General features: G+C 39.6%; 3 protein-coding genes across 5 annotated transcripts; 2 read left to right on the top strand and 1 right to left on the bottom strand.

Annotated features, from left to right (window-relative positions):
* Positions 1 to 12,822: 12,822 nt before the first annotated feature.
* On the top strand, positions 12,823 to 32,183 carry LOC108707989 (vacuolar protein sorting-associated protein 37D). The gene is made up of 4 exons (XM_018246189.2): positions 12,823 to 13,182; positions 20,705 to 20,876; positions 28,504 to 28,586; positions 29,563 to 32,183. The coding sequence occupies exons 1-4, from the start codon at positions 12,937 to 12,939 to the stop codon at positions 30,352 to 30,354; spliced, it is 1,293 nt and encodes a 430-aa protein (XP_018101678.1). The 5' UTR covers positions 12,823 to 12,936; the 3' UTR covers positions 30,355 to 32,183.
* A 9,674-nt stretch (positions 32,184 to 41,857) lies between these two features.
* dnajc30.L (DnaJ heat shock protein family (Hsp40) member C30 L homeolog) lies at positions 41,858 to 46,480 on the bottom strand. Of its 3 annotated transcripts, none has more exons than XM_018246185.2 (2): positions 46,343 to 46,480; positions 41,858 to 45,239 (listed from the first exon to the last, which is right to left on the bottom strand). In XM_018246185.2, exon 2 carries the CDS (start codon positions 45,057 to 45,059, stop codon positions 44,127 to 44,129), a length of 933 nt encoding a protein of 310 aa, XP_018101674.1. In that variant the 5' UTR covers positions 45,060 to 45,239; positions 46,343 to 46,480; the 3' UTR covers positions 41,858 to 44,126. The 3 variants fall into 3 exon arrangements, with proteins under 3 accessions (XP_018101674.1, XP_018101675.1, XP_018101676.1); XM_018246186.2 differs by having other exon boundaries at positions 46,347 to 46,418; XM_018246187.2 differs by lacking the exon at positions 46,343 to 46,480 and adding an exon at positions 46,139 to 46,303.
* A 23-nt stretch (positions 46,481 to 46,503) lies between these two features.
* bud23.L (BUD23, rRNA methyltransferase and ribosome maturation factor L homeolog) lies at positions 46,504 to 56,211 on the top strand. Its single transcript, NM_001091900.1, has 12 exons — positions 46,504 to 46,560; positions 49,233 to 49,270; positions 49,366 to 49,461; positions 49,585 to 49,667; positions 49,751 to 49,847; positions 50,275 to 50,371; positions 51,511 to 51,561; positions 51,746 to 51,831; positions 53,449 to 53,494; positions 53,686 to 53,747; positions 55,289 to 55,378; positions 55,711 to 56,211. The coding sequence occupies exons 1-12, from the start codon at positions 46,513 to 46,515 to the stop codon at positions 55,763 to 55,765; spliced, it is 849 nt and encodes a 282-aa protein (NP_001085369.1). The 5' UTR covers positions 46,504 to 46,512; the 3' UTR covers positions 55,766 to 56,211.
* Positions 56,212 to 57,881: the final 1,670 nt, after the last annotated feature.

Here is a 57,881-nt window from a genome sequence, read left to right as displayed (position 1 = left end):
TGTGTTTTTACACAACACGTTGGATCGTGCGAAAATCATCCATGTGGTCCGACCCTTACACATGGCCATTTTTGTCTGCGCTCCCCTGCGTTGTGCTCTCTTCGTTCAGCCGCATGAGAGTGCAGGAGTAGACGCACTCTATTATTCTGAAGGGGGCTGTACTCACACAGATGCATGTATGCGCCGAACGCAGGTGAAATGCAACATGCTGTGTCCCACTTGCGTTTGCTGCTTACATGTGTCTGTATAGCCCCCTTCATAATAATTGAGTGTGTGTACTCCTGCGCTCCCCTGCGGCTGAACGGAAGAAAGCACAACGCAGGGGAGTGCAGGCAAAAACGGCCTTGTGTAAGAGCCCTAAGGCAATTTCTGAGTAAATACTGAAGTCACATCAGGGGGGGGGAATGAGGCTCAGGGGCCGTCTTCTAACCTTTGGCTGATGATAAAGCACCACTATACCTTTAAAAGTTTTATTATATTATTCTGTACAGACTATTAATATAGCTTCTCCTTCCTGATGCTAAACTGCAGAATTCCAACATCTTCAGCTGTTCCTCTTGGCCACACCAACAATTACGTGTAAGTGTATCGCCCAACATTGGAAAATTTTAAATCAGTACATTCTGGGCCAGGCTCACAACTGCCCAGACGTGTCCAGTTATTCCCAGATGTGAACATAACCCACCCAAAAACACTTGGGGGCACATTTACTTAGCTCGAGTGAAGGAATAGAATAAAAAAAACGTCGAATTTGGAATGATTTTTTTGGCTACTTCGACCATCGAATTGGCTACTTCGACCTTCGACTACAACTTCGAATCGAACGATTCAAACTAAAAATCGTTCAACTATTCGACCATTCGATAGTCGAAGTACTGTCTCTTTAAAAAAAACTTCGACCCCCTACTTCGCCAAGTAAAACCTACCGAACCTCAATGTTAGCCTATGGGGAAGGTCCCCATTGGCTTTCTAACAAATTTTAGGTCGAAGGAAAATCGTCCGATCGATGGATTAAAATCCTTCGAATCGTTCGATTCGAAGGATTTAAACGTTCGATTCGAAGGATTTAAACGTTCGATCGAAGGATTTAAACGTTTGATCGAACGATTTTTCCTTCGATCGTTCGATTGAACGAATTGCGGTAAATCCTTCGACTTCGATATTTGAAGTTGAAGGATTTAACTTCGACAGTCGAATATCGAGGGTTAATTAACCCTCGCCTCGATATTCGACCCTAAGTAAATGTGCCCCTTAGTCTCTTTTAGTTCACGCTGAACTGAGCTGAAGGTACAAGCACTACCAGCTGTAGTATATTGTGCATACATTATGCACACACTGCTGCACTGAAAATGGCCTGAGGTCTAAAACTATATTGTAGCACAGGGTATCGGGGTCCAAACGACTTAAGGGCTCATTTGCTTAAGTATGGTATGGTATGGGTATGGAGGAGCCCCACATATTATGCAATCACTCCATACCAAAAGCAGAGTGCAAGATGTACTCTGTGCTTTGTGTTTGATTTAAAGGGACAATGTACACTTCAAACACCTTTGCTAAAAAATGAAAACATTTAGGGGCAGATTTATTAAGGGTCAAATTTAAAATTTGAATTCAAATTTTCAAAAAAATTTTATGGTCAAAACTGTCACATCTGACTAGGGAATTATCCAAACTCGATTCAAGTTTTTTTTTTATAAACTCAAATTTGGTTTTCGAGTTTAATCATACTCTGACCCTTTGAAAATTTGACTATTTGATACCTAATACCCAACGAATTACTGTATAAGTCAATCTGAGAGGTCCAGGGATCCATTTGAAGTTGTTTGACGCCTTCCTGACATTCGAGTTTTTTTTTTAAGAAAAAACTCGAATCTAGTTTGGTCGAATTCGATTCGAGTTTTTGAGTCAGTAAAATTCATCCGAATTGTACATATTTGACTTTAATAATAACTAGTCGAATATTCGAATTTCGAGTCAAATCAAATTCATGTTAAAAAAGAATTCGAAATTCGACCCGTGATAAATGTGCCTCCCTATGTGACTTGATAAAAATTACATTCTGCCTATTACTTCAATTAAAAAATATATATATATTTTTAGTTTTCCTAGTTTGCCATTATAAAGCACTAATTTAAAAGTTGGGATATTTTCACTGAACTTACTCCTTCCTTTATAAACAGGGCAGTTTGTTTAGAGCTCCCTATGTAACTTTGGACAAATAAACAGCTTCCTTGTCTAAACAGCAGCCTTTGAGCAGCTTTTTATCAGGGGTTTCTCTGTGGACAGATACAGTAGATATTTCTTAATACAAAAAAATACAAAAAAAAGTATGTTCATCACATGCCCTATTCACTGTGTTAAAAAGTGTGTATAATTCAGTGCAACACACGGAGTCTGTATTTAACACCTGGCTGAAATTGGTAGACACTACAAAGGTGCAAGATACACTGTGTTTTTTTTTTTGCACTTTGCTGTAATACACAGACCCCACCCCACACACACACTCAAGTAAACCAGCCCTTTTGTATTATACGTATGTATCCCCATTGGTTTTGGCAGTCTAAAAACGTGTATCTAGTTATTAAAACGAGACAAGGTAACTTTTATATAGAGTTGATTTTCATGTAATTCTGTCCTGCATACATCTGCACACTCTCAGATGGAAGTTTGGTAAAACATGCCCACCCCAGTGCGCTAAAAGTGTTTTCACATGATTTACATTTCCATAAATAAGGGTGATTGCAGGTAATTTGTGGTGTTTGGATCGAAAAATGCCCCCAAATCTGTGAATATGCCATAAACATTATCAACAATAGAACTGTGAACTATGGTTCTAATTTACTGTATCTCCCTCCAACTAACTCAACTTGACTAGCAAAGCTGCTACCTGCCAGAACTTCTCTTCCACCTCAGATGTCTGGAGATGAACAGGACCAAGGGGTGCAGAAACTGGCCGCTAGGCTGGCTTTGTACATACAGAAAATGCTCTTGAGCCAGTTAACTGAATAGTTTCCCGTGTGAGATTTGGCAAGCCAAGAATTGTTTGCTATATTTAATGACTATTATCTATTGTAGACAACAATTTTACAAGCATGGGGTTTAAATGTAGGGACTGAAAAGATGTTTGCCTGCCCTACACTTTACTCACTAGTATTCAGTTTCTTTCTGGATTTACTTACTGGATGATGACTGTTGTGGTGCATTACTTTGAAGGGCAATAGGGAGCAGTTATCCAGACAAGTAATTGGAACAGGGAAGTACATACAATATTCAACCCATGATTAAGTGCCTCTAGGGCACGAAATGCGTAGGGTTTATGGTTGTTAACTTTTTGAATGTAGCTTTGAATAAAGATATGTTTTTACTTCTTACATGACCCAAATCCTTGAGTGCCTGTATGCCCATACTTTTTTCTGTTTTTGGTTTGCCGCACCCCTTGCTAAGGATCTGGAGCTGGTGCACCTGGACCACTTTTTTTGTTTTTACATTCAGGTCCCTTTGTGCCATTTTTAATTTCCTGCAAATTATCAGCACATATTCTAATTATTGTTTGATTTAATATTGAACTGTCAAGTCCATTACTCATTAAAGGTCACCTTTTTTTTCCAATCCACCACTCTCACAGTGTTAATAGTATAGAAGCTTATAGGGCCAAATAACAAAAACCTAAGGCGTTGTCCCTACTATGGACAGTACTATTTACCTGTAAATCTGTTCATGCCCCCAATGCTGTCGTGTCACACCATTGGTCTGTACAGCCACACAATTTCAGCTCCTGCTAATGGAAATATAGTACAGTAAAATACTAATTTCTTCAAACCTATATCATAACTATTAAACTGTCACTATTTCTAACAGATCAAACTACTGGGGAAATAAAGGCAGTAAGGTCTCTTACTGTCACAACAGAAACCCCATTGGTTTGAGTTGCTGGTTGATGAATGTGATGAAACATTATTTTAGCCAAAAAAAACAAACAAATAAAAGAAAACACAAACAAGGAAGTGATGGCAGTCATTACCATGATCCCTAACTAACACAAGTCAGCTAACTTGTGGGCTCATGGACAAGTTAATAAAAAAGTTTGAGATGATGTATGGTACAACCTACAGTATGTAAGAGACTACACACACCGGGCTCTGACTGTGAATTATATGTTGTGAATTAAGGCACTGATACAGAATTGTGCCTATGTTAGTGATTTCCCCCCAAGATAGACAAATTATGTCAATACTATTAACTGAAAATTGGCAATTATTTCAAAGCTTATCACTTTCATATATGTACAGAGTAGATGAGCATTTAGAACCCAAAAATGCCATTAATACATTTGCCTCTTTACCATACCCTGCACTCAAAAGGATACTGACACTAAAAAAAATATTCTTCAAAATATTAATGAACATTAAAAGTTGCCTATAGCTCATGTTGATCATTGTCCACTGATAGGTCTGGTTTTGTAAGTAATAGTTACTTGAAGTTCCTAAACCTGACTGTTTTGCCAACCTGACGGTCCCTTCTCAACATGTCAGTTACAGACTGCTGAAGCTCAGATATGGCAGCCCCCTCATAGGGAACATGGGGGATCAGATGGATAATGTAAAAGCATTGGGCAAATGCTTTTATGGCAAAATTAAAGATAGCATGCAAAGACAATGCCATGATAGATGTAACTAAAGTTTTAATTTCTGGTGTTAGTGTCTCTTTATGTGAACCAAGAGATAGCAGTCTGGAGCAGGCAAACACTTGACCCTTCATATAGCTGGGATAAGTGTATAAAACTTGGAGAATTACAAATATCTCCAAACATACAGTATATTCCGCCTGCAAAGGGTTTATCTGATCTGAACATCTATTTATCTTATCCACTCTGTTGATTTCTCCACTTATCTATGGATCATTAGGTTTATAACCTGACTGCATTTGGGTAAAAAATACTGTGCTCAGCTTGCAAAACAACAGTGTCCTCATGTACCGGATTCGTCATCTGATATTCTGTCAGTCCTTAATACCCAGAATCCCAAGATATACCAAAGCAAACTCTCATTTTCTATCATATAAACTCAGAATTCTAAAATATTGTATATAACCTATGTTCCCCTGTCATACGGTTCATACATGTTTCATAGTTTTCTTTTATTCTTGGAGTCAGGTGTGTCTGTGTTAATACAAACATATGAAACATCTGAGAGTTATAAACAACTGTTATGTACTGTAAATCTGTTATGGACACATGATTGTTGCTCTCAGTTGTCCAGAGCTTTGAAATTGCATAATTTAAGGGGTTGAATTAAGTTTGTCTGGATATTTACAATTTGTCTAAATCCGAATCATGCAAAAAATGCTACTATATAACTGAATCCTGAACCGAATCCTGGCTATGGTGCAACCCCAGCCCATTCAGTGGATGATGCTTGTATCTATGCTTGCCCTTTCATTGTGTATGATCAAGGTGTTACATTATGGTATAATCCAAAGGAACATAATATTAAAAAATATTTTTTTCTTAAAAGGGCTTTTAAAGTTTGCATATATGTATTTTTTATATATTTTTATACATTGTGCTGTACATTAAAAACACATTCAAAGCTCACACAAAAAATACAATAATATAATATAAATAAATAAAATATTTTATTACATTTTAGATTAATGGGCTTTTTTTTTATCAAAATTGAAGTTTTTTTTCTACTTGGAATAAACTTAAATTTAAACAAAAAATGCAATGCTTCCTCATATATTTAAAAATCTGATTATAAAAATGTTTTTAAAAATTAAGGAAAAATTGGAATAGCTCTAATTTTACTCTACTTATCGTTTTCAATGGGTCAAAAAAATCGAAGAACTTGCATTGAAAAAATGCCTTAAAATTGCCATAGGTGGCTCCTATTGACTTTTACATGAACTTGGTAGCTTATATTTTTATATCTGAGCTTTATTATTATTATTTGTTTGCTTAACAAATATACATATGAATTTTTCAGAGCATAATTCATCAAAACTCGTCAAACTGACGAGTTTTAGTGCACAAAAAATATAGTTGTTGAAAAAATGTGAATGTGAACTATGATAAATCACTCCCTAAGTGTTAAGAGACAAGAGGAAGGAGAGCTTACAATCTAACTGGGTAGGTAAATTACAGACAAAAGGGGTAATTAAGTGCTACAATTTACAAAAATTGAAGCATTAACCCATAAGTGCCAAGACTAAGTCAGATGTTATGCCAGTGTTTCAAGAGGAAGTTTTTAAGTTCAGTTCTGAACTGAAACCCCCCCCCCATCAGAAACAATATTCAAAGGAGTTCAATGAAATTTAAATATGTTAGATAAGAAAAGCTCAGCAAGAGATTTAGCAGAGGGGAGGGAATAAAATGAAACATTTTACTAATGCAGTCTACCACCACCCAAATGACCTTACACCCTTAAGAAGGAAGAAATTCCACAATGAAATTGAAATGGATAGAGATGTAGGTCCATGGCCTTTCTGGAATAGGAAGTGACTGTAGCAGCCCTTGAGGTAGAGACCTGGACGGTTTTGCACGTTGGCAAACTGGGCAAGACTCAATGGGGCTCATTTATCAACACTGGGCAAATTTGCCCATGGGCAGTTACCTATAGCAACCAATCAGTGATTAGCTTTTTAAAGCCAGCTGCAAGCAGTACAATGAATGCAGCAATCTGATTGGTTGCCATGGGTTACTAAGTAGCCCATGGGCAAATTTGCCCAGTGTTGATAAATAACCCCCAATATATTTACCAACATCCTGTTTCAGTGTTGGCCACCAGAGAGTGCAAGACAAAAAAGAACAGGTCTTATTTCGGCCTGGATGCCCGGCTAGCTTAGAATCGCGTGCCTTGCACAAAACCGATTCACGAAGGGTCTCAGGAACAAACTACTTGCCAGGGGGATCATGAGAAGGTGAATTAACCTGGCCTGTCTGGGATTCAAGCGCTTGCAGATTCAATATATAACAGGTTCTTATGATCAGTGAACACAGAGACCACATGCTTAGCACCCTCCAGAAGATGTCTCCACTCTTCAAAAGCCCACTTAATGGCTAGGAACTCCCTCTTACCAATATCATAGTTAATGCAAAATAAACAAATGACGTTCTCCGCACTGCCTTTTCAATCTTTCAAAGAATGCATCAAATCCTCGCTTGGGTAAACCGCTATCCCAACAACTGGCGAAAATTAAAGGATGAGGAGAGCATTTCTCAATAGCAAAAACGCTGTGGTTGTGTTTATTAAAGGCTACTACACGACATGTTTCGGGTCATTACATACCCTTTCTCAAGTGTAACAAACACAGAACAAATGAGAAATTAGTCAAAGGGGCGTGCCATCAATTTAAATTAACATCATATGAAAAAAGAAATTTTTTTAAAAATTTCTAGAAACATTATTGTGTTAAAAAACTTCTGAAAAAACATTAATGTCCATATATCCGTAAATCCGTAAATCAACATAGATTGTGCTTTAAAATCTTCTGTGTTCCCATCAGTGCTGTAGAATGATAATATACATACACACTATTTAAAAACATATAAAATCCACATGAGTACAAGGCATATAGAACCTAATGCTGTTCTTATCTTATCTTTTTTGAAACAATGTATTATAGTCACATACCGTATCAATACATAATGTAACATAGTACTATACTCAATTAACCTGCAATGAGCAGGATCCTCTATTCCATTTAACATAGCTATTATTTCGTCATTTATTTAGCTTGTTTTCAGCATTAGATAAATCTTACCATATACTTTATATATACACAACCACAGCGTTTTTGCTATTGAGAAGTGCTCTCCTCATCCTTTAATTTTCGCCAATATCATAGTTAACCTCTGCGGAAGAAAATGTTTTAGAGAAAAAAGCACAAGGGTGACACTGTGACAATACTGCTCTGGCTCCAATATCCACTTCTACCAGGAAGGGAAGAGAAAAATCTTTTTTAACAGGTCAAAGGCCTCTATAGCTTCAACAGACTAAATACTGAGGTCTGACCCTTTTTAGTCAAGGCAGTAATTGGAGCTACCCGGGTAGAGAAATCTACTGCTGATAGTAATTGGCAAACTCCAAAACAAATTTGGAGAATAGATCAAAATGTCATCTAAGTAGACCAATACATAGTGCCCCAAAAGATCACGGAAAACATTGTTCACAAACTCTTGGAAGACGGCTGGGGCATTAAATAGACTGCATTACTAAGTACTCATAATGCCCATCCCGGGTGTTAAAGGCCGACTTCCACTCGTCCCCTTCCCTTATTCTGATTAGATTGTAAGCGCACCTGAGATCCAACTTTGATCAAAATGGTGGAACCTTTATCTCTGTCAAAGAGTTCAGTGATCAAGGAAAGGGGATAATGATTCTTTACCGTGATCTTATTCAAGAAAGTTCTACCCTTAGGAGGAGAGGAACCTAATATTAAATCAATGGCACAATTATAGGCCCTGTGGGGTGGAAGGGTCTCAGCCGCCTTTTTAGAGAAGACATCGGAAAAAAGAGGCATAAAAAGGAGGTAACCCTACTAGGGAAGTTGCAGCTAAGGTATGGTAAGACTTAAAACATGAAAGCTCACAGGATGCACTTCAAAGTATCTTACTGGTGAGCCAGTCAACCCGTGGATTATGTTTCTGCAACCAGGGGAGGCCTAAAATGACAGGAGTCTGGGGGCATTCAATGAGATAAAAGGAAATTTGTTCATAATGATTATCTAAAGACATTGACAAAAATACCAATCCACTACCAAGGGAACTTCCATCAATAGACACTAACCTAAGTGAGGGAATAAGCGGCTTTATGGGTATTCCATTTCTACGTGCAAAGATGATATGCAGAAAATTCCCAACTGCCCCAGAATGTACAAAGGCGCAACTCTAATCCCAATTTAAGAAAACTGGGGGCAATATCTGAGATGAAAATAATTGTTGAGGAGTGGAAAATGCAGGACCCAGGCAGGACTCCCCAGACCTGCTCAGGCTCTGCCGTTTCCCGGCCTCTTGGGACAAGAGTAGTGGAAATGCCTTTTATACCCACAACAAAGACATAAGCCATTTGCCCGCCTACGACCCTTCTCCTCAGAAGACAAGTGGGTTGAACCCAATTGCATGGGCTCCTCTGCAGGTCTGAGGGCAAGTCTGATGGCTAAGAGAGAAGATACAGGGGTCGAGTATTGGGGTGTACCTGGAGAGGCATTTGCAGCTGCTACCTCTGGACGTCTCTGCCTATGCCTCCTATCTATCTGGATAGCCAGATGCATAAAGGATTCGAGAGAAGACTGAGTAGGAAAATTAACCAGGCTATCCTTGATAGGCGCGGCCAGACCCACCCTGAACTGACTCCTTAAAGCTGTATAATTCCAGCCCGTCTCTACCACCCAATAGCGCAATTCTGTACAATAATCCTTGACCTGCTGCTTTCCTTACCTAAAATTATGTATGGTTGCATCTGCAGAGGCGGCACAGTCGGGATCATCATAGATTATAGCCATTGCCTTGAAGAAGACGTCTACAGGCTGATTTGTGGAAAGGCCACCAAGGCCCAGGGAGGCAGGATTTTAGGGGGTGGCATGCTGTCCAACCACACCCACATTAGTTCAGAAACACTGGGGATGCGCAGGAGATACAACAGTTTTTTACACTTCTCGTGTCCCAATCCCCATTGTTTGGAAGGGGTTGACGAACAACAGCAGGCCTAGAGGCGGCCGCTATGTAAATCTGGCCCTGGGCGTCTAAAGAGAGACAGGCTGGATCACCAGGGGAAAGGCTGAAAGACCAAAGCTGACGATCCCCCTGCAGTAAAGTTATTACAAAATTTACTCTCAACTCCTCCATAGGGAAGGAGTGAGGGACGAAGCCGAAGTGGAGCTTACAGGGTACCTGCAGGAGAGGGTAGTGGTCTGCTCGCCTGGACTGGAGCGGACACAGGAGCGAGAGGTTGTTGCTGAACTTGATCCAGCCTCACAGATAGCCTCTGGAGACATTGGACAATCTGGTCTTGCTACGCCTCCTGTTCTCAGCGGTGCTAAAGGAGACTCGCCAGGATCTCTTCAGTCATAGCCGGAGAGGCAGCAGCTCTGGCAGCATCCATTTTTGGGGCCCAATGTAATGTGACGTTAGGTATCCCAAACCCAGAACAGACCCCAAGGTCCTGGTCATGGCTCACTGTTCTGAATATAACAACTGCCTTTTGCTTTGGAAGGAGCCCTCCGCTACTCAGATGCCGCCAGGTAATGGGTGAATCTGTCCTGTTTCGCTTTGCCGAAAAATTCATGAAACTCTGGAAAAATTAGCAAAATAGCAAAAAAAATGTATACGAAGGCTTATGCACGCACAAATTTTGCCGTGTGACAATTTTTTTTGTTGCGTCAAATTTTCCGCTTTAAAATTTTTGCTGATGTTCTCTGAAATCATTTGCAGGCAGTGAAATGCAGAAGCAATAAATGGCTAAAAATGCACCAAAGTCACCAAAAATGTGATATAAAGTGAAATAACATATATAAGGTATTGCACTATGCGGTTATCGAATGCGCTATTTGCAATGACAATAAAACACAGGATGCAGTAAAAAAAGCCATAAATTGTGTATGTGTGTAAAAGTGTGCAACCCCTTGACTTGTCCTTGCTACCTTGCTGCCAGTTTGCAGGGCCCGGGAGGCAGGGCCGGAAACTAGGGGTAGGCAGAGTAGGCACGTGCCTAGGGCGCAAAGCTGGGAGGGTGCCAGGCACGTACCTCCTCTGTTGCCTACCCCAAGTCTGGTTCCCTTCTCTGTCCGACTCTCTGCATTTCTTCTCGCTTTTTGCGCTTCTGTGCGCAAACTTCAATTCACGCAATTGCAAATTCGCGAATGTACACGCTAAACAGGCGCCGCGACTGCCAGGCCTGCCTAGGGCGCCTGCTCAGCATAGCCAGGCACTGCTGGGAGGGAGATATTCAGCAGGAGCGCACAGCAGCCAAAGTGCGTAGAGTTGGGAGCAAGTTGGGGAGAAGCTACACGTTCATAATAAAAGGGTTCATTCTAAGCAGCTCGTCATTAGGGTTATTTGATGGCCTAAATTGCAAACTGGAGAGGTGCTGAATAAAAAGCTAAATAACCTCAAATAAAAAAAATTAAAACGGATTCTTTCATACTGAATGTTAATTTAAAGGTGAACAACCCTGTTAATGGTTTACGTAAAATCCCCCTTATGGTATTCAATGTGATTGAAGAGTGTTGTCCATCCCTATCTATGTGGGCAAATGCAGCTTATTTTGTAGAATTACACGTTTATATTCCAACACTGCTCTATGGGGTGTATGTTTATGCCACACTTTTTTTTTTTTTTTAGTAAACATTTTTATTGTTTTATTTTATTAATAACAGGGAGGGGGTACAGAAGTGAAAAGGCGGGTACAGTGATATTCCACGCTTTTTTAATACTCAACTGCCAAGCATTGCATTGTATACACTTCACCAAAGACCCATTTAGATAAGTGGATGTGTGTTTATCAACAGTTGTTGAATGTGCAGTCTCTAGATGTTGGCTTTTGCCGTCAGAGGGACGCTGGCAGTGTCGGACTGGGACACCAAGGGCCCACCAAAAACCCTTAGACCAGTGGCCCACCAATTAATCTTAGACAAGGGGCCCACTCTTTGTACTATTATTCCTCCTCTCCTCACTCAACCTCTATTCTACTAGTCTCTTTTCTTTACATACTATAACCTATTATTCCATCTATTTCGCCTCTTTATTCTCATATAAATAGGCAATGACCATGAAATAGGCCAAATGTTTAGCAGCAGGAGGGCCCACTGACACCTGGGCCCACCGGGAGTATTCCTGGTATCCCGGTGGGCCAGTCCGACACTGGACGCTGGGAGTTGTATTATAGTTCAACATTTAGAAAGATATAGGTTGCTTGTTCCTATACTTATCCATGTGTTCCTGTGGCAGCCACACTTACCCATACACAGCAAGGTGTGAGATGTGGTTTCCAGAAAGGGTGGCAGAGTTGGTCTCATTAGAGGGGTCATAATGGTAGACCCACCTGCTGGAGGAACAGGGGCAGGGGTTGCAAGAATATAGGGGGGCATTTTAATGTGCAGTTTATACAGTTGTTTCTAATATCAGCATGTCTTCCTGAAGATATGGGGGCCCTTAAAATAAGTTGCTGGAGGGACAGTTACTTTTGGTTATGCATCAGCTCTTAAAATACTCATGAAACTAATTGGATTCAATTTTCAGGGTTTTTTTTTCCATATTTTTAAGTTTCATTAAAAATCAGATACATCAGATACATATAAATTGCGGATAATTAGATGACACCAGAAGTTGGATGTGATCTTGGCTGGAAATGATCTTAGTGGGACGGTGTGTAAATGCCCTAAACTGCCTATTTCACCCCAGCTGTGTAGCGCCATCTTGTGCAATAGGGATAAGGAGCCGCCTGGATTCTGATTGGTGGTTGATAAGTGGCATAAAAGAAATGGTCCTGTACTGCTGAGAAATGGAAAGGCTCACAGTGCCCCATATAGGCTCTATTCTGGGATATAAGACATAGAATTATACAGTGCCTGCTCTTATCCTGGAAAGTTTTACAAATGGTTGTCTAAAATCTCATTCTTTGCAAAGAAAAAAACCTTTATCACTTTCTTCTAGCCATGAATGAATAGGGCCACTACAATAACCACAAAAAAAAGAGAAAAAAGAAAGAAATAATATATGTAAAATAAATAAATAAATCAATATATATATTTATTTGCGAGGAGGGTGTATATTTAGCCGTGTGTATAGGCAGACACAGCTCCAGGCGGCAGCTATTATACTCCAAGCTGGACACATAGCGAGGACTCGGGGTGCCCTCTACTGGCCGCTCCGGGTATTGCACCCCCCGCTGCAGACTGCGGGGACCGCGGGTATTGAGAGTGGACCCGGAGCCCGGCAGCATGAACCCGGGGAGCCGCTCCCATTCGTCCCCGGAGCAAGAAAGCGCAAAGCCGGGTGTCACGCGAAGCCACACGTCCTCGGAGGTCGCTAACTCGAAGTCCGCCGCACGCCCCGATCCTTCCTCGGAGGCCGGTAACGGCGGCTCCAGCCCATCGGACCGGTTCGGGGCGCTCAGTACCGAGCAGCTCCGGCAGCTCCTCCAGGACGAGGGCAAATTGCAGCGTATTGTCCGCCTGAGCGAGCAGGTAGGGGAGGATGAGCGGCTGCCATTGCTCTACATACAGTAGTAGGGGGGTCGCTGGATGTACATGGATGTGCAGTGGCCATAGACATGTATGTGTTGTATTGTGTCTTTATGTGGAGATCTGCTGCCTGTTGAGCTTGGAGCTGCCCTACACCCCATTGTATGAACAATACACCCCTATCCGATACATGTATGGTACTGGCTTCCTCCAGCCTTTGTCACTTGCAGGGTGATTCATGAATAGGGTGCCATTAGTAATGACACTGCATATGGGTGCCCTCATATCAGCACTGGCCTGGGCTTTGCATTGTTCCTAGGCATGGCCACCCTATCCTTGCTGTCTGCTCATACAATCAGTGCAGCTGCTTTGTTTTATACGCTTTTACCTGTGGCTCTGCTGTCCAACCTGTGGCCCCCCTGGCTGTCGTTACCTTGATGCTGACAGTTGCAGTTGCACAACAGCTGGAGGGCCACAGGTTGCATGTGCCTGGCCTGTACCCACTGCTACACTCCCAAATGACTTCACACACTTTGTGTCAATTGCGCCTTACAGGTGCCGCCTCTGTATCCTAGGGATGTATTTATTGACGTGTGTTGCAGGCCTGCTTGTTTACCCTTTAATGCCGATGTTCCCAGCTGTCACTGACAGACCTAACTGTCACCCTGCCTGCCATATACAGAGACTTTATTATTGTCAGTTTTGTGGTGTTCCCTGTTTGCGTTCCGGCTCAGACATGTCCAATTGTGGTATGTGTGTGTGTATATGTGTGTGTGTATGTGTTTGTATATATATAAATATGTGTGTTTGTGTGTATAAGTATGTGTGTGTATATGTGTGGTTGTATGAATGTATGTGTTGTATATTTGTGTGTATATGTGTGTGTGTGTATGAATGTAAGTGTGTGTGTATGAATGTGTGTATATGTGTGTGTATGTATGTATGTATATGTATGTATGTATGTGTGTGTGTATGTATGTGTATGTATATGTATGTATGTGTGTGTATATGTATGTGTGTGTATATGTATGTAATTGTGTGTGTGTGTGTGTGTAGGCAGCACCTATTTGCCTTGTTTGTAAATAAGCGGTGCCATTAGCAACCACAGATGTTGGTGTATGGATCTCAGGGAAAGCCATAACAGACATCATCCTTTTCTGCTTAGTTTGTGCCTCCTTCTGTCCCCTTGTCTTTCCCAGACCTAGATCCCTCCAATATCCACAATGGGAGAGACTTTCCCCACACCTAGTGTACGTGCAGCCCTTGCATCACTAGGCACCTTCCTAACAAAATCAGTCTGGCATGGCCGTGTATATGTGTTTGCTGGGAAATGTGGCCTTTTTCTTTAATTTCTTTTGTCTTTGCACAAATCCCTGGCATGGTTTGTATTGTGTTGAGATACAGGCTTGTGTAATGCACTGGCACATAGTAACATCTGTGTGTGTTTATATGTATGGGCAGAGCTTCCAGCAGCCACAGACCTGTCTCATCCATACGCTGGGCCTGTACCACCCACATATCCTTCTGATTACACAGCCTGTAGCTAGGGGAAAGCTGAGATTTACTCAGAACCTGTAGCGTCTTTGTGATGCATCCGGCTCAGGCCTTGGCTCGACTCAAATATACGTGAAGGCCTGGTGAATATTATGTGTGCCTCTCTATGCACCATACACCTGCAGCACATTGCAATGGATTAGCCAGCAGTGTTTGTTATGATACTGCAGGCCTGCTGCTTCTGTCTCCTCTTCTCTATGTGCCAGTGCCTAGCCTTTATTCCTTCCTTTGTTTGGCCCACATATTCTCCTTCCTTTCTGTATTAGCAGCAACATCTCATTGTTTTATACATATGTTCCCTGTCTGCCTCAGGATCATTCTGCCATTGCCCTCTTTGTCTTCCCGACTTTCATTATTATTATTATAAGACTGTTCTTATTTGAAATTATATTTCACTTCATTCCTGTACCTATTTCCACCTGCTCCTCAGCTTTGCCTGATTCTGCTTTTATTATATTACAAATCACGTGTAACTTGGTTCTGAAGCAGCCCACAGTCACAACACTGGATTTTCATAGTCGCAATCAGATCCAATTTTAATACAGGTATGGGATCTGCTATCTGGAAACCCGTTATCCAGAAATCTACAAATTACAGGAAGGCCATCTCCTATAGACTCTATTCTATCCAAAAAATCCACATTTTTAAAAACGATTTCCTTTTTCTCTATGATGATAAAACAGTAGCTTGTACTTGATCCAATCTAAGATATAATTAATCCTTATTGGAAGCAAAACCAGCCTATTGGGTTTATTTAATGTTTACATGGTTTTCTTAAGGTATGAAGATCCAAATTATGGAAAGATCCGTTATCCAGGAAAACCCAGGTCCCAAGCATTCTGAATAACAGGTCCCATACCTATATACTATAACATCAGATCTGTAACACAACAGAGAAGGGCAACCAACTGCCACCTAGCTGGCGTTACTAAAATACCCAGCTACACCTGGCTGCCAAGTCAGACATCCCCCAGGGACTCAAGGCTGGGGCTCCTCTTTTCCAAAAATATATCACATGGGTTGTGTTTGCTGAGCACAGTGCTGCCATTTTTTTCTTGTCTTTCAGGTGTTCCCAAATGGGTTTTGTTGAGCGCATGTTCAGTACAGAACTTTTTCAGCGATTTTTATACTGTGCGTGCTCTCTTATAGAATTAGTGCAGGGGACACCAAGGAAGACAAGAACATGGCGGAAGGTTAGCAGGTGACTGACGAGCAGGACTGAATATGTGCAAAAATTATACAGAGAAATAAAGTGCACAAGGATCAAACATAAACAAACAGCTCCGTTCAGTTACAATTGATTTGAACCCAAAAAGTGAATTGATGTAAACTTAATCCTGTTGGCACTTTTACGCTTTCCATTCATTTTCAATTCTGTGGTTTTGATACATTATCAGATTTTCTACTGCTAATACTAGGAACCCTATGATTAACTGACTATACAGGAAGTACATAGACAGTAGGTGACAAGGGTCACAAATAGCAGCTTTTGGTGACAATAATTCCCTGAGGAACATTTGTTGTATAAGAAAGTTAAAGTAAATTAAAAATAAATGGCAAGCTTAGGCTGAATTCTTCCAGTAATAGGGTTGCTTTAATGTGATACTGACAGTAAAAAAATATTATTCAAAATATTAATATATTATTACCTGTAGCTCATGTTGATTGTTTTTCACTCAAGTAATTGTTACTTGAAATTCCTAAACCTGACTGTTTTGCCAACCTGACTGTCCTTTCTTAACCTGTCAGAGTTTCTAATGCTAACGGACTGCTGAAGCTCAAATATGGCAGCCCCCTCAGAGAGGAACATGGGGGATCAGGATCAGATGGGTAATTTGAAAGCATCTGTAAATACTTTCATGGCAAAATTATAGACAGCATGCAAAGACAATATTATGATAGATGTAATTTCTGGTGTCAGTATCTCTTTAAGCAAACGTTATAGCAAATGAAATGGTAGGCCCTCAGTCCAAGTAGCCCTGGGAATTTGCCTCTTTTGGCCATTTATTAAAATGCCTCAAGGTGGCCCTACATAAGCCAACTAAGGCCACTTTCTAACCAGTTGGAGGGTGTATGAGGGGGAGTACCCAGTATGGCTGGCTTTCTATTTTTCCAATTGTTCAGGCAAATGCTGTTTCAGAATACATTTTCAAATCTGCCTCATTCCTCATACACGTATTAATAATCGTACAAAGATATTATTGGTGTATGTATAAGGGTCGACGAATTTCAAAGACAGCTGCTAAGCTGAAAGCCTGCCATTAGTGCTGTCTAAAACTGCTAATATCTGAGAAACCACTAAATAGGAAATTAAAGGAAAACTATACAATGTAGGTGTCAATAAAAATATATTGAATAAAACAGCTCATATATAAAACCCTGCTTCATCTAAATAAACCATTTTCATAATAATATACTCTTTAGTAGTATGTGCCATTGGGTAATCATAAATGTAAAATTGTCATTTTAAAGGCCCGTCACCCAAAAAATGATTCCAAAACCTATTTTATTGTGTTAATCGAGCAAAATAAACTTTAATTACACTGTATAAATTATTTGAATCTTGTTTCCATCAGTCTGGGAACTCATAATAGCAAGCAGGCAGGAGCCATTTTGTGGACGCTGTTATTAAAGAGATACTGACACCAGAAATAAACTTTTCTATCATAACATTGTCTTTGCATATTATTTATAATTTTGCCATAAAAGTATTTGCCCAATGCTGTAACATTGCCCATCTCATCCCCATGTTGCTCTATGAGGGGCTGCCATATTTGTGCAGCAGTAGTCTGTTAGCATTAGAAACTATAACTGACAGGCTGAGAAGAGACAGTCAGGTTGGCAGAACAGTCAGGTTTAGGAACTTCAAGTAACAATTACTTACAAAAGCAGCCATATCCGCGAAAAACAATCAACGTGACCTATAAGTAACTTTGAGTGGACATTTTGAATAGTAGATTTTTAATGTCATAATCACTTTAAGGCAAGCCTTGCATCATCTCAGGATCTTGTTTGTGCACCAGAATGGGGGACCTGATGTCCATCCCCATGCACTGGCTACACAATTAAATGGTGAAGAGAACTGGGGGAATGTGGGGAGAGCAGTGACATTTAGGAAGTGCTGAATGGAAAGTGAAAGTAATTGTCTGCCCTGCCTTTATGCCTAAGGCATAAAGGAGGGGCAGGCAATATTTGATTGACAGCTGATATTTTTAAATGAGTTTACAACAGCTATGAATGCATTAATAAAAAAAAAGAAATTGGATTTCAAATTTAATTTGAAAAGGACTTTTATTCTAAAGCTTTTTATGTCTGGGTGACGGGTCCACTTTAAAAACCAAGAGCCACCGCCTGGGATCGTAGCATTCACGGTGCACACAAACAAACCATACTTGTTAGGTCACATGCGCCAATTAACAGACAGAGTTCTGTCTTTTGCTTCAACACTTCTTCCTGTTACAGTTAGAGTTGTAGTATTTCTGGTCAGGTGATCTCTGAGGCAGCACAGAGACCATCACAAAATGGTGGTTCAAAGCAAGAGATGTAAAAGGGCAATATTTACTTACATATATATTCCAGTTTGGTAAGATTCACAGGTTGACATCTGTGCATCATGGCCATGGCCTATATTCCACCCATACTCACTTCATGCTTCCCCTGCAAGGTGTCATTTTGTGCCTGGCTGGGACCCTAGACTCACAGTTAGGGTTGCCATCTGAACGATATTTTACTGGGCGGGTTGATAAAAATGATGCATATTAATGTTATTAAAAGGGAAAAAATATAGAAAGGCCAGTGGCAAGCCTAAACAGAATATTTTTCAGGATTCTTTGGGCATCACCCTGTATTGCCACCCCCATCTCACCAGTTACCTGCAGTAACAGCTCAGTCATTTGCACCCTGTAATTTGCACCATCATAACAGTTTCCACTGCAATTAAAAAACACTAAAAATGCAACTGAAATACCATATAAAACAGGCAACGTTGGACAGAGCTGGAAGCATGATTGGGGATGTGGCCAGAGCATAACAGAGTGTGATTAAGATACACATATATAAAAATGCTAGATTGGCAACAATAGAAAAGCAGCACAAAACTGCAGTACAACTTCTGTGCAGTCCTGCAGAATTTACTTTTTTCCAAAGGTTCACAGAATTTACTTTTAGAGCAAAACTTTTTATTTTATACTTGTGTCGCCATGAAAACCTTTAATACCTCAATATTTTTTGCTACAATAAACTGTATAAAAAATATAAATATATATAAAAAATGGGTGCATAATTCATTCCTAAACCAATTAATGGATCACAAGCTGAGCTTGAGAAAAAGGTGAAATTTTTTACATTAGGATGTATGTTTGGAAGGAAAGCGCCGCTGTAAGGAGAGAGAAAGTTGGGGTAAAATGGGGCAACCAGGCAATTCTGTACCAGGCTGGAGAAAGGCTATTAAAGTGATACTGACACTAAAAAAAAAATATTCAAAATATTAATGTACATCGAAAGTTATGCAGAAAAACGGCAAGCACTCCTGGAGCCACTCGTAGGTAAAAACAGCTTTTATTGAGTCGGTTAAAACATGGAATCCTGACACGTTTCGTATCTTACCGATACGTAGTCATAGGCATTCATACATCGAAAGTTACCTATAGCTCATGTTTATCGTTTTTCACTGATAGTTCTGCTTTTGTAAGTAATTGTTACTTGAAGTTCCTAAACCTGACTGTTTTGCCAATCTAACTGTCCCTTCTCAACCTGTCAGTTAGTTTCTAATGCTAACAGACTACTGAAGTTCAAATATGGCAGCCCCCTCATAGAGTAACATGGGGGATCAGATGGGCAATATAAAAGCATCTGTAAATACTTTTACGGCAAAATTATAGACAGCATGCAAAGAAAATATTATGATAGATGTAATTTCTGGTGTCAGTATCTCTTTAAAGAGGTTGTTTGCCTTTGGGTTAATGACTAGTATGATGCAGAGGGTGATATTTGGAGACAATTTGCAATTGGTTTTATTTTTTTTATTATTTGTGGTTTTTGAGTTATTTAGCTTTTTATTCAGCAGCTCTCCAGTTTGCAATTCCAGCAATCTGGTTGTTAGGGTATAAATTATCCTAGTAACCATGCATTGATTCGAATACTAGACTGGAGTATGAATAGGAGAGGCCTGAATAAAAAGGGGAATAATTAAAATTAGCAATAACAATACAATTGTAGCTTTATGGAGCATTTGTTTTTATATGAGGCCAGTGACCCCCCATTTGCAAGCTGGAAAAAGAAGAAAAAGGCAAATAATTAAAAAAAAAATCTAAAAAAATCTAATGAAGGCCAATTGAAAAGTTGCTTAGAATTGGTTGCTCTATAACATACTAAAAGTTAATCTACCTTTTTAATAAGTGTGTTCATTCAGTTTCTAACAGAACTTTATATAGCATGTACTGTTTCCCCAAAATTGAGGGATGTACAGGTTTGGGACCTGTTATTCAGAATGCTCGGGACCTGGAGTTTTCCGGATAACGGATCTTTCCGTAATTGGGGTCTTCATGCCTTAAGTCTACTAGAAATTCATTTAAACATTAAATAAACCCAATAGGCTGGTTTTGCTTCCAATAAGGATTAATTATATCTTAGTTGGAATCAAGTACAAACTACTGTTTTATTATTACAGAGAAAAAGGAAATCATTTTTAAAAATTTGGATTATTTGGATAAAATGGAGTCTTTGGGAGACAGCCATTCCGTAATTCGGAGCTTTCTGGGGGTTTCCGGATAAGGGATCCTATACCTGTATTAGCATGTGCACTTCTTCCCTTTTCATATAGATTTCATATATATTTCACACACATGCAAATGGGTTCCTTTACCATTTCCTGTAAGAATTCTAATTCTCTGATTGGCTATTGACTGGTTCTATGTAATTTTTGCAGAATGATAGATCAGGAGTCACAGTTTCCGTCATTTGTCCCCTTTAGGTGCAATCGCTTCAAGAGGAGAGGAAAGCTTCTCTGGCTTCTAACTTTGAACTTGCTCAGAAAAACCTCTCCCTTCGCCCACGTCTGGAAACTGGGAAAGCCAACCTGGCTATCAAGTATCAGCTGCTTCGGGAGACGTGCGCGTCCTGTAGAGGAAAGCTACGAAAGATCCGTGAGTGATTTCTCTGTTCTGCTTCAATACAGGAACCAAGCTCTGTCACTACACATCATCACAACCTTTGTCTTCTTTATGAAAATAACATTTCTTCATTATAGGAATGGCACTATTTAAAGAGGAACAAACAAAAAGATATTCTTATTAAAAAATAGCATTATAGGTATGTAATCCAGAATGCTCGCAACCTGGAGTTTTCCGTATATTAAATCTTTCTGTAATTTGGATCATCATACATTAAGGGGGTTATGTACTAAACTCTGAATTTATCTCATTATTTTATTAAAAAAAACCACGACCAAATCAAATCGAGCGAAAACCCGAATCTTCTGATTTTTTCGGACTTTTCCCTGAATAGCTTGATTTTTTTCAGGTTTTTGCCCGAAAACCCCACATTTTTTAGATTATCGGGCTAAACACAGCTCAAACCACAATAACTTTAAATCCACATAGTTGCCTCTCCCATTGAGTTATACATGTCCTAGACAGGTCTGAGATGGCTGATTTTCGAATTCTGGCTTTTTGCAGCATTGTGGTATACTAAATCTTGAAAAATTTCAGTTTTTTTTGCACAAAAAAATTTCAGTTTTTGCCCCAAAAAGCCCAACCAGATAAATTTGACATTAAGTAAATAACCCCCTAAGTCTGCTAGAAAATCATGTAAACATGAAATAAACCCAATAGGCTGGTTTTTCTTCCAATAAGGATTCATTATATCTTAGTTTGGATCAAGTGCAGGGTACTGTTTTATTGTTACAGAGAAAAGGGAAATCATTTAAACTTTAGATTATTTGGATAAAACAGAGTCTATGGGAGAAAACCTTTCTATAATTTAGAGCTTTCCGGATAATGGGTTTCTGGATAACAGGTCCTATACCTACTAGAAGAGCATAATGCTTCCATATTATACCAGAGCAAAGTCCAATCCCAACATGTCTGAATCAATTTGCTGATGTTACAGCAAATTTATTTTTTTGAGAACTCAACCCAGAATTGGTGGGGGAGGTGCCAGTTTGAGTCACTAGGGATGCCTAAATGATACAGGGTTAAGTTCCTCTTTAAAGCTGTGCTTCAAGCAAAAACGTATAATAATATTTTTCCCTATCATTAGAGCAGTCCCGTTGCTTATTTGAAATAGCAGTGTAATTAGGATACTGGGTCCCAGAAGTAGCAGTGGATACAACTCTGCAAGCCAATCATACAAAACTACTTGTATCTGTTCTTACCATGGTTTCTATATTTCTTCTACTATATGTGCTGGAAGCTACTAAGCATGATATTTGTTTAGTTGGCTTTTTCGTACAGTGTGTTCAGTTGGCAAGGATTATGGCTTTTTCTGTGATATAGGTATGGGACCTGTTATCCAGAATGTTCGGGACCTGGGGTCTTTCTGCAATTTGTATCTCCTGACCATAAAGGGATTCTGTCAAAACGCATCAGTTAATAGTGCTGCTCCAGCAGCATTCTGCACTAAAATCCAATTCTCAAAAGAGAAAACCGATTTAATTTTGAAATCTGACATGGGGCTAGATACTGTATATTGTCAGTTTCCCAGCTGCCCCCAATCATGTGACAAAACTTCCGTCACTCTTTACTGCTGTACTGCAAGTTGGAGTGATATCACCCCCTCCCTCCCTGACCCCAGCAGCCCATCAGCAGAACAATGGGAAGGTATCTAGCTCCCTAACAAAGATAATAGCTGCCTGTCAGATATAAGGACAGCACTCAATAGTAAAATATAAATATCTAGGTGTATCAAGGAAAGCAAAGAAGTGTCCAAACACTCCTAAATGGCTTGCAGCCACTGCTTTTAAGGAACAGACCCACAACTTGAGAAACTATGCCTTAAAGGTCGAGATAAATGTTAGTAAATAAAAAAGCTGTTTTAAATGATTGACACTCCACATTAATGGATTTCTACGCTACGGAAAATAGAGTAACAGAAAAACAGTGTCGGAATCGATAGGGTACCAGTGATCACTAAACAGACTAATGACCAAGGGTTTTGCACGAAAACAAAATAATACGGCCAATTTTAAGATGACTCTGGAGCAGGGATGAAGGCTTTTGAAATGGTGCATACCCCTGGGTGTAAGGATACGGGGAGATAAAATAAATGCCTTACGTTGTTATGGTGAGGCATCAAGGCTTTCAAGTTTGGGCAGGTATGGGATCCGTTATCCGGAAACCCGTTATCCAGAAAGCTCTGAATTACAGAAAGGCCGCCTCCCAAATACCGTTCCAAATAAAACACATTTTTAAAAATGTAATAATAAAACAGTAGCTTGTACTTGATCCAAACTAAGATATAATTAAATCCTTATTGGAAGCAAAACCAGCCTATTGGGTTTATTTAATGTTTACATGATTTTATAGTAGACTTAACTTGTGAAGATCCAAATTACAGAAAGATCCGTTATCCGGAAAACCCCAGGTCCCGAGCATTCTGGATACCTACACAAATAGCCAAAATTTAAGGAAAGCTTAGGCTATAGTTTCTACACACAGGAGCTGCAACTGCCAGCACTATTTACATCGACCACTCAACTATCAGAGCTAAGCATGTGTCTTTGTGTATATACCGGTATTTGTATATAAGGAGCCTTTGATGGATATCTGAATCTGGTTGCTGGGGTCTTGTTTCAATTAGCAACCAGGCAGTGGTTTGAATAAAAGGCTGGAACATGAATAGGAGAGGGAATGTATTGAAAGATAAGGTGGGACATTCACTAAGATCCGTTGTTGCGCCAGCGTCCGCTTCGCCGCACTTCGCCAGGCGTATTTTTGCCAGCGCTACGTAAATTCACTAAAATCCGAAGTTGCGCTCAGGGGAAGAGTAAGGTTGCGAAGTTGCGCTGGCGTTAATTCGCCAAGCAAAGTGAAGTTACGCTATCGATGCTTAATTTGCATACGGAGCCAAATTGAAGTTACAATGGAGGTATATGTAGCAGCACTACACAAGCCTGGGAAACCTTTAAAACAGCAAATAAAATTTTTATTTTGCCCTACACATGTGCCCACTGTATAGTTAAGGTGCCATGAGTTAGGAAATGTAGGGGGGAAGCAGGGTAGCCCCAAAAAAAATTTCGATCTTTTTCAGCCTATTACTCATAAAAAATGAAAAAAACGCCAGCGTTTTTTGGGACTTAGAAAAAATTGTAACTTTTTTTCAAGCAATCCCTATCTACTCTATTGCACTTCGTCTGGTCTGAGGTGGCGAAGGAAGTCTTGTGTAAAAGGTAGCGTTCAGAATAATTTGCGCGTTAGTGAATTTGCGTAGTTACTTCCGTTGCGCAAATTCGCCAGGCGTAAGGGTGCGAAGTAACACTAGCGAATTTACGCCAGCGTCCGTTAGTGAATTGGCGAATTAACGAAAATGCGATACGCTGACGTATTCACGCTAGCGTTAGGCGCTTCGGCGTTTCGTGTATTTGCCCCAAGGAGTAAAATGTAATAATAACATAGAGCAATATGTTTTTTGCTTGTGGGGTCAGTGACCCCCATTTGAAAGCTGGAAAGATGTAGAAAAGGAAGTCAAATCAATTCAAAATCTATTAAAAAAAATAATGAATACCAATTGCAGAGTTGCTAGGAATGGGAGATTCTATAATATACTAAAGGTTAACTGAAAGGTGAACTACCCCTTTAGTATCTTATATGTTTTAGGAAACAACAAGGTGCTGATAGGATTATTATTAGACATCTTTAGTTTCTTTCTTGGTTTCTTAGAACTGCATAATGATAGAGGACAACAGACAGTAAACAATTATGGCATGGACCCATATACCTATACAGTAACATTGTGGAATGAGCATATTATATACAGGTATGGGATCTGTTATCCAGAATGCTTGGGACCTGGGGTATTCCAGATAATGGATCTTTCTGTAATTAATCTCCAGACCTTAAGAGGCAGATTCATCAAGAGTCTAATTGAAAATTCGAAATTCGAATTTTAGATTTTTTTTATGGTCAAATTCAACTAGGGAGTTATTCAAATTTGATTTGAGTTTTTGAATTTGATTTTCGAGATTTATCATACTCTGGCCCTTTAAGAACTCAAATTCAACTATTTGCCACTTAAAACCTGCTTGAATTAAGTCAATTTTTTTCAGAGGAAAAAACTCAAATCAAGTTTTTTAAAATTGGAATCTAATTCGATTCGAGTTTTCGGGTCGATTCCATTCATCCAAACTGAAAAAATTTAAAATTATTATTTTTTTTTTAAAATAAATTTCGATTGGTCGAATTTCAAATTTATGGGATTTTAGGGGAGTTTTTAAAAACTCACGAATTAGAAATTTGACCTTTGATAAAAAATAACGTGAAACCAGTGAACAATTGTAATGTCATGTCTTTTCTTAGGAACAATAAGAATTTTTTTTAGGCTTAGCCTTCCTTTATGGATTCTGGCGAGAAAGGAGTATTTTTAACTTAGCCAGAAATGAGCCTCACAAATTAGTCTAGCCTCTAAACAGGAAACAAGTGACCAGTTTTACTTTATGTAAATGTATCATAGAGGTTGGGAATCATACAGCAGGCAGAAATAACTGCTAATAGGCTTTTAGTTTGTGCCCACATGACATGTTTCGGGCTTCAAAGGCCCTTTCTCAAGTGTGTGATTTAACAGTTTTACTTTATATTAAAGGGTAACTGAGATTTCCCAGCAGAATTGTTACGATGGGATGCTGCCATAAACAGTATTCTCTGTACAGGCTACATGAAAACCCAAGGACTTGTCCCTGGAATGAAGATTGCCATTTATAGCTCCAGTTATGTCGTGCTATACTCCCATGACTATGTCCACTTCTAGGTTTTTGCAATGGAAAAATAAACACAATAGAGGCCTTGTGGGAGGTAATAAGTAGCCATTGAAAAAATGGCTACTTAAAGGGATTCTGTCAGTTAGTAGTGCTCCTCCAGCAGAATCCTGCATTGAAATTTGTTTTTCAAAAGAGCAAACATTTTAAGTCTTCACTTAAAGGTAGGGATGCACAGAATCCACTTTGCGAATACCGAACCCTAATTTGCATATGCAAATTAAGGATGGGAGGGGGAAAACATTTTTTACTTCTTTGTTTTGTGACAAAAAGTTGCAAAATTTCCCCCCTGCCCCATATTTGCATATGCAAATTAGGGGTTGGAATCGGTTCGGCCAGACAGAAGGATTTGTCCGAATCCTGCTGAAAGTCCCAAACCGAATCCTGGATTCCGTGCATCCCTACTTAAAGGAATTGTTCAGTATATAATAAAAAAAAAAAAAATTCTAATATAGTTAGTTAGCCAAAAATGTAATGTATAAAGGCTGGAGTGACTGGATGTGTAACATAATAACCAGAACACTACTTCCTGCTTTTCAGCTCTCTTGGTTTCCACTGATTGGTTACCAGGCAGTCTCTTGGGGAAACTGTGACTTGCAGCAATTCAAGGGCAATTCACCTTCATTAGCAAAACTGTAATAGCACATAAAAACCACAGACAAACTTTTATAACCTGCCAATCTTTGTAAAATAAACATGGTAATTAGGGGCTCTGCACGCCAAATCTTTTGGTCCCTCTATTTCCAAAATGTTGGGAGGTAGGACATGATTATAATTAACATTGTGAATATTATGATGCTACAGGTAACAGATCCATTATCTGGAAAACTATTATCTGCACAGCCCAGAAGTAAGGCCATCTTGTACATAGTCCAATTTAAGCAAATAATTCTAAATTTAAAAAAAAAAGTTTTCTTTTTCTGTAACAATAAAACACAGTCCTAACTGAGTTCCATATTGGTGGCAAAACAATTATTTTCTTGTTATTTAATGTTTAAATATATTTAAGGCACATGATAAGATCCCTTAGCCGGCAGCCCCGACTCCCGAACATTCTGGATAATGGATCCCCTACCTGTACAAAGTAATTGCTGGTGGTACCCTTCAGAAAGTAGGCTTATTGTCATTGATGTGCAGTGGAGCCCTGTATGTAACATCTGCCTATAACCTCTAGGCTGTATGTACAAGGTTTTCTTTGCACACTACACCAAGGCACATTTTTTGAGTCATTAATATCACATGACAGGGAAGAGCATGTAAAAGTACAGGCGTGTACCGCATGTGTGCTGCTATGTTGCAACAAACTTACACAAATCTTTCATATCTAGTGTTGATTGAACAAAGAAATATCTTTGAGGTGCATACAGTTTACCTATATGGATGGAGAAGAGGTTTAGGACATATTATGTAGGATATATGGAGCCTTGGGTTTTTTTTGGATAAGGAAACTTTCCTTATTTGGATCATTTTTAGATTGTAGGCTCCTTTGGGCAGGGCCTTCTTCACCATTGAAAGAATGGCTACTTAACCAATATTGGTTATTGGTAGGAATGCACCGAATCCATTATTTTGGATTCGGCCGAACCCCCGAATCCTTCGCGAAAGATTTGGCCGTATACCGAACCGAATCCTAATTTGCATATGCAATTGTTGCCTTATAACCTAAAAAATCCTGGAAATAATCTATATAGTTGTATAAATTGATATTATTATTCAATTGAATTTGTTCAGATGGGTTTTTAAATTTAACTGAATCTGACGCAGGGCCTCTCTGGAATCCTTGCTTGTGCTATCCCCATTAACTTTTATTTTTTTACAGTTTAATTTAGGGATGCACCAAATCCAGGATTCGGTACGGGATTCGACCAGGATTCGGCCTTTTTAAGCAGGATTTGGATTCGGCCGAATCATTCTGCCAGGCTGAACCAAATCCTAATTTGCATATGCAAATTAGGGACGGAAAGCGCTTGAATTTTTGTCACAAAACAAGAAAGTAAAAAAAGTTTTCCCCTTCCCACCCCTAATTTGCATATGCAAATTCGGATTCGGTTCTGTATTCGGCCGAATCCTTCAAGAAGGATTCAGGGGTTCGGCCGAATCCAAAATAGTGGATTCGGTGCATCCCTAGTTTAATTCAACCCAGCTGTCAGCACCATAATTTGGCTGTACCCATCACTAGATTTTTTTTTTTAAGTATTACTGTACAATAACATTGATCTGTGGTAGATCCTTACATGACTATTATTAGATATAGGTATGGGATCCATTATCCTGAAACCCGTTATCCAGAAAGCTCCGAATAACAGAAAGGTTGTATCCCATAGACTCCATTTTATCCAAATGTTTAAAAAAGATTTCCTTTTTCTCTGTAATAATAAAACAGTACCTTGTACATGATCCCAACTAAGATATAATTAATCCTTATTGGAAGCAAAAGCAGTCTATTGGGTTTACTTAATGTTTACATGATTTTCTAGTAGATTTAAGGTATGAAGATCCAAATTATGGAAAGATCTGTTATCCGGAAAACCCCAGGTCCCGAGCATTCTGGATAATAGGTCCTATTATTATTATGTTATAATAGATTTGGTTTCTTCTGATGGTGAGGATTGACCCTATCCCATTATCCGTTGATATATCATTCAGCTCTATGCTTAACAGCCCTACTGATATAACTGCAGTTCAGGGTTTCAAAACTTTTTCTACTCATGTAACTTGCTCCATTGCATTGGCCCCTAGTCTAACTGCTGGACAGATGTAAAGATATGTGCATAATGTTAATGGAAAGCTTTTTTTCTTTTCAGAGTGCCTCTTGCAGGAATGTAACCCCCACGTTGCACTCAGTCACCTACAGGAGGAGCTGCAGAGCACAGAGGCAGAATGTGAGGTCAGTCGGTTCGCTTCGCTTTTTTAGGTTTTATTTTTCATGTACATATTGGGGAGGCACATTTATCAAGAGTCAAATTTTGTATTCATGTGAATTTTTTAAAGCTCCTGTAAACTCCCACAAATTCGACCAATATTATTTAGATCAAATTTTTTAAACTCGGGTGAATTTAAATGACCCGAAAACTCGAATTGAATTCGATCACAATCAAAAAAAAGCTTGAATGTCAGGAAGGCTACAAACATCTCCAAATTGATCCCAGCACCTCCGCCATTCAGAGAGTTAGAATTCTTAAAGGGCCAGAATGTTATAAATCTAGAAAATCACATTTAAAAAAAAAAAAAACTAGAATTTTTTTCAAAATCTCAATTCAAATTTTCGACTCTTGATAAATTTGGATAGAAAATTTCATCTGAAACACATAGCAAAATCACAGTGTAAAAAAGTGCAAAAATAATCCACCTTTAGTGGCCTCCCACTAAAGCAGCATGCCATCTGCACTAAAGCACCCAGAAAAGTGAAATGTTTGTTGCAGCTATAATATAAGCCTTACTTAATGAAATATCTATAAAATTAAATCTGGTTCAAAAGATATTAATACATTTTTATTTCAAATACTGACACGTGGCCAAAGCCCCCCCCCACTCAATCCATATATACAGATTGTTTACATGAAAGCCTCTGAAAAGAGTTTTCTTTTATATGTATATGGGAAGCCTGTTGTGTTCTGCTTGTTGCCAAAGTACATCGATGAGTTCCAAAGCTGGGAGCAGAACAGTAAACAGTTGTGTTTCCCTGATGATTTAGCATGTGTACATTTATATTTACCCATTACAATAAAAAAGCCACATACATTTAATGGTGTAAAAGTTTCTTTTACATGCTTTAGATGATGTTTATCAGCCTTATATTTTTTTTCACTGCATTTCTTACTGTATTTTTCTGATTTCTAATTTTCTGGCTGTTTTTTCTCTAGGCCCTTTCCCAGCTGTTCCTGGAGGGCTCCCTCCCTCTCCTTGTTTTTTTGGATTCTTATCATTTGCTTCGTGCTCAGTGTCACATCCGCAGAATCCAGAATGAGAAGCTGCTTGAGATTTTGGGAGAGACTCTAGACCAGGACGCACCGCCCCAAACCCAGGAACTGACTGCTGAACGTGAATTGCCCCCTCAGTCCAACAAAATATCCTCTGACCAGAACATCCCCCCAAAGCTTCAGGAACTTCCTCCACAGTCCAGAAAACTTCCCCCCAAGCAAGCCTTGCCCCAACCTCAAGCCACCAAATTGCCATCCAATCGGGACCCTAAAGTCAAGCCTCGTGATGTGGCTCCAGGGGGGCAACAGCCTTCTCGACCCCGAGAACTGCCCATCCAGTCCAGTAAACTTCCCCCTGACCGGAAACTGCCTTCCAACCCCAAGGAAAAGCCCCACAATCCCAGAGATCAGAACCCACAGGCATGTGCTCAACCCATTCCTTCCCCTGCTGCTCCCTCACAGATGCCCCCTGCTGTGTTTCGTCTGCCTCCTCTGCCATGTGGAATGACACCTGCACTGCTAATCCCAGCAGAGGTGCTCTCTCCTTTTCAGGGTCCATCTGCCCAGTCCCCTGGATGCCTCCCACCACTGGGACGTCCTAATGCTCAGCAGCAACAACAGCCCCCAAGGGCCCCTCTGCGCTTCATTGCTCGCATCTACTTCCTGAGCACTCGGCACCTCAGGGTGCTGTCCAGAGCCCAACGGCAGCAGCAGCAGCACCCTCCGAAGCGATAAGTGACAGGCTTCTGTTGGATAAGGGAGTGGGGCAATTTATGGGACGGGGGACAGGGTAGTTGTCAGTGTGTAAGTGCGCTGCTGTGTGTGCGCATGTATGTCTGCAGGAGAAGTGGTTTTCTTTGTTAGACTGAGTTGTTTGATTCACTTCTGGGCCTGTGTGATGCATGCTTGCTTGGTGACGAGTGTATATATGAACTGTGTACAGTTGTTATTTCATATCTCTCCCACTTTGGACACAATATGCGTCCTGTGTCTTTTTGGATGCAACATGCACTCAGTGCTTCTCCTTTTTAGTGAGTATAAATCACAGATCCGCAACATGTTACTTTGCTGGACAGCAGCTCCTAGCAAGCCTCAGCAGGGATACCAGGAGTTGTCAGACAGCTAATAAGATATAAGTTGAAGATCCGAGCCCCATCCAGTATATAGCTATGGAGTGAATCCTGCAGGTAATTAGGTGTAGTGTGCTCAGCACTGCAAGAAGTTTTCATTAATGATGCGTGTCTCTGTTGTGTGAATGTGTGTTGGGCAATATACTTCATGTCGAAATGTTACGTTTGAATGAGCTCCACCAAATACACGTGATTTAAGTTACCTGTGTAAATGCCCCTATCCCTGTATTCCTAATGCTTTCCTGTGTTGAAAGTGCATTGGTGGTATTAGACTTTATCAGCCCTCAAAGTGTGCATCATACTGTACTTTAAATGAGTGCGGCCAGACTGAATGCACTGTGCACAAACACATTCCAGTGAGTACGCTAATGTAATATGGGAGCAGTGTGTTTATACCTGAACTTCCAGCCTGCACCAGCAATAGCTTTATATGTGGTCAAGAGCCTCGCAGTTGCTCTCACTTCTGTGTTTAGGCAGCCATATTTGCTTTATTTATGTTCTGCATGCTTGTTATTGATAGCTTATGTCATTTTTAAGTGAGATATCTGCAAAAAAACGTAGGAGTGTTTTAAAAAATAATACTCAGGTGTTGGATTAATAAAGTTGTGGATTAATACAGTGACCCTACTGCTGCAATAGGTATCCTTTGGCTCGCCATCAGTTGCTGAAGTTGCAGCTCTTTAACACCTGCAGTGTTAGAGCTTTTTATACAGCTGCCTATGATTTCATTAGGAAACTGCATTCTAAGCTAGATTTACGATGCTAGAGATAATATATACAGACACTGGAAGTTAGTAGCAGATTTTAAGGCCTCACTAGGGACTGCCAGGCTTTATATAGTCATATTGCTTGGCTTAAGTCCGTCAAGCAATGTGAGACTTTCCATCCATCTCCATCTGAGTCTTGAGGGCTTAATTACTAGCGAATAGTCACTAGTAATTAAGCCCTCAAGACTCAGATGGAGTTAAAGTATGGTATAATTAAATTCATGGCATGGCATGATACATATTGATATCTTACAGCAACCAAAACCATAGGGAAAAAGTTTAGCAGCACAATGTTGCTGATGGATTGAAGACTAGGGAATGTTTCCCTTGTTTATCCTCATTTTAGGAGCTGGATTAGCCGTGAGGTTATCTCTAGGTATATGTTTGTATATAGTGTGAAGCCAATGGACAGCAAATCGAAAGGCCTACACATTTTATTCTCTGCTCTAATGCAGGAGATTGTGCAGATGTATACATTTAGAGACGATTTTTCAGGTGGTTGCTTAGTGTAGTGGCTCAGTAATGTAAAGCATAGGGTTGCCATGCTGTATTTATTTATGTGTGCTTTTCTTCTAGGCAGCACATGAACAGGTTTTAAAACAGGAAGCTTTGTGTATATGAGAGATATTCTGGTCCTCTGATGGCTTTGAAGCAATTATATTTGTAGTTAGAGAAAGGACATATGCCTTTATTTGTTGAGTCTTCAGGTTTAATTTCATGCCTACTCCATGTCCTAGTGATAATAACAACATGGTCGATATTCCAGATGAACCCATAATGACTGAACATTAGTTTTGTCCACCTTTATATCCGACAGAATGTGTCTCCCCTTCATCAAATTCGTCTACCACATTATCTTCTCCTGAGAACTCACAGGCAATCCACTAAATCACATTATGTTCAGAAAATTAGATGTAACCTCACCTGTAGGTGACCAGAAGAACTGCTTTTGATTTATATGAAATTATTTTAAGACAAATGGTACCTTTACCTCTACAATCTTGCTTCAAAGACTTCCCTTTCTATTATTTCAACTGTCCAAGGCAGTTCATTCCATTACCCCTAAAAATCTGATCTGTAGCATGAACTGGAATAATTGCAAGGCAAGGACTGCCTCGTTACCATTATCCCCTGACATCAAAACTACTTGATAGGCCTATCAAACTTCCTGCTGTACTTGCAGGACAAAGACTAGTTGCATTTTATGATTTTGAGGAGATAACTTCAGGCATCCTATGTTTATAAAGAAAATGCAGGATGTGGATTTCCAGGTTTTATTATGATGTAACTTCCTCAGTCACATAATAGCACCTTGAAACTATACTATTATATAATATTTGCAAGGTGTTATGTTATAATAGATTTGGTTTCTTCTGATGGTGAGGATTGACCCTATCCCATTATCCGTTGATATATCATTCAGCTCTATGCTTAACAGCCCTACTGATATAACTGCAGTTCAGGGTTTCAAAACTTTTTCTACTCATGTAACTTGCTCCATTGCATTGGCCCCTAGTCTAACTGCTGGACAGAGATTGGTAGGGTTACCTTATCATGCCCGTTTATCGTTTACTCTTGATATAACTGCTGGACAGGCAATCGCCCAATTGGATTACTTTATAATGCTATTCCCTGTGCATTACATTCGTGCCTGCAAGATATTTGTGTAGTTTATTGCTTTAGCAAGTGATGTGTCTGTACGGCTCTGATGCCATCACATTGCATTACTCGCAGGAGTAACTTACTACATTGGTTTATAATTTATTGCATTAGATTACCACCTAATACAGCTGCTGGGCAGGGAATCACTTCATTGCATGGTTAACTGGTACAACTGTTGGGCAGGGAATCACTTCATTGCATTATCAACTGGTACAACTGCTAGGCAGGAATTCATTATGTTGTTTTATCAACTGCTGGGCAGCCACTTGCTCCTCTTTATTTCCACCTGGTACAGCTGCTGGGCAGCAATCCATTTCAATGTATTACCAACTGGTATTGGGCTGAAATTCAAAATCTGACATTATCACCGGATACACCTGCTGGGCAGGGATTTGCTTCATTTGGTTGTTGCCTGATACAACTGCTGGACAGGGATTCAGTTCATTGCATTACTACCTTCTACAACAGCAAATCCATCAATTACTGGACAAGGGTTCATTCAGTCACAGTCAAGGCCTGATTAAAATGATAGTTAAGGTTCATTCTATTAGAATATATTCATATGTAAATAATCATCTTGGTTACTGTTCAGCAGGATTCCATTTGCTTTGTCACAAGTTGTGAATCAGTAAACTAGTCACTCCACCAAATGCTATTATTACAAAATCCTGACCTTCAAATAGGTCAGTGACATAATCATGATAGAATTTAAAGGAGATCTAGCACTAAAATTAAGATTTAATATACGCTTAATCTCACTGAAATAAGACACTTTCTAAATACAATCAATTAAAAATTCTGTACCATTAAAAAATAATCAAGTTAGTCTTCAGTATCTCACTCTCCACAACCTGTCGCTCTTCGTGCTGAGGTCTGGGTCAGATTTTGATTGACAGGTAGGTCTAATACATCTTTTAGTGGGGCTCCCTTTCTTAGCAGAATACCTGCACGCAGAGAATCAGTATTTTCATCAGAACCGGTTATTTTTTTCAAGAGTGAGCACCTAGTTTAAGGGTGCAACCTCCCCAAAGGTTGTATTAGACCGAACTGTCATTAAAAAACTGACCACCTACTGCATGAAGACAGAATGAAGAGAGACGGGTTGCTCAGAGGGGGAGAGCGAAGAGTAACTTAGTTTCTTATTTCAGGCAGGTGAAGCTAATATTACATTTTCATTTTTTGTGATAGATCCCGTTTAACATTGCATCTCCTGTTTATACATAAATCTAAAACAAGTGGACTTGCTGAGTAATCATTGAAGACGTTTCCCTACTCATCCACACAGCTTCTTCAGTGCTCCGAGTAGTGAAACGCATTCAATGATTACTCGGCAAGTCCACTTGTTTTAGATTTACCTATACTAGATATACCATGACCTGGATGAATGAAAATAGTCATCCTGTTTATACACTTATACACATGCTGCAGAAGTAACTGCAAAACCAAGGCATCACCTCTGGATATCTGACTAGTAACAATTGGTAACCATTGTGCACTTACAGGTCTGTTTTGGGCTTACATAAATAAGGAGGTAATGCTATGGAATTATGCAGCCCTGTAATAAAATTAGACCAGTTATCAAAACAGGGCTATGCACAATTTGTAAATAATCCCTGTTGTAACTGAAATAGAAAAGCATAACATTACATAGATAGCATTTCTGTAGATAAATGCATAGAACAGAGAGGTAGAATTCAGATTGTAAACGATTGGTCAACACCAACATACTTATAATTTATGACATTAGAAAGTGTATATATATATATATATATATATATATATATATATATATATATATATCTAGATATTGGAGGTTGTAAAGCATTGAAGGGGTTTTTGTCACTAGAACTAGGCCGATATTTGAGGCCAAAAGACAGCTCTTCATAAAATTGTCTAAAATGCAGCGAGGTTGTGAAATTTGCAGTTTTGACTTTTGATAAATATGTTTCCATGTGTAATATGGCAGTAAACTCCACAAGGCAGTTCAGGGCCTGCTGTACATAGATGCAAAGACATAGTATACTGATGTTTTCATATAGGCTGCTATCTATGAGTACTTCCTAGGGCTTCGTTAGTGATTTCTTGGAAACGACTTTGATTCATTCAAGTGTTGCACCCAATATATCCTGTGTGGGCCGTGTTAGCAAAGAGGACACAAACTGTGAGTGTAGGCAGTTTGCACGTTGAACTTGTAAAAAGATTGTGCTGTACAGCCTCAATAAGGAGATGTTTTACTCCCCGTGACATGTTACATACAGGTGCAGTGTATGGGGGCATGTGTAAGCCATGTATTTGCTTTAGTAAATTCTTTTTGCCATACTCAGTTTGGTGTGTGTAGCTGCATTTAATCCTGCTGGTGCACGAAGGGCTTCTCGTTGTACTGTGATTTCTGTGTTGGGTGCTGCGTGAGCTCTACATAAATCCTTGCCCGCCCTAACACATGCAGTTTATTGCCCGTTTATGTGTGTATCTATGACTACAGTGACAGTGGAGGTACAGCTTCTGTGTGTGCACCTCAAATAATGAATCTGCCACAAAAGCTTTGGGCACAACGTGTCAACAAAAATTGCCACATTCAGTTGTCACATGACTTAGAAGCACATTTATTAAAGGTCGAATTTCAAATTTTTTTTAAAACTCTATTAAATTTGAATACACTTGAAATTCAACTGGGAGGTTATTTATGAAGAAAAAAAATGGAATATCTAATACTCGGACAAATTTTACAGACTCGAATCGAATTTGATTAAACTGGAATGTCAGGAAGGCTACTAACATGTCCAAATTGGTCCCTGGACGTCTCCAGTTGACTTATACATAAACTTGGCGGGTTTTATGTGACGAATAGCCAAAGAAGAGTTCTTAAAGGGCCAGCTTATGATACATTCGAATTGTTTGGTTAATTCACAATTCGAATTTGAGAGTTTTGACCATAAAAAAATTTGAAAATTCTAATTTTCAATTTGACCCTTAATAAATCTGCCAAACCAAATCCAATATATATATATTTATTTATTGGGCCAATGCCTTCTTGGGCCTGAATGCTGAGGGGAGTGGGTGCTATGGAGTTTGCGTTATGAGCCCAGACTGTGTATGTGACTGCAATGGAATGTGTGATTTGAGATATCGGAAGTTAGAAACGTGTTGCAGTGCAGAATGGTCGTACATGCACTGTATTGCCTGCGACTTTGTAATGACTCCTCCTGTGTGAGCTGAAATCTGCCTGTTTGTAGGGGACTTTTTTGATTGCGCGTATGCAGGGAACTTTGCCTGAGAGCAGAGATACCCACAGATGTGTATGTGCGGGGTGCTGTATGGGTGCAGGCGTGTGCTAAGGTGCCTCTCTCCTTTTTTCTGCGTGTGCACTGCGTGTCACTCAGTTTGCGCAGTAGTTTGGTTGATGTAACTCTTTATGATCCTCTGATATATACAAATAAATCCTGTTTCTTTCTCAACCTGGTTTCCAATTCTGGCTTTCCGCTTGATTTCTTTGGAAAAAAGAAAGCTCAGACAACTATTATGTCCGATGGAATAGCGAACTGAATAGGTCTGTGCGCTGTGGGAGGGCTGGGTCCTCTCTCCTTACCTCTAATTGCAGCCCAGCCGCTCTCACTTACACAACTCACTCAATGGCTAATTAGGCTGTTTAATAGCCTGTTCATTTGAGGCAAAGACTGCAGCTATTCTCTCATAACCCTGCTACACAATTCAACATTCCTTACACGGAGATTCAGCTAAATGCTCCACTCAAGCCCAACTGTGGGACTGGACAAATAGTAAAAAAAAAAAAAGGGATATTTTTATTTGGTAAATATCGGCATATCTATAGTGTGAAACGTATTCACTTTAGCAGTTATTGGCCTATACAGTAGAAGGATTTAGGCGGAGAAACGCAGGCCAAGAATCTGCCCCTCTGCCTGCACTGGAAGCATAGCCTCTGCTCTGGTGCAGGTAAATCCAAAATTTGATGTTTTAGCACCAAAATCTGCCACGTCTGTCTGCATCTGAGTGGAGGCCATGTTTCCAGTTGCAAGCACTTCGATTGGCAGAGCAGCAGCGGAGGATCGGAGTCTCAGCCTGCTACTGATTCTTCACAGGCCGGGATCCACCTCTTCTGACCCTAACATTGTTTTTGCTGCATACATAATAGTCACTGAACAGTCTTAAAAGGGAACTAAATTCTAAAATAGAATAATGCTAGAAATGATGTATTTTGTATACTTAACATAAACCTACTGCACCAAAAGCCTAATTGAATAAATGATTTATGCTTTCAAAAATGGCCACTGGGGGGTCATCATCTTGTAAATTTGTTATACATCTCTGCAAAACCAGGACTACGCACATGGTCAATGTGGTCTGGGCTTCAGTTGGGAGGCTAAGCTTAGGGATCGTCATAAATTATCAAAACAGCACAAGTCAAATAATATCTGCCATAAAAGCCGTTAAAGCATGAACTGATTAATAATCATAATATGCAGACTGCACTGGGTCAGCGGATACAAATCTCTACACAGTCGCCGGCTGCTTTATGGGGGAACAAACAAAGCTGCTTGAGTTCAGGGAAGTACGGTGGGGGCACCCCCTGCCATTTGAAAGTATAATCGTTTCCCTACAGAGCAGTTAGGGACTGTCTGCAGCTGTCAGAGCAAGTAAAACGAAGGGGGAATATCACTGCATACAGTGAAGTTTGTTATAAAAACGGAAGACATTTTTTAATTAGAGTACAGTATACTGGAGAAGATTTCTTTTTCATTAAAGAAAGTAAAAATCGGATTTTATTTTTTGACTTTACATCCTTTTTAACAGACACATCGAACACCACAGTCTCTTTTTTCTACTGAAAAATTAGGGGAGCAGTATATGTTTAGGAGGTACTGCGTGGCCATCTGCATACTAGAACTATAAAATTGGTAGGTCTGCATGGCTGTCAGACCCCCCTACTGGGAATATTAATGTGCGCTTCCAAAATTCTAATATATACTTCCATGCTACACTGATGCTTTTATACGTCAAAAAGTGCCCACTTTCAACACTGTTTTTTTCTGGGGATAATATTAAGAAAAAATTTTTTTCAAAGTGGGCAATTTAAAAAACTCAAATCATCTCACATCAGATCTGAGCAAAATTCTAGACACGTTACTGGTCTAACAACCCTCTGGTATGTTGATATAACAGCTCCAACCTAGGGATTTAAAAAGAATTGAACTGGGAGAAGATTAAATAAAAAATAAGACTTCACAGAACTCTACAAATGCTATAAAAACAGGATCAGTATTTAACAGTGTATACAATATTACAGTAAGTGAAAACAATGTAACTCCCACTAAGAGCTAAGGCCTAAAGGGGTGGTTTGCCTTTAAGTTAACTTTTAGTATGTTAGAGATCTCTGTTAGTCTTCATTATATATATTTTTTAACAGGTTTTTATTTGCCTTTTTCTTTTGGCTCTTTCCTGCTTTAAAATGGGGGTCACAGATGCAAATCATCTTAGAATATCACTCTCTACATCATACTAAAGTCCATTTAAAGGTGAACAACCCTTTTAATAAAAAACATTGATCATATTCATTTTTCTGCGATACAAAATGGCAGAAGCAGAATTAAGTATATTCAATTAGGAACTACGATCTTAAAATATGGCAGTAATGGAAGGGGTGATATATATTTTCCTGATTTTCCTCATTTGTCCATCTATATATTGGGTTAAATTACTTAATGGGGAAGGAACATGTTACAGGTAATTCAAAAATGGAATAACATTTTTTATTAAAGGGGAACTATTGTGGGAAACTTAAAATTGAATATAAGCTCCATCATACTAAAATAAGAAACTTAATAAATCCAATCAATTAAATTTTTACTGAATACAATCAATTAAAAATTCTGAAATAATCAAGTTTATCTTTTAGTCCTCTGTTAGTCCTCATTCTGTCTTCATTCAGGAATTGGGTGTCAGATGAATGATCCAACATATTTTATAGGGGGCTCCTTTTGCCTAGAAGATGTATTAGAGCTCACTCTATTAAAATCACCAGACTTCATGCCTCTCTACATGCAGAATTTGTGCAAAAGGCAGTTATTTTGTTAGATTTTGTTTGTACTGGAATCAGTTATTTGAGTGAGCTCTAACACATCTGCTAGGAAAGGAAGCCCCCCCCCTCCCTATAAGATATATTGGATTATTCATCCGGCACCCAACAGCTGCATGAAGACAGCATGAAGAGAAACAGATGCTGAGAGATGAATAGTGAAGATAAACTTGATTATTTCAGAAACAATGCAGAATTTTTAATTGATTATATTTAGAAAGTTTCTTATTTCAGTATGAGGAAGCTTATATAATTTTTGCGATAGTTCCCCTTTAAAAAAAGAATACCGAACAAAAATGCCAACCTGTCATCAGTAAGAAGACTCCAAATTTTATGGTGCCAGAACAGTAGTGCAGGCTTTCAGTTTAAATGTTTGACAAATATAAGCAGAGGATGAAGAGAACAAGTCAAAAGTACACAGATGGGGGGAGCAAGAAATGTGGGCATAGCGTAAAGTGGAGCAGAAAAAGTTCCATTGGGGAGGCAAGAAAATTAAAGGTAAAGTAGAAGAGAAAAATGAGCATTGTAAAGAAATGAGAGGGCTGCAAGGAAAAAGGCATAGAGAGGTTGATTGTAGAAAGAGAGGTTTATTGAACATTAAAATACATTTTGCCATGATTTCTTCTTCCCAAAGGATGCAGCTGGTGCCCTCCTTTCAGGTTAGTTGATTTATGGATAATCACCACAAGAAATGTGATCTCCTGATGTAGTCTGCATGCTGGGGCTGAAGGCTGTAACTCCCCTTACCTCAAAGGCCCAGAGGAGGTTTAGAAACATAACCTTGGTTATCAAATACCCTCATTCTTGTCTAGTCTAGTCGAAATCTGCACCAGTTCATGAATATTATTAAAACACAAATACATTATTTTGCCATCTAAAAGCTGTCAAAGTCCTGTAGACGTCAATAAGAGTCTATTGTGAAATCTTTCTTAATTTCAGCTTGCAGAGGTTTTTTTTTCGTTTCGAGGACCTCAGGGGTTTTTGTAATAGTATTCTAAATAGTTCCGCATTTTTATTCGTTTGTGCTTTTTATATTGGGATCTTTTAACAAATTGGCATTAGGAGTAAATGCATTTTTTCATGGTTTCTAAAACCACTAAAATCAGAATGTTGACAAATGGGCCTCCCGGTGTGTAGAAAACTGCAGGGTACAGGGATACGGCTTACGGAGATACACAATATGGCCAAAAATAGCCAGGCACCTGCCTTTGCAATCTCAGTTCTTAAAGGAGAACCAAAGCCTAACTAAAGAAGTAGCTAGAAATGTTGTACATTATGTTTTGGACTTCTGTACCAGCTCAAAGCAACCGCAGCCCTTAAGCAGGGAAGATCTGTGTCTCCAAAGATGCCCCAGTAGCTCCCCATCTTTTTTTCTGCTGATTCACTGCACCTGCTCTGTGCTGCTGTCACTTAATGAACTTAGGGACCCACTCACAATATACTGCATATACAGAATAGAAAAGTCATGATATAAGACGGATTAGTACATAATACAGATAACTACTACATGGCAGCTCAGAAACCAGTGCAACTAGCATCAATTATCAGCCTTGCAGCATCATCTTATATTACAGACAAACCTCATTTTCTGCTTGATAATTTGTGATGGCCCCTAAGATGATCTCAGAGCATGTGAGTGTCACAGACACTTTCCAAGATGGTGATCTCCTGTGACAAGTTTGAAGTCCTGGATCATTGCTGCTATTGAGAAGCTGAAACTTTAGGCTCTTACAATAAGTTCAGTATATAAAATATGGCATTTTAAACATACATTTTTAGGGTTTAGTTCTCCTTTAACTAAGGTTTATTAATACGAAATTAGTCCTCATTCTGCTGCTTTAACAAGCTACACTATTTAAGGAAGGCTCTCCAGAACATTTTGGGAAAAGTTGGACATTGATTTTGGGAATCAGGCCTAGCTTGCAGTTGGTGTTCCTATTCATTCCACACGTGTACAGTTGAGTTGATGTCAGGGCTCTGTGCAGACCAATTAAGTTCTTCCATTGCATAAGTCCATTATAGTGCGAATACTGGAAAGCGCCTTCCTTAAACAGGTCCTACAATGTAAGAGCAAGAATATCATTATATGCTGTAGCCTTGAGGCAATTACAAATGAGGAGTCACCCTGTGTATACTCTCCTCTAACATAAGCGACTAATCTCCAAAATGCTTGCCCAGAGGCTGACATGTGAATTGCAGCTGAGGAAAGATAAGTGGCGCAAAGTTGCCCGACGTCTCCTTCAGAAAGTTACAACGTCACGTTTCCCTAGTGGCAATTTGCAGGTTAGCCGATTGGGAAGCATTTGGAGATTAGTTGCCCGCACTAGAGATTAATGCTGGTTGTTTTTCAGCATTGAGTGGCTGGGGAAACTGGAAGATATATATTTTGATCAGTAGAAATAAAGTGAATATAGTGAAAATACTTCAAACAAAGCTTCCTTCGAAGGATTCTAAACTTATTGGGTTGACTTTTGAATTACTGTCTATTGGAAAGCGGTTTAGAATAGCATTTTCTTTCATTATGCAAAAAACTATTATACATTAAGTATAGATGTAGAACACATGGAAATATAAAACTAAAGTTTTTGTAACCATCACAGATTTTTATTCCAAGAATAAATTAACATGTATATATATATATATAATTCCATTACTATTGGCTTGATATTTTAAAGTGCTGTGTGCACAGAAGGGCAGCTAATGAAGAGAAATATATCAACCTCTCTCCGTTAATAACGGATGAGCACTGCAACCAACTTATCAATTTCAAGTTTTAAAAAACGATCCACTCTGGCCATAGTTTGCTAAAAACCGACTAAGCACTGAATTAATAGCCATTAACCAAACTTAAAATAGTCCAAGGATCTATTATCTGCTATGTTTGTAGCCATAACATAAGGGATGCCAGTTCCATACTAATCACCTCCAAGTTATAAGCTTACTTAGGCACAGTGTTGTAAACAAGCACATGGCCATGTAAACTGTAGGATTTTGTTATTTAACCAACTCTTTAAAGGTAGGGCCTTGCAAGTAATATCGTTGCAATAGAAAAGTTGCAGTTTTGATTGGCATTTTATTTACCCCCTTCTACTAGTTCGATAGTTCATCAGTTATAATCAATTATGTTAATATATACATACACGAGGGAAACTTAAAAACAATAAAATCCATGTGCTACATAGATAATTAGAAATTAATTTCTGGTTCCATTGAGATGTAGCATCTAAAAGTTTAGAGAGAACGTGAAACTTTTTTTGGAGCAGAATAAACATAGAAACATAGGAAAAACTGAAACACATCTGTAGCAGAGTGAGGGGCTACAGGCTTACCGGCTGGGTTTAATGAACCTCCGGTGGCTAATCAGTAATCCTTAAAACCCAGGCTGGTCAGTCTTCGAGAAGCTCTAACTGGGAGAGACACAGAGAGAGAGTCTGGGATCCTGACGCTAAGGACACACACAGTCACCCACGTGGAAGGTCTGTAAAACGGCTGTCTTTTTGTTATTATTGAACCAAGACTGCTGCTAAAAGCTATTTTTGTTGTTTGGAAAGAAAAACTGACTTTATTCTGTACCTGTTGCTGCTGGTTGAAATAAAAGCCACTTTTTCTTTTTAGAGACTTTTGTTGTCCTGACGCTTACTATGTGGGAACCTGTCCTAGCATCTTACAGAAAATAACAGTTTTCAAGCCTGTGTAGAAAGTCATAGGAGTTAAAGGGATACTTTCCTCAGGATGACATTTGATAAAATTGCCAGAAACACTGAAGAAGTGTTTAGAAAGGCAGGCTTCTCAGCATTTCCACAAGGCAAAGCAGTAACAATCTGACTTCCATGCTCCTTGTTAAAACAGGCAGCTGTACCTCTGAAAATGGAGTATTTGGGGGGTAAACATGATCCTGGGGATATCATAACAATAATTTTATAAGTATGTAGGTAGCAGCAAAAAGTAAATACAAAGCTATACTTTTAAGTAGGGATGCACCGAATCCAGGATTCGGCCGAATCCTTCTGCCCGGCCGAACCAAATCCTAATTTGCATATCGTGTGACTTTTTGTCAGAAAACAAGAAAGTGAAAAATGTTTTCTCCTTCCCACCCGGTATTCGGTTCGGTATTCGGCCAAATCTTTCGCAAAGGATTCGGGGGTTCGGCCGAATCCAAAATAGTGGATTCGGTGCATCCCTACATTTAAGGCAATAACCACTTGGTGTTTAGTCTCCCATGCTCTGTCGCGGGGATAAAACAGCAGACAAATTAATTTTCAATTGATCGCTGCATGTAAACAGTTATACATACAGTGATTCCAGAGAAGCAGGTATTTCCAGGGTGCTTTATAGTCGGAGATGAGATTTCCCACTGGCACTAAAGCATGCCTTCTTTGAGGGTCCTTAAACTATTGCATTCTTATCTGCAGCCCACCGTCAGCTCCCATAGCTACATATTCACTCTATATTGGAGCTCCAAAATCAAATCTACATTTTCAAGAACATGGTAAAGCAGTCCAAACATGTAAAGAACACATACTAAGCAAGGTTTATGTGTAGAACTATATGTCAGACAGGAAGAGATTATTACATATATTATGAACACTCCAGAAATAGACTTTGTGCCACATATACCCATTAACCTATGTACCCAGTCTCATAGATAAGGGTATGTCACAATGTAGAGACCTTTGTCAGGTATCAAGGCAGGAATTTGCCTTTCTGGTGTATGGGATAAAGCTGTGTGGCATTTTATGTAATGTCCATTAGCAGAAGTAGTAGTAGAAATAAAGCATAAACTGAAAAGATGAAAATACTGTCAGTAAGGATGGTTTCTTCAAATTTGGTACAAGCTTTTTGTATGTATTTTTCCTGTCACTTAAATGATGCCAGAAGAACCACAGCTGAGATCAAAAGCAACACAGCGGACATCTCTCCAAGCTTGTGAAATGACCAAGCCCGAACTGGCTGACCCTTTTGCTTTTGTATGAGATCTCGTCTTTGCCGCCAGAATTGTTCCCTTTGTAGCTGTTCTCCATAATGAGCCTGGTAGAATTCATCAAAATCAAACATTGGTTTGGATGGGGTTTTTGAAGTGGCACGACTTGACGACTCCCTTTGGGCTGAAGTCCCTTTCCTGCTGGGACTACTGGCTTTCCCACTGGGCTTCCCAGCATTGCGAACATCCTCCCAGCTCAAAATGCCACGGTCATACTTCTTCCTTAGACTGACGCTCCCCAACACACTGTAGGCCTCACTGATCTCCCCAAAACGATCCGTGGCCTCATCACTTCCAGAATTACGGTCTGGGTGGTAGCGAAAGGACTGCTTATAATACGCAGTCTTTATCTGAGTTTGGGTGGCGTTTCCAGTTACGCCAAGGATGTCATAATACGCTGTGCGGCTCTTATATAACAGGGAGCCTTCTTGAGAATGATTATTATTGCCATTGCGATGAGTTCCATTGGTTTTATATGAGGCTCTGCTGCTTGTTCCATAGGTAATGAAACGAGGATGAACCACATTACCTATGGGACACTCCGCTGGCCGCCATGCAAATAAACATCTGCCTCTGAGTTGGTCTCCTGCCAATATTCTCCTTTCTCTGTGCTTACTGCAGGGAAGGCTTGATAGTCCATTGCAATATGGAACCACCTTAAATTTAAGGTCGTTTGAATTGCTCGATGTACTATAGGACACCAAGGGGCTAAAGCATAAAGCAGATGCCCCGCTGCATCTACCAAGTAAAGCTTCTGGTATACGTTGTCGGCTGGAAATGCTGAGCAATCTCCGGCTGACCTCCGCCATTACCACAGGGCTCAGTGCCAAAGAGCTCAGAATCCAGAGGCAGACACTCTTTTCCCTATCTTGTCGCAATATGTATTCATCATCTGCAGCATTGAGTCAATCGAGTTGCTGATTCCAATAAAAGTAAAAAGCGAGGCTGACATAAGCCTCCTGTCGTGGGTCCTAAGCAGCCATAAATGTCTGTGGAAGAAAGAAACCATGTAATATGAGGGTTAAACGTTTCACAAACAATTTTTGTTCTACATCAACCATCACACCTAAGGGGATACATTATGAACACACGTTTCACAGACACCAAAGCAGCTAGCAAACACTCTTCTTCTAATTTCACCCCTAATAGCCCTCAGTCTGAACTTTGTTAGCTCACAGCATATATATATAGATAGATAGATAGATAGATAGATAGATAGATAGATAGATAGATAGAAACATTGGTTGAAAGGGGAATTAAACCCTAAAATTTCATATTGCTAATTTCATATTGCTAAAAATGCTATATACTAAACTTATTGCACCAGCCTAAAGTTTCAGCTTGTCAATAGCAGCAATGATCCAGGATTGCCAACTTGTCACACGGGGTCTGTGACACTCACATGCTCAGTGGGCTCTGAGCAGCTGTTGAGAAGTTAAGCTTAGGGGTTGTCACTAATTATCAAGCAGAAAATGAGGTTGGCCTGCAATATAAGCTGATGCTACAGGGCTGATTATTAAATTCTGATGCTTATTGCAGTGGTTTCTGTGCTGCCATGTAGTAATTATCTGTATTAATTACTAAGCAGCCTTATATTGTGACTTATATTCTATGCATATTGTGTATTTTGAGTTGGTCCCTAAGCTCAATAAGTGACAGCAGCCTGAAGCATGTGCAGTGAATCAGCAGAAAAGAAGACAGGGAGCTACTGGGGCATCTTTGGAGACACAGATCTTTACTGCTAAAGGGCTGTGGTTGCCTTGGGCTGGTACAGAAGCACAAAACATATTGTACAACATTTCTAGCTACTTCTTTAGTAAAGCTTTAGTTCTCTTTTAAGTCATCCTGTATAGTTTCAGGGATACCAGTGTAGGCAGAAAGCACTCACCCAAAACAGCCCATAGCCTGGGCCCCATTAGTACATAATAAAGTTACAATGGTAGAGAAACATTAGGGAAAGTCACTCTGTATTTGTTTCAGGGACAACCAGCGCACAGCGTTTTCCTCCTGCAGCTCTCCCCCCCACACAGCCTTTACAACTTAGCCCCAAAATAAAGCCCCACACTACACGCGATAAGGAAAGAGAACTTACAGACCACGATACTACTGTATAGGACATAGCGTCTGACCTCCGCTCAGAACCGGAAGTCCCGTGAAGCGGAAGCGACGCCTGAATGACTGAAGCGCGCGCCTGCCATTCGGGTGACGTAGAATCTGTGCGCCGTTTGCACGTGAATTTTTTTTTCCTTACCCAGAGCAAACATGGCTGGCAGTGTGCGGAGACCAGAGCAAACGGGACCTCCCGAATTGGTGAGTGGGTGGTGAGAGGAGCCCTGAAATTCATTCATGTGATAGAGAAGCGCGTTACGGTAGTTTTTTTGTCTTTAAAGCTTGCAGTAGGCTCTTGTTGCTGACTTGTTTCTTCCAACTAAAGTTTTACACATTTATGGCAGTGTATACTTTTTATTATGACACATTAACACTGTTCAGAATTGGTGTGAAGATGGGGAAAAAGGATTTCCCTATGTGTTCTCATATGTGTGTGCAGCCTCATTCCATACCAGCTGCAGGGTTGCCAGGTCTAGTTTTCAAAAAAGTCAGCTACAAAACCAGCCCAAAACTAGCCAAGGGGCACTTCAAAAGTAGCCCAAAAATAGCACAATATGTGCAGTGGAAAAAAGCCTTAGAAATAAATGACTATATGTGAAAATACACTATTTTCAAATTTTCACTGTTTTGTAAATGTTTTCATGAAGCAAAATGGGACACATTTGCCCATCCCCAGGGGCCGTCACTACAGAGGGGGGCCCAGGAGGTATAGGGGTCCCATGAGACCCTAATACACATACAATTTCAATAAATATCGGTAAAACAGGTCAATCGTTAGACGTTTTGATGGCCAGTAGATTATTGCCCCAACATTGTCTGAAATTGAGGAAAATCAACAGAAATCGCAAGAATGCTTGAGGAATGGGAGACTGGGGGTACAGAGACCAAAATCTGGTAACTCCCGACTTCTACACAAGTCAGTCCCAATGCATGCTGGGTATTGCAGTCTTACAATAAACTTGGCAGTTGGCAAATTGTTAAAAACTACATTACCCAACATGCATTAGGAGACATAGGCTTGGCACCTCAGGGCAAGAAAATACTGTGTCTGGTTTTCAAAGTGCAAACCAACCAAAGGCCCAAAAATTAGCCCAAATCTGTACCTTGGCTGGTTTGTACCAGCCCGGGCTATAAATTAGTAGCCTAATTTGTCTGGGGGAAAAAACACCTACCTGGCAACCCTGACCAGCTGGCTAAGGTTGCCTCAGCACAGGTAGAACACTGAAACCAATTATATAGTGAATAAAGTAACCCTTCTTGTAAGATATAAGGATATTATAAGTTACCGAGGAACTCGAGGTAACTTCTAATATCCTCATATTTTGGGGGGTACTTTATTATAATACACAAGTTTCAGTGAGTCATGTAACAGAAATGACATCACTAAGCTCCAAGTAAAACCGATGACATCATTAAGCACTGTTTATAAGAGTATAAATCAGGGCCGGAACTAGGGGTAGGCAGACTAAGCGCGTGCCTAGGGTGCAAAGCTGGGGGCCCCAGGCACGTACCTTCTTTGCCTCCTACCCCTAGTCCTGCCCCCTCTCTCTTCTCAGACAGCCGGGAAGGACTGTGTGCTCTCGGCTATTAGCGTGAGGGACTGTGCGTTCGCTGTGCTGTGACTGGCCAGGTTGCCTCATGCAGCACTCTGCCAGCAACACTGATTATTTCTTGTGAAAAAAATAGGTGTATTACAAAATTTATGTACAGCATTTTATAATACACTTCTTATTTACACAACCTGGCCGGTCGCAGCACAGCGAACGCACAGTCCCTCACGCTAATAGCCGCGAGCACACAGTCCCAGCCGGCTGTCTGAGAAGAGAAAGGGGACTGGACTAGGGGTAAGAGGCAGAGAAGGTACGTGCCTGGGGCTTCCCAGCTTTGCACCCTAGGCACGCGCCTAGACTGCCTACCCCTAGTTCCGGCCCTGAGCGATGTTTCAATAAATACATTTTGGAGTGCTTTTGAAGACTGCACATAACATTTGATCAAGCACCCACAAGTAGTTTGGAGAGCAATTTGAGTGACCACTCTTCAAATGTATTTCCAGTGAAAAGTCACTGTGGGAATAGCATACTGCCACTGAAACTCAAATACACTGCTGGCTACTTGCCCATCTATTATCTCCCATGCCAGTGCAGATAGGCACATTACAGACAATGCAAAACCCAGACTGTTATTTCTCCTGAGAGTATTGGTGCCCAGTTGCTTGTGAAATTGGAAACAATGCAGTTGTGTTTTAATGTTAAGCTGAAGCAATACACAAAAGGTGGATCTTTAGGACGTTCACCCTGCATTTGTGATCTGTTCAAATTTTGGAACTACAGTCAGAATCAGATTATATGTGACAGCGTTGCTGTTAAAGGAGAACTAAAGCTTAACAAAGAAGTAGGTTAAAAATGCTGTGCATTATGTTTTGGGGTTCTTTACCAGCCTAAGGCAACCACAGCCCTTTATCACTGAAGTTTATCCTTGATGTTCTGCTGATACACAGCACATGCACTGCACTGCTTAGGGACCAACTCACAAAATACTGTTTTTTATTTTTATAGAATATAAATGTCCAGATACTAAGGTGATTAGTAATTAGCTCAAATTCTCATTACATGGCAGAAATCCATCCATCTCAGAAATGAGTGCAATTTGCTTGATGATTTGCAGTGAACCCTGAGCTTAGGGCCAGAATCATTACTGCAGAAGGGCTGCTAAACCTCTAGGCTGGCACAGTAAATTTTGTAGTTATGTTGCCAAGATTGTGAATATAGTAATTTGCAAGTGTTGTAGAGTGTAACGGTGATCAGGTCTACTAATACTTTATTCAGTAGATCTAATTGTGGGAATGAAATAATCCAGTTTCTTTTCTTTTACAGTTTTATAATGAAACCGAGGCAAGAAAATATACGCAGAAGTAAGATAACTCTTTTTCTGTTTCTAATATTAGTTTGCTGTTTTTTTCTTCCTTAGCCCACATAAGTAACATTCTTTTTTTTACCTTTTGACTAGCTCCCGTATGATTGAAATTCAGACACAGATGTCTGAACGTGCAGTGGAACTCCTGAGTTTACCTGAAGATCAGCCTTGCTTTCTTCTGGATGTGGGGTACAGTATTTCAATGGATCTGGTGTGCTTTGACTATATCCATGAACCACTAAACAGTATGGTAAAGTACAGTAGCAGTTTTATTCCCTTAGATTTTGACACAACTCTCTTTCCTTTTTGTAGATGTGGATCTGGTCTGAGTGGAGATTACATCTCTGAACAGGGACATCACTGGGTTGGAATCGATATCAGCTCTGCCATGTTAGGTGACTCACTTCAATTACTAGCTGGGAGCACATGATTTATTTTTTCATTACCTTCTAACAAATTTTGCTTTCTGTCTTAACAGATGTGGCATTAGAACGTGAAGTGGAAGGAGATTTAATTTGTGGGGATATGGGCCAGGGAATTCCCTTCCGCCCTGGAACTTTTGATGGCTGTATCAGGTACAAGATGTTTGTAGTTGTGGTCTTTTGATTAGAAGAATGATACCAGAGATGGCATATAGAACAGTCTTATTATTCTATCTATTATTCTATTTTGTCATCCAAATTATATTAATATGGATAATGTCAAGTCAAGTGTTTAGGAGTGGAGTTTGAAGGAGAGCTAGGGTGCTCTTTGAAACTCCCATGGTCTTCTGCCTTTTGTGGTAGAATGGTCAGGATCATCTCGATTAAAAACAAAACGTGTAACATTTTTTGGCCAGTCTCAGCCCCTCAAAAATTTTTGATTTTCTTTTTTTTAGTGGGATTTAACAACTTTATGCTGTACATCTTAAGGATATATGTACTGCAAGTTGTGGTAATACCATTTTTTCAGGGTTGATCTTTCAGGCCATGTAAATTTTTTACTGTTTCTCCCACATATTAGTATCTCAGCTCTGCAGTGGCTTTGTAATGCTGATAAGAAGACTCACAGTCCACCCCGACGTCTTTATTGCTTCTTCTCCATGCTGTATTCTGCTCTGGTGAGTGCTAATGATGTTCTGCGCCCCTAGAGCTGTGCTCCTGAGGAATAGTGTTATTCTGGGCTTTCTTCTTGCTGGTGAGATTAATGCATGTGGAGAGTTCAAGTAATTTCATCACAGGAGACATTGCTAAATTGGATTCTATAGCAACTTTTGGTACAAACACAAATGCCAAGAAACAGGACAGTTGGAGACCCATCATCCCTGAGATCTTAAAGGGGAACTCTGGCTTTCAAACCAAAATTTGATAAAAAGGCCAGCATAACACAGAAACCCTAATATATCCATCGCAGTTACCTGTTTCTTCAAAAAATATGAATAAATGCCATTTTCTATGCAGGAATCCTACTGTTTAACAGTTCTTCTCTTTCTGCATCATTTAAAATCCTGGCAGGGAAGTTGGGACTAAACACTGATGTTACAAATTGTTACAACTTCTCCACAGCTTACAGACAGCATGCAGGAACTACATAACCCACAATGCATTGCACCTGTGCAGGGAGGATGCAGGCTGAGGACAGCTGGCTGTTTATGCAAACGAACAGTAGTCAGCCAGCTCAGCAAAGTAGTCAGAGAGATCGGCAGGGGTCTAGGCTTAGGGAACCTGTCAGAAACCATTAAAAATCATGAAAAGTCTGCATATTTTTTAAATGATGTATATTGCAAAGTTGCTTGAAATTATGTTTACTTTTCAAAAAGCTATGCTTGTGTGGAGTTCCCCTTTAAATTACTTAATTTCTTTAAATTACTTAATTTATTTTTATGTTCAGATTTTTAGCAGACCTAAGGTAAGGTGATCCCAATAATATAAAGCCCCCTTTTCCAGGTCCAAGCATTGCATATAATAGATACTATACCTGTAGCATCTCAACAGTTTCAGTCTTATTTTCCACGTAAAAATACAATCCCAAGGTAGACAATTTTTGCTTAATCAGATGTTTGAGCCTGCTGCTCTCCAAGTTTCCAGTTATTGGGTCCTCCCTTCCTTTCAGTGCTTGTGCAGCTTTTTATATGGTTTTCCTGCAGTCTGTACATGTTAAGTGACATAGTACTCCTCCTTAATGCTCAGATTTAATTCTTTATTGTCAGGTATCCAGTGATAAAAATCTGCTTATTCTTTGTCTCGTTGTGTCTGATAGGCTCGTGGCTCCCGTGCTGTTTTTCAGTTGTATCCAGAAAATGCACAACAGGTTAGTGAAGCAATTACTTAACTTGTATCTGATGAAAAAGTCTTATATCATATTATTTGATCTTCATAATAGAAGCTAACTTTAGGCAAATTTGCCACCCGAAGTCTCCCTTCAATGCCTCTATATACAGGTGCCCTGTAGATATTCAATCTTTATACTGTTAACTTTTAATTTTTTTTAACAGCTGGAATTGGTGACAGCTCAGGCAATGAGGGCCGGCTTTACTGGAGGAATGGTTGTTGATTATCCCAACAGTGCCAAAGCTAAGAAGTGAGTCAATTTCTTTACATTGACATAATTAAATTCTTACAGATCCAAGAATATTTTATATTTCCTTCTAACTTTTTATAGTGTATGTGATGCTGATTAATAAAGAAATATAGCAGATATGCAACACACTGGTGTTCACTGTGCTAAGTATTATTTAAAGGGGCATTAAAATGAATCAAAACTACAATGTGAGTAGTAGTGTGACCTACTGTGATTTAGGTACGACTGAAAGAGGGACGTTTGTTATCCCTGACTGAAAAATTTCTTGGAAAATCCACCCCTAGCTTTATTTTATCTGTTATCATCTATAGTGCCAACATATTTAAGCATTGCTCTACAGAAAATATAGATGATAGAAGATATCCCTGCCCCAGTGCTTACAGTCTAAGGTCCCTACCACATTCACGCACAGTAGAATCAATTTCCATCAGGAGAAGGTTAATCAGCTTGTATCTTTAAATGGTTGGAAACTAGTTTGACTTTAAATAGCTACTAGTTTCTATTAAGTATACGGCTTACGAGACAGTTCTAACTATTCTGTACAAATACATGTGTCACCGGAAAATTGTGCTTTTAAAAAAAAAATGGAAAACTATATTTTTAATGCCGTTATAATTTTATGTTACTGTAGTTTTTAATACTCTGGGCAATGACCTGCACACCATCCTAAGATTCAGGCAATGATTATGAGTGGTTTGTTATGTTGTGTATGTTTTATGTTTAAAATAATAAAATTTACATTTGATTTGCTATAAAAATAAAATAAAAAAATAGCTACTAGTTTAAATCGACCCTGACTGTTGTAAGTATACCTCTGAGTTGAGACTAATGACTAGTTGCATTTCACAGGCTTCTATTTGAATTTGTTGTAGCTTACCACACATAATTATACACCTTTTACTTTTTATGGCACCATCCCAAAGTGTTTCTTATGCAATGTGTTTTTTGTGCTACCTACTCTATTAATGTGTATGTTTGCTAAATATATTTCATGTAATAAATAGCTAAAATAGAAGCAAAAGACAAGTAAATTACAAGAACATCATAAGAAGTCCCTGCCCCAAAACAGCAGCTTCCCTGCTAGTGCTGACAGCACAGCTGAGGTTGTTGGGAGATGGTGGAGTTAGAAAAACACTGGCCGAGGACTAATTATTTGGGAATTGTACTGCTATTAAAGTATTTATATTTGCATGTTATGGATGCAATGAATCTCAGATTAGGTTCAGGATTCAGCTGAATCCAAGCCTCCTTCAGCAGGGTTTGGATTTAACTGAACCCAAGTTCCTGGTCGAACCAAATCAGAAACCTTATAATCATGTGACTTTTTTTCACACCACAAGGAAATGCGCTTCTTTTTAGCCCTTCCTTACCATAATCTGAATATGCATTTTTTGCATCGAATTCGGCCGAATTCTTTATGAAATAAAGAACCTGAAAGGTAAAACTGGTTATAAGAATTAGGTGTGAGGAGTTTGTGGGGGATTCTATATGTAAAAGATATTGCAGATGAAGTAGTTGATGTTAGACCACCCATGTCGTGGTGGGTCCTGAACAAATGCCCCTTTTGGCCATTTATTGAAGCTGAATTGGTTAACTGTAAATATTTTCTGTTTTCAGATTCTTCCTTTGCCTGTTTGCTGGGGTATCAGGAGTCTTACCGAAGGTAAGCCTTTTACTGACTAAGGGTCTTACCAGCTACTTCTATATGGCTTATTATATCATATAATAAAGAGTATTGTATTTATAAGTGTAAGTAAAGGATGTTCTGACTTTGTCAGTCATATGATGGATAGCTGCGAAAGTGACTAGAATGATGCTACTGTGGTTGCCTACAGAGTGATGTTTATTTTTCAGGGCCTGGGCACAGAATCAGCAGAACAGGAGTCATCTCGTCATGTTGCTTTTACAAACCAGAGGTAATGATGAGGGCTGGATGAGTCGTTTTTGAATACGTCAACATCTCCCTTTTATCCCCCTAAACATCCACTGATCATATAAAATTACACTGTCAAATATTCAGGCAGCAGGCAAAATAATGGCACCAGCCACTTTGACAAAAAGGTTTATTAAAATAATAGTAGTGTTAATAAATAGCCTTTTGACCTTAGTGCAGGCATGGGATCCGTTTCCGGAAATCTGATTTCCAGAAAGCTCCGAATTACGGAAAGGCCGTCTTCCATAGACTCCATTATAATCAAATAATCCAAATTTTATAAAATTATTTCCTTTTCTGTTATAATAAAACAGTAGCTTCTACATGATCCAAACTAAGATATAATCAATCATCATTGGATGCAGAACCAGCTTATTGGGTTTTTTTAAAGGAGAACTAAATCCTTACAATTAATATGGCTAAAAATGCCATATTTTATATTATGTACTTATTGCCCCAGCTTAAATTTTCAGCTTTTCAATAGCAGCAATGATCCAGGACTTCAAACTTGTCACAGAGGGTCACCATCTTGGAAAGTTTCAGTGACACTCACTTGCTCAGTGGGCTCTGAGCAGCTGTTGAGAAGCAAAGACTAGGGGTCATGAGGTTGGTCTGTAATAAAAGCTGATGCTACAGGGCTGATTATTAAATTCTGATGCAAGTTGCACTGATTTCTGTGCTGCCATGTAGTAATTATCTGTATTAATTACTAATCAGCCTTATAGTGTGACATTTCTATTGTATGTGTACTGTATATTGTGAGTGGGTCCCTAAGCTCAGTAAGTGACAGCAGCACAGAGCATGTGCAGTGAATCAGCAGAAAAGAAGATGGGGAGCTACTGGGGCATCTTTGGAGACTCAGATCTTCCCTGCTAAAGGGCTGTAGTTGCCTTGGGCTGGTAGAGCAGTCCAAAACATAATGTACAACATTTCTAGTCTTCTTTAGTTACGCTTTAGGTCTCTTTAATGTTTACAAGATTTTCTAGTAGAATTATGGAAGATCCGTTGTTCGGAAAACCCCTGGTCCCGAGCATTCTGGATAATAAATCCCATACATGTACAATCTGTATTTTAAGTGGGATCGGTACAAATATATTCAACCCTCCAGAAGGACAGATTAAAGTATCCACAGTCACTGGCTTCAATTCCGCCCTACAAGGTTAGAATGGTCCCTGAGGCATATCTTTATTATGTACAAAATGATCATGACAAAACATCGGTCTTGGAATTAAGCCCGATTAAACATCGGGCTTGGACTTTTGCCTGTGTGCCTTTCAAATGCAGCGATCAGTGGAAGTGGCTTCTGTAGTCAACACAAGCTTTTATTTATTAGTCTGTCTGAAAGTGCTGTCAGGGCCAGGCTCCCCTTTCAGCTCCAGGACAGACACACAAAATAAGAGGTTTGAGTCATGCTTGCTACAAGTAGCTTGCACGTTTTCCTGCCTCTCACATTGTCAAAAGCACCCAAGTGCTGGAGCACGCTGTTTTCTGCTTGTCAAGTGTGAACATTTAATGTTTCTCCAGGATGAGGTTCAAGCTAACACGAGGGAAATCTGCGAAGAAAAGCAAAGACTGGATCCTTGAGAAAAAGGAAAGGCGTAGAAGACAAGGAAAGTAAGTCGTTTTGAGACAATTTGCAATTGGCCTTAATTTATTTATTGTTTTCTGTTTTTTTTTTTTGTTTTTAACTTTTTCCCGTTTATTTCCTAAAGCTGAGTGATCTGTATTACAGCATTTGTATTCACTGCTACTAAGAGAGGCCTCTGGGATCCAAGGGTCACATAGTCTTTGGTCATTGGTCCATTTAGCTTTGTAACTGGCCTGTGTTTCAAAAATAGAATGTAAAATGTCAAACTATTAGTTGTTGTCATATAATCTATCATAATAAACCCTGGGGAAAGATTCAACATTGTGCTGCAATTCACTTTTTTGTTTTCTTATCGCAGGGAAGTTCGTGCTGACACCAAATTCAGTGGGCGGAAGAGAAGACCGCACTTCTAATGAACATTGTGCCAGTCTTCATGAAGGAAGACGAATATTGCTGTGTCCTAAGGGAAATACTGTGACTTTTACTTTTTCTACAAAGCACAGACTTTCCTGCCTTCCTCACTTTGGATGGAATTCCAATGTGTGTTGAGCAAGTTACACGTGTGTGGAGTGACTTTCTGTGCGCTTTCAGGAACTTGCCATTTAGTACAAAAACTAATTTCCAAACTCTTATTAAGAGATTTTAAGACAATAAAATAGCATGTTGTAGTCTTCCAATATCTTGATTGACAGTGTGCAGTAGTGCAGTTGTCCTTGCGCTGCTATTGCTATTTCGACGGTGAGCGGAAATCGCCCCTTGCACTTGCAGGCCACTTCTGCAGCATTCTGTTTTCCTTGGGCAGTTGAAAGGCAAACGATCTGTATCATCAAAAAATAAACTCTGTGATTCTGCCTGAAAATAATGTGCAGTGTTCAGTTTAAAAAAAAAAAAGGGGGGGGGGGACAGCTTTGGGGAAACATTTTATTGCATTTTACAAATGCTATTCACACTTCTGTGCTTGCATTAGTTGAAAAGTAGACTGCCACAGCACAATAATGAAATGCACTTTAAAGGAGAGGAAAACACACATTTGGGGTACTGTGTACTGCACTGAACAAGGTAGCAGCAGTCTGCTTAGCAGGGAAATACTGATAACAATTCTTAAGAGGAGAGTATCACCAGCAGGCAAGTGATTAAAGTTACTAGGGAGTGCGTGACAAATTCGAACCCCAAGTCACTTTGTTTCCTTCTTAAAAAATGTAATTTAAAACATTTTAAAAGAGACTTTTGGGAGGTTACAGTCCGTTTCCATGCTTTACTGCAAATCACACAGTTCATTATAAAGGGATTCTGTCACAGGAAAACATTCTTTTTAAAAAATGCATCAGTTAACAGCACTCCTCCTGCAAAATCCTGCATTGAAGTTCATTTTATAGAGCAAACATTTGTTTTTAAATCTGATTTTGAAATTTCACATGGGGCTAGATATGTTGTTTGTTTCCCAGGTGCCCTCAGCCATGTGACTTGAGCTCTGATCAACTTCAGTCACCCTTTACTGCTGTACTGCAAATTGGAGTGATATCACTCTCCTCCCCCCCCCCCACCAGAAGCCCAATTAATGAGGGTGAAGTAGGGTGTCTCCACGGACATGAACGACTTGTTTCACGCTACTGATTTAAAAACACTTGTGACTCAGATGGTTTATCTGAGTTGCTGGAAAGAAATTGTATGCAGCATACAAAAATGTTGGTATGTACACATTTCTTACAGTGACCAAACTGTAAAAGTTATGCAAGTACAACAAATTCACAGAAGGTATCCAATAGTTTTATAGATTTGATGTGATGCCACTAAACTTCAAAAAGTGTCACATAAACATTAAATAATGGTTGGTGCACCTTTTTTTTCTCTATACAGCCTTTAGCCAAATTGTTATCCACGTTTTGGAGTAAAAATGAGTCGGACGAATGGGGTTTTATCCAAGCAACTGTGTCCTAAGAGCTCACTCAAATAACCCATTTCAGTGCTAACAAAAGAACTGCCTTTTGCACAAATTCTGCATGTAGAGACATGATGTCTGGTGATTTCATTAGGCTGAAGCTTATATTAAATTTTCATTTTCGCAATAGTTCCCCTTTAAGAAAGATATTGCCAGGCTGAAGCCAGGAAGACTTCCCCCCCCTCCCTTTGTGGCGATTCCATAAAGGGTTTCCTTTTTGCCTTTCTCTGGATAATCAGCTAGCTTATGGGAATGGCAATTATTATTAATCAGTTATTTGTGTTCTAACATATGTAATATCTTACTGTATTATAGAAAGGGTTGTCTAATAAATATTTTGTGCTAAACTTTAACCTCCTTGCAGCTCCACCGGGGCAGTCAATCTGGTTGGAATTTCCTTTGCCTTCCTCTGGATCGGTATTATTATTTCCTGAGGGAATTTTAATAAAGGGAAAGGCTTGATAGGCATTTTCGGACTAGCAGGGTATTTGCCCAGCTGATATGACCCATGGGGGGATTGTTTTTTAAACAAACCCGATTCTGAAGAACAATTGAAAAGTTACTTAGAATTGGCCATTCTCTAACATACT

Source organism: Xenopus laevis, chromosome 2L, assembly GCF_017654675.1.
Source record: "Xenopus laevis strain J_2021 chromosome 2L, Xenopus_laevis_v10.1, whole genome shotgun sequence".
NCBI lineage: Eukaryota > Metazoa > Chordata > Amphibia > Anura > Pipidae > Xenopus > Xenopus laevis.
This window is presented reverse-complemented; position numbering and strand designations above follow the sequence as displayed.

Excerpts from the sequence above, each read along its gene's own strand:
- bud23.L (NM_001091900.1), top strand. The coding sequence starts at position 46,513 with ATGGCTGGCAGTGTGCGGAGACCAGAGCAAACGGGACCTCCCGAATTG. Across the intron at positions 46,561-49,232 it reads AAACGGGACCTCCCGAATTG|TTTTATAATGAAACCGAGGC; the intron begins GTGAGTGGGTGG and ends TTTCTTTTACAG. Across the intron at positions 51,832-53,448 it reads AACAGTGCCAAAGCTAAGAA|ATTCTTCCTTTGCCTGTTTG; the intron begins GTGAGTCAATTT and ends TTCTGTTTTCAG.
- LOC108707989 (XM_018246189.2), top strand. The coding sequence starts at position 12,937 with ATGAACCCGGGGAGCCGCTCCCATTCGTCCCCGGAGCAAGAAAGCGCA. Across the intron at positions 13,183-20,704 it reads TTGTCCGCCTGAGCGAGCAG|GTGCAATCGCTTCAAGAGGA; the intron begins GTAGGGGAGGAT and ends TGTCCCCTTTAG. Across the intron at positions 20,877-28,503 it reads AGGAAAGCTACGAAAGATCC|AGTGCCTCTTGCAGGAATGT; the intron begins GTGAGTGATTTC and ends TTTTCTTTTCAG.
- dnajc30.L (XM_018246185.2), bottom strand. The coding sequence starts at position 45,059 with ATGGCGGAGGTCAGCCGGAGATTGCTCAGCATTTCCAGCCGACAACGT.